Raw genomic sequence first — 72,089 nt, 5'->3', positions numbered from 1 at the left:
AAAACTCAGCAAGTAATTATAAAGCAGTTCTACGATACAAAATCCACAATATACCATTACCGATCTCAAGGCATTCTACTTTATCATTTCTAGGTGGCAGATTTCCATCTTTTGGGTTAAGGAAGGGTTAAGAAGGAAAAATGTGGGGCTTTCAAGGAACAAGGCTCAAAGCAGGGTGAAAGCCGACCATCACAAATCATTAAAGGATCAGAACAGATCTTTCAGAAAGGAAAGCGACAATATTTTCATTACATGGAATAAATTATATGATCAACAGATTAAAATCAGGGTGCACAAGCTTTAAGCTTCACAATATCACAATCAACTCTTTTCACAACAATATAAACTATTTTTCATTTTCAAAGAATCTATTACTAAATAGGAAGTTTCAATTCCCCCTTCTTTTTTAAATAATCAATATAGAACCCTTGATTCGATCACTTTATCTTTCATTTCATTATAATACGGGTGATCAGCCCATACCGACCTCCATCTGGTCTTTAAGGTACCAATCGGCATAATTTCAGCCTTACACTGGACTAGCCCCGCTAGCCTCTTACCATGACTGAACTAATCCCACTAGCCTCTTACGTCCCAATCCAATCCATCAGGAATTCGTTTGGAAAACCTTGAGTTGGAGAAAGTAGGTTTTTCTAAATTCATTTTATCATTACCAAGAATATGAAATCATTTAGACTCTTTCGAGTCGAAACTCATTCTTAACTCAAATTTCAAGAAATCAAAGTTAAGGAAGTGATTCAAAGACAAGCAAGGAGCAATTCTAAGGATTCCGAATCAGGGATAACAAGGTACTTAAATTAGAAGGATCAATATATGTTTCAAGGATCAATAGGAAATATGGTGATCAAGAAATAAGGTATCATTACAAGGGGTTCGTAAAGGTAATTATAGGGTTTATAACCGTTCATGGCTTAAAAAAATAACTTGAACAGAAAAGACAGGTTACCAAAGGGTTGAATCAATAAGCTTATCAATAACAGTTTAACAAGATCAAAGACAGGGTATCTCAAATCATTAACAAGGGTTCATTATTTAAACAGTTCCATACTCTACATGGTATGAACAATAACCTCTCTATAACCATTTTCACAAGTAATAAAAGTTACTTGCCTGAATTCGCTTTCCTGAAGGTTGAACTACTGCCACCTAGTATACCCTTTCCTTTTCTAGCCTAAATGCCCTCACGCTCCGAATCTACAATAAAAACCAAAACCTTAATCAGTTTCTCAACTCTCGTTCCCGGAACGATTACTCAATACGATGGCTCGATTATACTCTTGACTCAAATATACGAGTATAGCTTATACACATAAGCACATAGCACATCATATACTTTATTCTTAACCTTTACACCTTTATATACTCGACAATCGTCTTATAAACATCCTTATCTCGACTCAAAATCAAATCACACTTTATATTAGTACACATAGTTCTTTATACTTGAAATTCTTATACGAATAAACAAACGACAAAACTTATAATAACGACCCTAAAGTTATCTTTAAACCAACACGACAACCATAGTTAACACAAATCAATCATTCCCTTTCTTTTATACTTTAATTCAAACCAAACATAGCAAATTAGGCAAAAATCTCACATACAATCCCTAACTAATCTCCATGATCAATTCAAGCACTTAAATTATAATTTGACCTTTTAAATGCTATGAACCATTCGGCTTTTCTGTAAACATCTCCCAAATTCAAGCAAATTTTCATACCAAATCCATATAACATGTAATCAATCAAATATTCACTTAATCCAAATTAATATTCTCATAAAAACAACTATATCATTCGAATTTTCAAGAACAATGACATGCATTTCAATGTTTCATCTCATACATAGCATGCAAGCATCTTTCCATGGTTTAATCCTAAATTCTATTGAATTCAACCAAGAACAACATACCAATTTACTTCATCTTTCTTTATCAATAAAATTCGAACCAAGGCAACTTATAATCTAATATTTATATTCGAATTTCTTATTCCTAATTCCCTTAACACTCCATTCAACTTATCACTTTCAAGCAACCATTAAACACTCATTTGTATCAACTATAATCAATTCATTCTTGATAAACCAAAGCCCTATGCGGCTTTTACATCAAATAAACACATGCATGGTCTAATTTAGCTTTAAATACATCTAGTCATTCAAATCAAATCATAATTTATAGACTTAAACTTCAACAACTCATTCCTATCAAGTAATTATCAACTTAACTCTTAAAAATTAAACCCTTTTCGAATTTCAAACAAACCAAGCATGCAAACACCAAAAATCAAGTTTTGTGAAATTGGAGTTTAGTTTTAGCATCACAACTCACCACCGGTTCACCGGAGTTCATCACCGGTGGCGGTGATTTCTCGGTGGTGCCTCATTTTGAGGTTTCCAACCTTGAAACCTCCGATTATGCACACACAAGGCACATGCAAGACCCATTTAGCTTTAAAAATCATTTTTCAATCATAAAATCACCTCCTTAAGCACATATTGGAACATATATACATACATATACACGTATTAAAGCATGAACACATACATGCACATACTCAATCACATATGTATATGTAGAGGATGAAATTCTAGGAAGATTTCTTAAAAGATCAAGTGAATTAGGAGAGTATACCGAGAGAAAAGAAAGAGAGAGAGTAGAGTGCGAAACGGAGAGAGATGAGAGTGGACGAGAGAGAAAAGAGAGAGATGAGAGGGAGTGGCCGGGTGGAAAAGAAGATGAGGAGGAGGAACTGAGTTTATATATATGTTTAGAGGGCAGGGGTATTTTAGTAATTAACTAATCCCCTTTTCATGTTTGATTAATCCTTTCTTTTTACTTAAATAAGATAGAAATCGAATATGGAATATATCCCTCTCGGAAAGTCAAAAATTATTGCGAATGACAATTTTAAGACGTAGATCTCGAAATTAGCTTTCCAACCATTACTCATAATAAACTTTTGAGCGAACGGTTGATTATATATGATTTTCGCAAGTTCGTTCTAATAAAAGCATTTTATCATATGAAAATCAATTTAAAATGCAACGACCAGCAAATAAATCCGTCTATCATTTTTAAAAAGTCTCTAGGACTATTATGAAGATAACAGAATAAATCCCATGCCTTTATCTTACTCAGAAATGTTATAAAAATATGCGAAGGTTAAATAAACCTTATTTAAATCAATTAATTCCCTTAAATCCATAAAAATGTCAACAGATCACGTAATCATGCATACAGACAATTAAGCATACATACGAACACATCTCAACTCATGTCTGATCATAAAATTTGTCCTTCTTTAATCTTTATTCTTTTCTACGCGTACCGGGTCACGTTCAGCCTGACGGCCCGACGCTCAGCATTTCAATTACGCATCTCATTATCGACCGACACGTCACTAGGACACAATACTTTACTTAAACATTTCATTTCACATAATAACACGCAGTTCACATTTTAAATATCTTAACCCCTTTTTAGGACGGGTTCCGTTCTACCTGACAGCCAGACAACACAGCTTAACTCCTAAGCTGACTCTTTAAATTGGAACGCTTCTATTTACGCTCCTAGATTCTAATATACAGTAAAGACAATTAATCAACACTTAATCACATAATTATAATCACTTCACATAAATCTCACTTTATTCACTTAATTACGTCGCAAAATTCTCAGTCGTCACAGTAACTAAATTAACATTTGTGTGTGGTTCAATAGTACTGTTCTCAGGAATCTTAAAACATGGTTGAATCATATCACTATTAATGCAGAATTGCTTACCTTTAAGATTAAAAGTTATGGTTTTGTCAGTAGACTAGTACACAACAGTTGTCCATATCTCCTCCATAACTTCACAGTAGATTGTGGGTGATTCCAGCATGGCATAACTGAGTTTGCATCCTTTCACAAAGTCCATCATTTTGTGAAAATCTTCGGATGCTGGAATTTCTTTGTCCATAAGTGCAGCGAAGTTGTTCTTCTCATAGATGAACCCTGACTGAGACATGATTTTGACTACTGGTGCTGTAATAACCCCAAAAATTTTGGACTTTTTGTAACCCTTATGAATAGTGATTTTTCTGATTAAGAAAACTTTTCATGCCACACTATATAGGAGTTCTTTTATTAATATTCTGAGATCTTATTAGTACTCTATATGGTATATAAGTGTATGTAAAGATCGCCAGAATCCAAATTCAAACACTTTGATTTTTCCCGAAAATCCACCAGATACCGAAAGAATTGAGTATAAGGTAACATGATTAAAAGGATTTAAATTCAAGGATTATAAGAGAGGATCATAAAAGGAATATAATATATTAAGAAAGGTTAAGGGAACCCAAGTAATAAGATCCCGGATATGATCCCTCAAACGATTAGTAAGAACGAACGATAACGACATTTCGCGAACGAACCATTTCCCCTCGCCTTACTTTGAAACCTTGGTTAAGGTCCTTAAATGACCATTTGGAGTATGAAACAATTATGTATGGTGGGTTAGGCAGTTGGTAGAGTATTCACAAAAGAGTCGCCTTAAAATTTGTAACGGTTAATTTATTAAAATTGGTGGAGCCGAGGGTACGTGAGCGATTAACGTAAATCGTTAAATGTCTAAGCGACCGTAAGCGACCGTTAGGGTATGAGTGAGTTTTGACTAGTTTCTTAAGCGACCGTGGTCTAATTCCGGATTATGTTGTTGTTCATAGGTTACCGGACCCACTCTAAGCTTAAGTCTATCCCGGAACACTCAGGCAAGTTTTCTACCCGTTATACTGTTGTTGTGATATATATATGTATATGCATTATCTTGTGATAAGTGCATAATTTTTATTAGCAAATCTTGCAATATATTGGAGCATGCTGATATGGTATATATGCATGCCTGTTTCGTAATCTTGATATCTAATTGTTGATTCAAATGTTTATAAGTTGCATAATACCTATCCTAGAGATAAGCAGTAGTTGCGTATACCCTTAGTATAGGGGACCCAAAGGTGAACATTTTTCTAAACCGGGAGTCGATGTTCCCGAGTATAATATATATATATTTATTTATATATATAGATATAGTTTTCAAAACTATTAATCGAATAAGGTTTATTCGATAACTTTATTTTATTTAATAAATATTATTTTGAATATTCATTCGAGGACTTATGACTCCGCCTATTTTATTAAATAATATTCTTTATTTTATTAAAGAATAATGTATCGATATTTCAAACTTATTTTCGACTATTCAAATTAAGATCGTACTTTCGTATAAGTATATCTTTGGTTATTTATTATTCATTTCAAGTATGAGTTTTTAAAACTTCTACTTCAATTATTTTTATAAAGATTATCCTTAGGGGAATATTATTTAAATAATAATATTCAGATATTTTCTAATATATCGAGATTGATTTATTTTATTAAATCATCATTACTCTAAACATTCTTTAAAATGTTTTCGAGTCTTCAAAATGATTTCAAAAGTTAGAGCGGATCCCAAAACTCGTTTTCAAAGTTTAAGCTCTTCCTTTTGAAGGGGACTTGAATACTCACTCAAAAAATCTAAAGGATCCGGCTCTGTGGTGTATTTTATATTCGCAACGAGGTTGTTGTTTTGAGAAAACAATTTGATTACTTGCCCAACGTTCGGGAAGTAAGTCCATCTAATTGAGTCGGCATAAGCGACATGCCGGGGTACGGTCTATGAAGGTGTAAGAGGCTGGGTGACAGTCCATCCACGCGTGAGTGGCCGGGTAACGGTCTAGCGCGAGGTCCTAATATGGCCAGGGTGATGACCGGAGAGGAATTCATCCATCTACAGTAGAAAAGGTTACTTATTGGTATCTTTGCCTGATCAGCAAGATATCAGGTTTATGCTAAAATTCTCTTCTTTCCAAATTCATTGGATATGACAACTCTGTTTATACTTGTCATGAAAGAGATTTTCAGGGAATGTATGAGATATATATATAGGTGTATATATATCGAGACTTAATAAAGTATCTCATAACTTCATTTCTTTTGAATGATATTTCAAAGATTGAATCTATTCAAGTCTTATTTGTAGTCTCATCTATGTGATGAGCTTTTGAAACTAATTATAACTTGAACGGTGGTAGTTCAAGTAGTATTCGGAAAAGATATAAGTATATTGGAGTATCTTGTAACTTCATCTTTTCAACTTATATCTAGTAAATGATTATCTTATGCATGACAAAGATTTTCAGAAAAACGTTGAGACAAGGTTAGATATATGAGATCACCTTGCAATGATATTTTATACAGTTATAAACTGGAACTCTGTGTATATTATACATGTCAGAGGATTTCAAAGATTTGAGAAGTATATATGTATATATATACTAAATATTTTGCGACTTCGTCATATTAAGATATCAAACTTGGTTCATTTCTTTTTAACCAAGACTTTCATGAGTACTATGAGAATGCTCATATATTGTTAATTATTATACATATTATTTCGGTGGGCTTGTTGCTCACTCTTGCTTTCTTCTTTCATCACACAACAACAGATAGACAAGATGAACATGATCAAGCTCCCAATTCGTGAGCGGTTAGGAAACGTTCCGCAGTTTCCTGTAGGCGTTGATGCCGTTGTAGCTGAGGTAGGAACTACCAATAGGCTAGGCTTTCAACTTTTGTTGTGCCAGACTTATGTATATTTATGAATTGTAATAATGGCAAGGAATATGTAAATTTATTCAGAAACCCTTTTGAGGTGTAATGGCTTATAATTGTGGAATAAAATGACTTGTGTTATTTTTGGATATTCATCTCTAAGACTATAACTTGTGGTGTGTGTGTATGTTATGGGGTCACAGTACGCAGTAGTTGGTTGATTATTAAGATTAAGTATGATTAAGTGAAATGGAACTCGTGACAACCCTGATCCCCGACCCCGGGTTTGCGGGTGTTACAGAAATGGTATCAGAGCCAAGCGTTATAAACCTCAGAGATGATGCGACGTTAAGATAAGAAGTTCACTAAGATAATAAGAACTCTTGCCAAGTTCATAGTCAAACTACCTAACATAGTACTGACGTTAAAACCCTTATGGGAACCCTTATAAATATCGTGATAGAAGCGTAGTTCGTTATCGTATATGGTAGTGGGACTCCAAACCCTGAAGTTCAAGAGCAATAATATGATGATGTTTTACTACATATTGGGGATCAGATTTGTGATCCAATGGAGCACCCTAATGAGGGACCAAATGATGTTCATATTAAGGATGTAGCGGTTGAGGATGTTATCCCAGAAGGGATTGTTGCTGAAGAGGATTCTGTGGAGGATCCTGACAAGAACGAAGAAAGGACCGATGAGGAATGGATGACCTTGGTCAGGACGACTACCAGAGGTAGGATTGGCCGATAACTATCGTAGGTTCATTCAAGTTTGTAAAGATAGTAGCCCCTTTAACGCGGCTTACTCGTAAGACTGAGAAGTTCGAATGGACAGAGAAATGCGAGAACAACTTTTAAGAACTGAAGCAAAGGTTGGTGACGGCCCCTATGTTGGCGTTGCCAGATGGAAAAGGAGATTTTTTGATTTATAGTGACGCTTCGCATGGGGAATTAGGGTGCTTCTTATACAACACAACTAGGTAATCGCGTACGCATAATGACAATTAAGGGAATATAAAATTCGATATCCCCACCCATGAGCTTGGGCTCGTGGCAATAGTTTTGCCATAAAGATTGGAGGCACTACTTGTATGGAGAGAAGTGCGAGATTTACACAAGCCATAAGTGCTCTAGTGCATTTTCACGCAGAAAGAGCTCAACATGCGCCAGAGGAGGTGGTTAGAGCTAATCAAGGATTACGATTATGAGATTCTTTATCATCCAAGGAAAGCCAATATGGTGGCTGACGCCCTTAGTAGAAAGGAGAGACTCAAGATGATAATGTCTTCGGAAGAATTGGTAAGAGATTATGAGAAAATGGAAATAGAAGTGAAGGTAATCGGAGCCGGTACTGAAAAGTTGTTTGAGATTGTAATGCAGCCCGCATTATTGGAAAAGATCATATTGTGCCAAGAAAAAGTGATAAATGAAGGCAGAGAGCCAATGAATAGAGAAGATATTAATACTGAGAAAGATGATAAGGGGATAATGAGGGATTCCTACAGAATTTGGGTTCCAAATGTTCAAGAGCTTAAAAATGAGATCTTAGATGAAAGCCCTAGTTTGAGGAATAAGATTTAGAGCAAACTCTGAACGTGATAGTCAGGGAGGTCGCCATCAAGGTAGAAGGAACCCATAATATAATGAAGTGGAAAACAAGGATTTTAACGTATAAGATAACCCCGATTATGGGAGAAGGATGAAACATTTCATACTGAGAAATCAGAAGTCGAGCAAGGAAGGGAGCACCAAGACAGTACTCCTATGGGGCAACTCATGGACTTTCCTAAACAAATCTTATACTTTTACCCCCAACCACCACCCTGAGGAATCAATGCGGTGGGAAATTCTTTCATGACCTTTAAGTCGCTAAGCTCTCAGAGTTCCAAGGAACAGGGTGACCCAGTTGAGGCAAGAGCCTGGCTAAAGGAAATATAGGAATTATTTGAGATTCTAAATGATTGACGAAGCGCAAAAGACTGTTTTTGTCATTTACCTTCCTAAGAGAGAGGCCACCCGCTGGTGAAAGGCCAAGGAAGGCACGGAGCCAGAGGTTATAATTAACTAATTAAAGTTCAGTCAATTGTTATCGGGAAAGTACTTCCCAAGGATAAAGAGATAGTGTAAAAACTTTAGAGCCAGAACAAAGGCGGACGAGTATGATGAATTATGAATCTAAGTTGTAAAAGTTGTCAAGATTCGTTCTGAGGACACGAATCCCAGAACAACGTGATATTTGAAGTCAATGATTAGTAGGTTCATGAAATGATGGTAAGAGAAAGGAAAATAAAAAGAAACTGAAGTGGAAAGAAATATAAAGGCAATAGAGTCTGAGGAATGATAAGGGAGTTGGGTATGAGGAAATCCTAAAGACTCGTAGCAATAGAAATAGAAAAGTATGTAATTGTCAGGATGAGGGTGATTCACCATGAGTTAAAATTGATGGTTGAAGGCATAAGAGATACATATATTTTATCCCCTTCAAGTTGGGAGGATTCGAGGAAACTTTGAGATAGTTCGAAGGATAAATAACGAGACGCGGATAGAATGCGGAGACAAGAAAGTAAGAAATTAGGAAATTAGATGAAAGAAGTGACCTTCAAGAATGTGAAGTGTAAGTAACGCATGTGAATTGATACCTAAAAAGGGGGACGACAGTTATAAAAGATATCCCAACATTAAGATGACTGTTGAGATAAATAAAGAGGTAAATGAGTAGTTAGAACTAAAAAGTTCACGTTGAACACGACCAATATCTTCTAGAACATCCTTGTTATCATTACTAAATCAGGCAAGAAAAGTGGATAACCGTTGTTATCTTTTAGAGGCCATATTGATTGACCTCATTTTGAATGAGGATGCTATTATGAAATTTGGTATAGACTATCGAGATGGGAATGATTAAATAAGATAATCTATCAAGGATATATGACTTGATTTATCAATGGAAGAATTCATGTACCTTTTTAAAGGTGGAATTAAGGATAGAACCTCAGTAACTTAAGATGAATCCTAGGGGAATGTATAAAGGTTGGCATTTCACCCTTAATAGGGACAGTATGAGTTTTGACAGTATGAATTGGAAAGGATTAAGTTAATAACAACCTTTAAGGATCAGTGGAGAAATTTTTTCAGAAGTATATAGACAACGATTCTGGTATTAGTAAATGGTATCTTGATATTCTCTGTGCCTAGGATGTACCTGATGAAGGATTTAAGGATAACCTTAGAGGTTTTACAAGGAGAAAGGTAGTATTCAAAGTTCTCAAGAATAGAAATTTTGATAAAGGAAATATGACGTAATTATAATAATGCCAGGTGGGGCACGTGTTGAACCATAAGAAAGTATAGATCGACCCAATGAGGGTTGAGATTGGTGAAAACAAGAAGGACCCAAGATAAGAGACGTCCTAAGTATGATCGAGAGTCAGTCGTGGTAATGTTCACATCTAAAGACTAAGGCAATGACTTATGGAAAAATGGTGATTTTTTTTCACCAGGACTTAAGAAAAGTATTTTCACATAAGCAGTGATTGAAATGAGGTAGAACATTTAGTTGGAGGTGGTTAAAATGACATTGATTGTAAGGAAATTTTACTATCAGGAAAGGCCAAAGAGGTGGCCGACACTCTAAGTGTAAGAGAGTAATTATAGGTGCTCGTTTCAGAGGAATATAGTGATGATGGTTAAAGCCGTGAAGGTTGTATTATAGTGTGAAAGATTGACATTCCTTCTGATGATTGTGCGATACTCAACCGTAATAGTAGTTTGGTAAAGATTTAATTCCTATAATTATCGTGAGCGGGCTATCTATCTTAGAAGGTCCTATCTAGAGAATAAGCCAGGACCATGTTACGAAAGGACTAAATGAACCTTTGAGCTTCATGTCTCCTAATAAAGACATATGGTTAATAATGGTATTAACCTGCTATCGTTCTTTCACTGAAACTCTTCTGCAAATTTTATCTACTTCATGTCATATGTACGTCAAGTTCAGGAGTGTTCTTCATGAATCATGAACGGTGATCATGTTACCTCCTTAGAAGAATTCGATACGATAGGTATGGACTCCGTATGGTTAGCTATTAAGATTCCAAGGATAACGAATGATTACAGTAGGTCAACAGTGGACCATAGTAATGCAACAATGATTCTGCGAGTAATGAGCCGATTACAACCGTGAGAGTTGTATAGGAATGGATGTTGAGATTGAGTACCACTAATCGGGTCGTGGTGATATATAAGTCATCATTGATAGACTAATTAAGTCGATTATCTACCTATGATATATTTATTCCTTTTTATCGATAAAGAGTAGTTTTACTATACAAAGAAGGTTGCAGTATAGCAATGGATTCTAGTAACGATAATGTCTAGAATGAAATCCCAGATTTGATTTTCGCTGTCGAGGGAGTTTCAAAGGTGATTGTTTATAAGCTCGAGCAAGGGCATGGGTCCATAGAATGATGGACGAAATAGTAGATATTCAGGCGCGTGAATTGCGATGCTATAATACTTGATATTGATATATATATATATATGTTTTGTTCTCCTATGACAAACCTCTATAGGTCAGAGGTAGATTCCAAGCCAGATTTTTTGTAGCAGTATTTTTTTTCATATACAATTCTCTTCAATTCGTTCTTTTCTCTCCTTTTCATTTTGTACAAGCTGAGAGGAACAACCCTTCCAGAAGGGGAGGTATTGCCGAATGACTATCTATCTGTATGATAGAAGCCTAGTAGGATACCATATGTTGTTTAATTGATTGTCAGATACTAAAGGCTGACCACCTTCTGTACTAACTATGCAATAGAACAAGTGTTCATGATCATAGTGATCTCTCAATAAATTCTTTTACTTCTATATGATTGATGAAACTTTGGAAGATGGAGGCAGCTAGAGATGAAATGGTATTAGTACGGTGGTATTCCAAATCTAACGCGTTCGTGATACTAAGGTTGACGCGGTTATTAAAAGGTTATAGAACGCTAATGAGCAAAAGTGTAACTAGTATAATATTAGGTACGGAAGATAGTAACGGTTACGAACTGGAACAGAATGGGTATTGATAAGTAAAAGCTATAATGCTTGAAGTTATGATGAGAGCCTGTGCAATAGACTTGAAAGAATTTGGAATGATCACTTAATACAGATTGAGTTTTCTTACGACAATAGATCATATGTCAATATCGGGATGTCGCCTTATGAGATCCTTGAGGGAACACAATGTCGATCTCCCTTATGCTAGGATGAAGTTGCAGAGCGCAAGATACTCGGACCAGCAGTGGTCCAAAGGACCAAGGATATAATAGATCTAATCAGAGGACGGCTGGTAGTAGCCCAAGATGGACATAAGAAGTATGTTGATTTGACACGAAAGGATAAAGAGTAGGAAGTAGGGGACCTAGTACTGTTATAGGTATTCCATTGGAAAGGATGGATGAGGTTCGCAAAGAAAGGAAATTTAAGCCCACGAATTGTTGGACCCTTTGAGGTATTAAGACGTATTGGGAAGTTAACATATGAGCTAGCCCTACCCCCTAACCTGTAGCAAGTTCATAACGTGTTCCACGTATCAATGTTAAAGAAGTGTAATCCGGATGCCAGATATATAGGGGCATATGAGCGCATTGACATGCAACCAGACGTAACCTATAGGGAGCAATCAGGAAGGGTTATAGATCGAAAAGGAAAAAGTGCTTAGGAGAAGGGTTATCAAACTAGTTAGAGTTTAGTGGTAGAACCACAATATGGAGAATTGACTTGGGAACTAGAAAGTGCAATGCTAGAAAAGTACCCCCATTTGTTTTCTATCTGATTCCGGGACAGAATCCTTTTAAGGAGGGGAGATTGTAATAACCCCAAAAATTTTGGACTTTTTATAACCCTTATAAATAGTGCTTTTTCTGATTAAGAAAACTTTTCATGCCACACTATGTAGGAGTTCTTTTATTGATATTCTGAGATCTTATTAGTACTCTATATAGTATATAAGTGTATGTAAAGATCGCCAGAATCCAAATTCGAACACTTTGATTTTTCCCGAAAATCCACCAGATACCGAAAGAATTGAGTATAAGGTAACATGATTAAAAGGATTTAAATTCAAGGATTATAAGAGAGGATCATAAAAGGAATATAATATATTGAGAAAGGTTAAGGGAACCTAAGTAATAAGATCCCGGATATGATCCCTCAAACGATTAGCAAGAACGAACGATAAATGAGTCGTAAAATAATTAAACGACAAGTAATGCAAGAGAGATTAGTTCAAGGATTAAGGATGATAATCAAGCAACTAAGCAAGGATTAGCATGAAAGATGCTTCCACCACCAAGTGATGACAAGTGGAAAATGATGAAGTCACCAAGGTGATGTCATGCTTAGTCACACTCCACTCACTTTATTCAACCAATTAATCATCCAAATATCCCATTCACTTCCATTTTCCACCACAAACTCATTTAGCAAAGTAAAAAACCCTCCCAAGAACATGTGCTCTCGGCTTCTTCATCCCAAAGAAGAGAAAAATTCCAAAAATCAAGATTCAAGCTTTGTTAAATTACAAGGTAATTATCCAAGGTTCCTTATGATTAGTTATGGCTATCCTAGAAGTTTAAGCCTCCAATTCTTCATGAATCTCTTCCAATAAATCAATGAAGAAGATGATGCATAGTGTTTTCAAGATTACTAACTTTGTTTTCTTTGTTTTTCATTTACGATCCAAGCATTCCTAAGCTATCTCAAGGCTTCTTAAGGCTTCCTAGCTACTCTAATCACTCCAAGGAAGGTATAACACCTCCAAACCCTAACTTTACATTAAGTATTAGGATGGTTTTGATTGTTATAGTAGATGATAAGCATGATGCTTGTGTGTTTAGAGTTTGGATTGGATTTGTAGTTATTTGGATGTTGAAATCTTGTTTATAGTTAATAAAACTTAAGTATAGTTAGTAGTTCATGTTTGTGGCTAAATAAATCGGAAAATCATGAGGTTTGGGACTGATGTAGTAAGTTTTGGACTGTTGAATATGTGACTTTGCCATTTTTAGCTAGATTATGTCGTAAGCTTCGTTTTGATATGTGGTTCGCTTAAATCCGATGTACGGTTTAGGAGAAACGACCGTTTTAAGTAACGACGTTTCGCGAACGAACCATTTCCCCTCGCCTTACTTTGAAACCTTGGTTAAGGTCCTTAAATGACCATTTGGAGTATGAAAGAATTATGTAAGGTGGGTTAGGCAGTTGGTAGAGTATTCGTGAAAGAGTCGCCTTAAAATTCGTAGCGGTTAATTTATTAAAATTGGTGGAGCTGAGGGTACGCCAGTGATTAACGCAAATCGTTAAGTGTCTAAGCGACCGTAAACGACCGTTAGGGTATGAGTGAGTTTTGACTAGTTTCTTAAGCGACCGTGATCTAATTCCGGATTATGTTGTTGTTCATAGGTTACCGGACCCACTCTAAGCTTAAGTCTATCCCGGAACACTCAGGCAAGTTTTTTACCCGTTATACTGTTGTTGTGATGTATATATGTATATGCATTATCTTGTGATAAGTGCATGATTGTTATTAGCAAATTTTGCAATATATTGGAGCATGCTGATATGGTATATATGCATGCCTGTTTCGTAATCTTGATATCTAATTGTTGATTCAAATGTTTATAAGTTGCATAATACCTATGCTAGAGATAAGCAGTAGTTGCGTATACCATTAGTATAGGGGACCCGAAGGTGAACATTTTTCTAAACCGGGAGTCGATGTTCCCGAGTATAATATATATATATATATTTATATATATATATATAGATATAGTTTTCAAAACTATTAATCGAATAAGGTTTATTCGATAACTTTATTTTATTTAATGAATATTATTTTGAATATTCATTCGAGGACTTATCACTCCGCCTATTTTATTAAATAATATTTTTTATTTTATTAAAGAATAATATATCGATATTTCAAACTTATTTTCGATTATTCAAATAAAGATCGTACTTTGGTATAAGTATATCTTTGGTTATTTATTTTTCATTTCAAGTATGAGTTTTAAAAACTTATACTTCAATTATTTTTATAAAGATTATCCTTAGGGGAATATTATTTAATTAATAATATTCAGATATTTTCTAATATATCGGGATTGATTTATTTTATTAAATCATCATTACTCTAAACATTCTTTAAAATATTTTCGAGTCTTCAAAATGATTTCAAAAGTTAGAGCGGATCCCAAAACTCGTTTTCAAAGTTTAAGCTCTTCCTTTTGAAGGGGACTTGAATACTCGCTCAAAAAATCTAAGGGATCCGACCCTGTGGTGTATTTTATATTCCCAACGAGGTTGCTGTTTTAAGAAAACAATTTGATTACTTGCCCAACATTCGGGAAGTAAGTCCATCTATTTGTGTCAGCATAAGCGACAGGCCGGGGTACGGTCTATGAAGGTGTAAGAAGATGGGTGACAGTCCATCCACGCGTGAGTGGCCGGGTAACGGTCTAGCGCGAGGTCCTAATGCGGCCAGGGTGATGATCGGTGATGAATTCATCCATCTACAGTAGAAAAGGTTACTTATTGGTATCTTTGCCTGATCAGCAAGATATCAGGTTTATGCCAAAATTCTCTTCTTTCCAAATTCATTGGATATGACAACTCTGTTTATACTTGTCATGACAGAGGTTTTCAGGGAATGTATGAGATATATATATATATAGGTGTATATATATATCGGGACTTAATGAAGTATCTCATAACTTCATTTCTTTTGAATGATATTTCAAAGATTGAATCTATTCAAGTCTTATTTATAGTCTCATCTATGTGACGAACTTTTAAAACTAATTATAACTTAAACGGTGGTAGTTCAAGTAGTATTCGGAAAAGATATAAGTATATTGGAGTATCTTGTAACTTCATCTTTTCAACTTATATCTAGTAAATGATTATCTTATGCATGACAAAGATTTTCAGAAAAACGTTGAGACAAGGTTAGATATATGAGATCACCTTACAATGATATTTTATACAGATATAAACTGGAACTCTGTGTATATTATACATGTCAGAGGATTTCAAAGATTTGAGAAGTATATATGTATATATATACTGAATATTTTGCGACTTCGTCGCATTAAGATATCAAACTTGGTTTATTTCTTCTTGACCAAGACTTTCATGAGTACTATGAGAATGCTCATATATTGTTAATTATTATACATATTATTTTGGTGAGCTTGTTGCTCACCCTTGCTTTCTTCTTTCATCACACAACAACAGATATACAGGATGAACAGGATCAAGCTCCCAATTCGTGAGCGGTTAGGAAACGTTCCGCAGTTTCCTGTAGGCGTTGATGCCGTTGTAGCTGAGGTAGGAACTACCAATAGGCTAGGCTTTCAACTTTTGTTGTGCCAGACTTATGTATATTTATGAATTGTAATAATGGCAAGGAATATGTAAATTTATTCAGAAACCCTTTTGAGGTGTAATGGCTTATAATTGTGGAATTAAATAACTTGTATTATTTTTGGATATTCATCTCTGAGACTATAACTTGTGGTGTGTGTGTATATTGTGGGGTCACAGTATGCAGTAGTTGGTTGATTATTAAGATTAAGTATTATTAAGGGAAATGGAACTCGTGACAACCCGGATCCCCGAACCCGGATTTGGGGTGTTACAGGTGCCATTGTTAAAGTGAAGAAATTTGCAATGAGTGAGAGGATTTTGCTTTGAGGAAGAAGATAGCAGTTAGTTGTAATTGAGAATGATAAAAATTAAAATAAACTAGAAGTAAGGCTTTTATGTATTCTCATATTTAAAGGGAATAAAAATTAAAGTTAAAAAATTAAAGACCCTATCAAAATTGCCCAAAATAGACGTTTAAAAATAAAATAAATTGTCAAAATTCTGTCAATTATCCGTCGTGACATACTTACAGACTGTAATTATATCCAATGGATAATGTTCAATACTTTTAACGGCTAAGATGTAGACAATTCGACGGATGAGAATAAAGCAATTATCCGTCGGGTATAAAATAATCCAGAAAGGTAATTGATTTTTACCAAGATTTTCTATTTCGACGGATGATCAATATCGATGGATAATGAACATCCGTCGAGTTGTAAATTTTGACTTAGCCAAAATTTCATCTAAAACAGAAAAATCAATTAAGTTTCTGGCTGCATTACAACTTGCATAATTATCTGAAATTATTTAAGAATAATTAAACATACCTAACTCACTTACCAACCTAGAAAAGGTGGATTCATCAAGTAGCTTGGTAAAGATATCTGCAAGCTGCTTCTCACTTGGAACAAAATGAAGTTCCATAGTACCGTTCATCACATGTTCCCTAATAAAGTGGTACTTGATGTCTATGTGCTTTGTTCTTAAGTGCTGTACTGGATTTTCAGTGATGGAAATTGCACTTGTGTTATCACAGAAAATAGGAATTCTGTCCACTTGCAGACCATAGTCCAACATTTGGTTTTTCATCCATAAAATATGTGCACAATAACTACCAGCAGCAATATATTCAGCTTCAGCTGTAGAAGTAGAAACTGAATTTTTCTTTTACTGAACCAGGATACTAGCTTGTTTCCTAGAAATTGACAGGTTCCTGTTGCACTTTTTCTATCAATTTTACAACCTGCATAATCTGCATCAGAATAACCAGTTATATCAAAACCAGAATCTCTAGGGTACCAAATGCCAAGTTTTGGTGTTCCCTTGAGATATCTGAAAATTCTCTTAATAGCTACTAAGTGAGATTCTCTAAGATCGGCCTGAAATCTAGCACAAAGATAAGTAACAAACATTATATCTGGCCTACTAGCTGTTAAGTACAAAAGTGAGCCAACCATGCCTCTATAGCTTGAAATATCCACAGACTTTGCAGTAATGTTTAATTTAAGTTTAGTTGCAGTGGTCATGGGAGTTTTTGCAGATGTGCAATCCACTAGATCAAACTTCTTTAAAAAGATCATAAATATATATGGTTTGACTAATGAATATTCCATCATTAACTTGCTTAACTTGTAAACCAAGAAAGTAAGTTAGTTCTCCAATCATGCTCATTTCATACTTATTTTGCATCAATTTGGCAAACTTTTTACAAAGTTTTTCATCTGTAAAGCCAAATATAATATCATCTACATAGATTTGAACAAGTATACTAGAGCCATTAACATTTCTAAAGATTAAAGTTTTGTCAACAATACCTCTTGTGAAGTGATTTTCTAAGAGAAACTTTGACAAAGTATCATAACAGGCTCTAGGTGCTTGCTTCAATCCATAAAGTACTTTCAAAAAATTGTAGACATATTCTGGAAAATTTAGATCTTCAAAACAAGGAGGCTGACTAACATAGACTTCCTCCTCCAAATCTCCATTCAGAAAGGCACTTTTGACATTCAATGTGATAGACTTTAAAATTGGCATGGGCTGCATAGGCTAAGAAAATTCTGATGGCTTCAAGTCTTGCAACAGGAGCAAAAGTTTCATCAAAATCTATTCCTTCTTGTTGACAGTAGCCCTTAGCAACCAATCTAGCTTTGTTCCTGAAAACTATGCCATTTTCATCCATCTTGTTTCTGAATACCCACTTGGTGTCAATTGGATTCTTTCTTTTTGGCTTGGGTACCAGCTTCCATACATTATTCCTTTCAAATTAGTTTAGCTCTTCCTGCATAGCTAAAACCCAATCAGGATCCAATAGAGCTTCTTCTACCTTTTTTGGTTCTTCCTTAGAATGAAAGCTGCTATACAGACATTCTTCTTGAGTTGCTTTCCTTGTTTGAAATCTAGATGATGCATCACCAAGAATGAGCTCAAAAGGGTGATCTCTAGTCCATTTTCTCTGTTGTGGTAGATTAGCTCTAGATGAAGAGGCCTCATTGTTGTCTTGATGTATGACTGAGTTTTGATTATAAGAAACTCCCCCTGAGTTTGTGGATCTTTGACTTAAAGATGGGGTTCTTTCTGTAAGTGATCAGTTTTGACTCTCAGCTCCTCTTATTGTTCCGATGAATGATACACTTTGTATCTCGACAGATGAATTTGATTTTCTACCGACGGATGAAGCATTATGTAACTCGATGGATGTTGAATTATGTGCTTAATTAGTTGTAGATTTTTCTGCATTATCCTTAGCCACTATTTCTTGATCACTTTCATCATCACTGTCATCACTAACCATCTCAACATTATCAAATTTGAGGCTTTCATAGAAATCTCCAGCTTGTAGTCCTTCAATCTTTTTATCATCAAACACAACATGTTCAGATTCCATAACAATGTTGGTTCTTAGATTGTAGACTCTATATACTTTCCCCACAGCATATCCAACAAAGATTCCTTCATCTACTTTGGCATCAAACTTTCCATGTTGATCAGTTTGATTCCTTAAGATATAGCATTTGCAGCCAAAGACATGTATAAAGTTCAATGTTGGCTTCCTATTCTTGAACAATTGGTAGGGTGTCATGAATTTTTCTTGATTAACCAAAGAAATATTCTGAGTGTAGCATGCATTATTCACAGCTTCAGCCCAAAAATATGTTGGTAACTTTGATTCTTCTAGAATTGTTCTTGCAGCTTCAATAAGAGATATATTTTTCCTTTCCACCACTCCATTTTGTTATGGAGTTCTAGCTACAGAAAACTCATGCATAATCCCATTCTCTTCACAAAATGATTTCATCACAAAATTCTTGAACTCAATTCCATTGTCACTCCTGATTCTTCTTACTTTGAAGTTAGGATGATTGTTGACGTGCCTTATGTGATTGATGATGATTTCACTAGCTTCATCTTTGGATTTTAGAAAATATGTCCAAGAGAACTTTGAGAAATCATCTACAATTACTAGGAAATATCTTTTCCTTGAGATGGACAATACATTGACTGGTCCAAACAGATCCATGTGCAACAGTTGCAAAGGTTCTTCAATTGTTGAATCAAGCTTCTTTCTGAATGATGCTTTAATCTGCTTTCCTTTCTGGCAGGCATCACACAATCCATCCTTAGTAAACTCCACTGTAGGAATACCTCTAACTAATTCTTTCTTGACTAACTCATTCATGGTCTTGAAGTTTAGATGGGACAACTTCTTGTGCCATAACCAACTTTCATCTGGACTTGCTTTACTGAGAAGACAAGTTACTGATTCTGTATTTGATGATTTGAAATCAGCTAGGTACACATTTCCTTTTCTTACTCCAGTGAGAACACTTTGTTGCTCTTCTTGTTGGTCACAACACAGGCTTCAGAATTGAAAGTGACTGAGTTGCCCTTATCACAAAGATGGATGATACTCAACAAATTAGGCTTGAGTCCATCCACTAGGGCAACCTCTTCAATGATGACATTATCCTTTGAAATCAAGCCATATCCCACATTATTACCCTTGCTGTCATCTCCAAAAGTGATACTTGGGCCAACTCTTTCCTTGAACTCAGTGAGCAGGGTAGAATCTCCAGTCATGTGCCTTGAGCAACCACTGTCTAGATACCAAAGATTCTTTCTGTTTCCCTGCACACATCAAAACCAAATCAAGTTGATTTTGGTACCCAAGTTTCCTTGGGTCCTACTTTGTTAGCCTTTTTTTTGGTTTCTTAGGTTTGACCTCATTTGATTTAGGGATCTCAGATTCATCCTTAGTTATTTGCGTTGGACCTTTGAAACCAGTCATTGAAACAAAATTATCATGCATATTTTGGTTTACATGTAAAGGCATGCTATTTGCAAACATGTTATTCCAGTAAGATATGATAAATGGCATTTGAGGCATACTAAATGCAGCATAATAAGGAATAGATGCAAATGGCATATTAGCAAATTGTGCATTCATATTCTGAGTAGGCATAACATTCATAGGCATTACAGACATGGCAGTCATGTTGGAAAAAGAAGAAGGTGTAGACATGGAAGTAGGCATAACAAGCTTGCAATTAACAGACAAATGATTAACACTACCACACTTAACACAGATTTTTTTTGGAGCAAATTTATCAGGTGTGTAGTTGTTGTGTTTGTTAATCCATACTTTCCCACTTATATTGTTTTTCCTTTTTGATTCTGTCTTAACCTCAATCTTTTCCAGTCTGTCATTCAATTGCTTGATAGACATATGACCAACATTAGCTTTCTTTTCTTTTCTAACTTGACTTGATTCTCCTGGAACAAAGTTTTTAGAAACTGATCCATATTTCTCATTCAATTTAACTAACTTAGCTTTGCTAACTGGTTTACTCACAGTCGAAAGATGTGGCTCCTTGTCTCTCGACATATAATCCTTTTGATTATCCAACGGATGATTTTCATCATCTGTCGAGTCCACATCTGTAAAGAGTCCTTCAACCAGATTTGAATCAAGCTTCTCTTTGCTCTTTTTCCAGGCTGCATCACAAAAGGATTCTATACCTTGAACTTTAGTAATTTGAGCATGAACATCTCTAGATGATTTCCATGCTTTAATTACTTCCTGTTCTCGCTCAAGCTGCTTCCTTAAAATCTCTTCTTTCTTTAAGGATTCTGTTAGTTCATCCTTAGCAACCTTGCATTCTAATTTCAATTTTTCAAACTCAATAAATTAAGTCTCTAGCACATTGTTTCTTTCACTTAAAAACACATTATTCTCTTTGATTTTATTGTTTATTTTAGTGAGAGACTTGAGTGTAACACGCATGTGATATAATTCAGTAGACATGTCATTTATTGCATCATTACACTCAGTTTTAGACAAATGAGCTAGGTTAGTTGTGATTACCTGATTGCTTGATGAACTTGTTTATGCTTCATCTGACTTGGCCATTAGGGCTAGATTGACATAGTTGATTTCTTCATCCAATCCATCTGCAGCCCAGTCATTCTCCTGAGTTATGAAAGCCCTTTCCTTCTGCTTGAGCAACTCAAAGTATTTCTGTTTATAATCAACAGGCTCAAACTTCTTTTTACTGGAATCAAACTTTCTACACTCATTAGCAAAATGACCTGCCAAGCCACATTTGAAATACTTGAATTTTGACTTATCAACCATGTTTCTGTTTGGCTTGGCTGCTCCAAAATTCTTCTTGAATTTAAGATGGGAAAATCTCCTGGATAAGAATGCTAGATGCTCATCAATATCATCCATGTCATCTTGGCTCAATTGTTCTTCATTTTCAGCTACCGGCCCTTTACCCTTGCTTTCACAGACCTTTGATGTAGACTCAACAACTTCCACCTTCATCTCTTTCTCCTTTTCTAACTCAGCAACAAGTACAATGGATCCTCCCTTCTTCCTTCCTTTCTCCATCCTTCCATCTTGCTCTATTTCAAGCTCATAGGTTTTCAGGATACCATACAGTCTCTCCAAGGTGAACTCCTTGTAATCTTGTGAATTTCTCAATGAGACTATCATTGGCTTCCACTCCTTTGGGAGAGATCTAAGAAACTTGAGGTTAAAGTCTTTTGTCTGATAGACTCTTCCATGCAGTTTTAGAGCATTCAGTAGCTTTTGAAACCTACTGAAAATATCAGTTAGTGACTCACTTTCTTCACAGTGAAAATGCTCATATTGCTGAATCAGGAGCTGCATCTTATTTTCTCTTACTTGCTCAGTTCCATCACAAATGATTTGAATTGTGTCCCAAACCTCTTTTGTTGTTTTACAGTCGATTATGTTGTCAAAGATATCACCATCAACACCATTAAACAATATGTTCATGGCCTTTCTATCTTTCTTGACTTGCTCAATGTAAGGATCAGACCATTCATGTCTGGGTTTTGGAACTGATGGTTCATTGCCAGTTGTAGCTCTCATTGGTACATGAGGACCTCTCTCTATTCAATCCACATAGGCCTGATCTTGGGAAAGAAGATGTAGGTGCATCTTCACCTTTCAGTGGTGATAATTATCTTTGTCCAGAAATGGAATCTTTACTCCAACATCCTTCTTGTTCATCCTGTTGATTTATTGTGATCTTTACACTCTTTGTGCTTCAAAAGCTTGCTCTGATACCAATTATTATTCCCTAACAATACAACAAGAATTACAGAAGGGGGGGGGGTTAAATGTAAATCTGGCTTCTTTTGAGATTTTAAAAAAATGTTCTAACTCAATATATAACAGTGTTTGATTTACAGTAATGCGGAATGAAAGAATAATAGAAATCAAAACACTAAGTTTTAAAATACAAGCTTTAAGACTTTCTGGTGGATTTGAAAGTATCCACCATATATATATATTAGATTAAGAACTCTGTGATGCTTTGAATAACATACAGCTGCTTTACAAGTGACAAACAAACTATAGAGAAATTATTAACAAGTACAGCTTTATCTACTCTCTGAAAAATATGCTTGCTTAGTTATTTGTTCTACTTGCTACTCTTGGTTATAATAACACCAAGTTGCACGATAATAAGACAAGACAATAAAACAAAATGAATCTAGTCTAATATCATGCTGCAACATTACTCTATCCAGCATCTTTGAATATTTTCACATTTGCATGGAAATGGTAATATTTCTTTGTTCTCAAAATCCTGCTTAACAGGATGCCACATTCCTTTTGCAAACACCCAACGCATGTGACTGTGTTGTCACTATCAACAACTATTTTGAATATGATCATCCGTCAGGATTATGTTGAACATCTGTCAGGATTATGTTGATCATCCGCCGGGAGCCTTATAGATCATCCGTTGGGAGTCTATCTGTCACTTGACTCCATTTCACTTATACAGAATTACAAGACATCTCATATTTACATTAGCCAACCTGTTCTGTATATCAATCTAGTAGTCAACATGACTTAAAGAATCCTATAGAATCTACTAGACTAAAACATTTTTGTTTGCAGAAATGAGCTACAATACTTATTTGTTACATAAGCTACACTCTCGATGGATGTTCAGTTATAATCCATCGATAAAATGTTCCATACTAATGGATTCGGGTCCATAACCATGGGTTCCTAACTAATTGAATACTTTTGTCATAAATTTCCCGAATTGGTTTGCCATATACTATTTATTTATTTATTTCATAAAAGATTTATCATTTATATTATTTCCTAAGATAGAATTCCTTTACCCCCATATCATCTTACAAAAGTAATTCCTAATTTTTATATTAAAAGATATTTTTGGGACTATAAAAGATCATCCGTCAGGACTATAATAAAACATCCGTCGAGAGCTACAAATTCACTAAGTTAAATCTACTAAGGTGTTTTGTTTAACTTATCATCAAGTTCTCAACATATTGCTAACATTTGGTATATACATACATATATGTACGTGTGTGTTGTGTCTAGCTTCTAATTTCTCTATTTCTTTCCCTCCATCGGCGCCCCTCTCTGTTTCCGGCGAGGGTGGAGGCGCGTGGGGCGTACCTCTGGTTGTGGCTGTTTGTGTTGGTTCGATTCTGTATTTTTGATCCTGATACGAAATTAATTATTTTCTGCAGGGAACTAATTGGTTAATATTCGAATAAATTATTTGAGAAAATTTCATGAAATAGATTTTACTCGTGCGGGAAATTATTAAAATTAATTGGTGGAATTTGTATGGAAACCCGAATTTATCGGGTACCGACGAATTTTACCGCCGTCGACGATGAGCTTTGGCAAGTCGACGGTGGACGATGATGATTTTTATCTGAGTCCCACGTTTATAAATTAAATAAACTAGTAATATAGCCCGTGCTTCGCACACGGGAATTTTTAGTAAAAATTCTGCATTCAAATTAATTAAGTATTTTCATTTTGAAAATTTTGTGTATAAAAAAGATATAAAAATTAATATAGAAACAATAATAACGTTGTAATAACTACATGTGCAACTGTATATTCTATAATTCTGAAAAGTATTATGTAAAATCCAAAATACAACAAAAAATGAATCTTAAATATAAAAGATTATATTATTTTATTACCTATTTAAATAATTAGATATGATATAATGGTATAACAGTAGATAAAACAGGATTAGATATTCTACCATATATATAGCTGTAATTCAATTTCATATCAGTATATTTTTCAATATTTATATATTTGTTGCAACCATATTACATCGAACTATCAATCATAAAAAACAATATTGCAACAATCTCGTAAGTAACAATATAAATGTACATTGAAAAATTATAAAAAATAATTTATAATTTTAAAAAATAAAAAAAAGAAAATTTTAAAAAATCGTGCATGACTATAAGTTAGTATGTAATAAATATTTGGAAAAAAATACCAATGTCATAATATAAAAGCTTTCGATTAGTGTACTTTAAATTCACAATTTATGAATATTAAATTAAAAATTCAACTGTCCAGTTATAAAAATAAATGAAGTATGTAAATTTTCGATTTATTTTGCTACTTAGATCAAACACTTTATACTAAAAATTTAATTGTTCCATTTCTACTGTTAACATTCAATAAAAAGATAAAATTAAACTATACCACATGAATTTTTTTTACAAATATATTTGACTTAATTTTCACATCCATAATTGAATTGTGGAGAAACAGTCGATAAATATAATTTCTGTCTCACAAATAATTTTTTTAAATTTTTTGAAACTTTAAGCCCAAATAAATTACAAAATATAATATAACTTAGATTTCACGTACAGTACAAAATAAATGTGTGAATCTAATTAGGTTCAACCAAACACTCCTTTATCAAACCATTACCACATTAGGTTTCTAATCAAATTGGGAAAAATTGCATACCTAACTAAATCCGGAGGCAGTGAGAAGGAAAACGTCATTCACGAATTAATGAATTCGTACCTATTAATGGAGGTTAGTTTTTGAACCACAAATTCTGTAAAAGATTATATCGACCGATTAATGATGTATATTTGTGTGTGTATATATATATATTGTGAGTTAACTAAAATGTGTCTCTTTTAAATTTTTATTGATGTGGCATACAAATATGGATGTATAGTTGATTTACTGTGGTTCTTTAACATATATTGGTACATTTAGTTTATGTATGTAAGAAACTAATTATGTTTACCGTACATAATGCACTTAGCAATACATGTATTGAGCTAACCTTTTTTATGTTAGGACTTGATGCAGTTTTTTTAAATTCTAAACCAACTATAAAATTATTTTAAGACTTAAAATATGCTTGAATTTGAAGGACTTGTCAAGGAAAATGTAGTAATTATTGTGCAAAATTCTATCACTGTGTCATCATATATACGATTCGTGTCTAAATAATATGAAGCACGGAGTTCAAAATACGTGACTTACAAAGATATTTCGTGTCTTCTTTCATTGTAGCAATGAGTGAAAGATGCAAGCTAGAGAACATAGGTTAAAGATGAATATGAATTTCCTGTTTTTTCTATAGTGAGTAAAGCTACTGGTCAAACATTCGGATGGAGCCCACAAAACCTGTATGTTTATTAATTCTTTGTGTTTCTTCATATCATTTGTTATAATGAGGTTAATATGATATAATATAGTCATGGCCTTATTTGTATTATAATTGATTTGCTTTTTTCATTTCTAAAGATACTTGTCCGCGAAAATGAATTCTTGAGTTTTGCTATAATATGAAAAGAAAGTTAAAATGCCACAGTGATCGTTTGTAGTTATAGATTGTGGCATGAAAAATCAGTAGTTTGATAAAATGAGAAGGAAACTCATTTTATATTTTTATAAAGTTATAAGTTTTTATTTGATTTTTAAATGTTATGGAGGATTACAGAATAAATGAAATCTTAAATAAACATTTGGTTTTTAAATTGGTTCGGTCACTTTCATGTGGTTTCATCAAGATATCTAGGTTACTCTTCCCGAGTTCTTAATCCATAAGGGAGACTACTGCTAACTCTATAAAGTAACTGATATATTAGGCATATACTGGGGACTTGTTAGGTCATTAAGTGCTCTTTTATTTTGAAGCTTCTTTCACCAATCTCAGTTCTGTAATCGTATTGGTAATTTTTATCTTTTCTTTTTTCTTTTTCGGGATACAGAAATGGGGGGTTTGGGTGTTGGGGGAGGTATAACAATAATGTGTTACCCGTTGACTGATTAAAAACTCTTATGATGATTAATAACTAATTTTAAACATAATCTTCAGTTTTGATATTCATTTATTTTTTATTATAAATTTCTCCATTGTTCCTCTTGTAATACATTGAGAATTGAAGTTTAAGATAGCTAATCTTGAAGTATAAGAGTCACTGTGAATGATATGTGATCGTAGTGCTAATGACTGGAAAATGTAATATCATTCGCTTATTCTTAATAAATTATTAAAAAATAAATAGTTCTATGATAACTAACCAGAAACTATACTGCAGGCACGAAATATGTTCAACAGAAAATGGTAAGTTATCAAAAGAGGTCGTATGAGAAAAATGGGAAGCTTTCTGCTATGCAATGTATCTCATATGTTTGGACATTTGTAAGATTATTTATCTTTTACCTGCAATAAAAAAAATTGGTAGTTTGTGCACATCAATGTTTTAATTGACAACATTTTGTATACACGTTACAGATAGTTCCTCCCTCGTTCACTTGGGATTTTGAAAGCCAAATTTCATCAGAAATATATATAATGTGTGACCGTGCGATCTTGAAGGCTAATATAATCCTGAAATGAGCCTAATTGATGCATTGGGTTTGTTCATGAAGTACTACTGCGTTAAAATGTACACATTTCAAAATTTCTACTATGGGGATGACTGCTTTGAAGTAAGAATCTTTATAATGAGTGTTTATTATGACTAAAGAAACTGAAGAATGGAAGTCATAAGAGTTTATAGTTGGATGGTCAACTATGTATTTTGAGAATTCTAGAATGCCAATCTAAAAATTTATGCGAAAATAAGACATTGTATTTCATATTAATTAAGAAGCAGGATGATGTAAACTCTTTTGTTTTGACTTATTACAGTTTGTACGCCTCTTGACTACAAAAATTATGAAGACTATTCGTATTAATGACTTTTGAATTGTGTTTACGTATTGATGAAATCAGTTTTGAATTATATTTATACTTCTCCTTCCATAGTGTGATATTTGGAATGTACTGCTTTATCATTCATTCGCTTTGGTTATCTTAGAAATACTGCACCGATTATAAAGTATAATGCAAAGGACATACTTAGAATCAGTACTACACCTGACTTAATGTTATGTATTCATCATCTATGTATTCATCATCAACAGTTGAAATTTTTAAAAAACAACGCTGACATATACGGTGCAGATTGATTTGAGATCATTGTAATATATGAATTGTTCACCAAAAAAACTTATCATCTAAGCAAATTATATGCCATTTTTTTAAAAGTCATCAAAGATACCCTTACTACATATGGTGATTGTATAGTAATTTTGTTTTTTACTTCACTATCCATAACTAACTATATTTTAATCTCTATCTATTTTGTACCATGGAATCTCATTTTTAAACCCCACTATATATATATATATATATCTTAACGGTTAAAAGTAAAATTAATTGGCTATTATATATATCATCACTTTACATATACAATTCAAGAAAAAAAGGATACAATTTAGCTTTTATTTTTGTACTTGTATTCTACATACTCCAAAATTGATGTAAACTTAATATTCAAATTACTTGTTTAAAAAAGTAAAAGAATAACATTAAGTATTTCTTCTAAAATCCATGAACGAACACACTTTAACAAAATTCTAAAGTATAGTATTACCAACAATCAGAAATTTAATAATGCAATGCCATTATACTTGATAGAATATAATTAAAGCATCTGAAAATCGAAAGTATCAATGCAACAACGTAAATTGGGAAATTATGAATCTAAAAAAGCTGGAAACATAATTTTTCAAATCATGTGATACGACTAAAAGAACAGAATAATGCAGATGCAGTTCTTGGTCTCTGCTTCCCCAGCTATGCAAAAACCAAAGGGGACAGATGCCATCTACTTTTCCTGCATGACAAAAACATATATGAAAAAAGTTACAACAACATCAAAAGAGAGATGTATAACAATAATCTGGAAATTTATTATACACTCATAAACGTTTATAAGAAGGCCAAAAACTTACCATTTTTATCTTCTTACTGGTTGACTTAGCAGAGCTTGGAGTAAATCCAGAGTCGGGTATTTCGACCAAATCAGTCTGAGAAAATAAGAATATAGAAATACAACCATAAATGTTGAATACTAAAAAAGACTTTACAAAGTATATGGTACACAATAGATCACTAATTGCGATAAGAAAGGTAAGTCATACATCTCCAAAATTAGAGATTTCATTATTCCCCGAGTTTGTAGATATAGAAGAAGTTGCAACATCAGAGTCATATGCATCAACAACATAAAAAAAGTACTGTTTAGTAGGATGTTATCATCATTTAACTCAATTCTTAGAATAACATCCTTGCCTGCAAATGCCTTTATTTGAGGAGGATATGTTCGTGGATCCTACAAATAATGTGATTCTTAAAATAAGAGAAACCGCAAATGTAAACCAAAAGATAAAGGACATCGGTTGACACGAATGTTATTAGTTGACCACATTAACACACCTCATTTCCCTCTGCAATAAGCTTAGTTGCTGTTTTACCCAACAAACGCTTTGCAGCACGGTCATAAAGAACAAAATTGAAAGCCTCGGTAGAGTCTTCTACAAGTAGAACAATCTTATACCTGCAATTAAAAAAGTATGAATATTATGCCTAAACTTATAAGGATTTGTGTATGATGCTAATAAAAAATTTATAACCTTTTCTGCGGAACATGATAGTTTTTGTTGCACTTGTAACATTTATATTTTCCCTCCAATTTTGTAACTTCACCGAAGCAGTCGTTTTTGCTGCAGCTAAGGTACCACCATCCGTCACTGTCTTCCACATTCTTAACTTTGACTTGGCAGAGGAAATTCATCTATAAAAATGAAGAAAGTTTTAGAAAAATATTTTATAAATAATAGTAAACAAATATTTTCAGAATTTTAAACTCAATTAATATGATGAAAAATTACAGAATTAACAATTGTTGAATGTTATAAAACATTTATGGTCGGTAAAGGAGAACACATGTACCTTGAGAAAATCAGTGGCAGTCTTTTCACTCAATTCTTTCAGTGTGACAGTCTCAATAACAGGTGCGACTGATCCTTCAGATAGAGTGGAAATTAAAATTGGATTTTCGGAAGGAACATAGCCTTCTTCGCGGAGCCTTTAATAGTTAAAAGTTTAGATCCTAATTTACTTGGTCATGAAATTGAAAATGTATTACATACTTTATTTACCATTAAACTTACCTCTGCCGCATCTCATGAACGGCATCAAAATCTAGATTAAGATATATTTTAGAAGCAGTAAGAGTGATAATCTGAACAGAGGCTGTAACAAAATAAAAGTTGCTTATGACATACATAATTAAAAATGGACAGACTTTATGAAAAAGAAAAACCTATTTGTTGTAATTGAAAATAACTAACTGTGAAAAATCTTTAGCTTGGTAGTTGTCAAGATAACAATAACTGGCTCCCCTTTCTGAATCTCTCTATATTGTGCTTCAATAGTAATAGCAAGATTACCCCATACAGTCACCTTAGATGAATGTCTGCATCAAATTAATAAAAATCGAAAAAAAATTAAATCAAACATTTGGGCCAGAGTAAGATAAATAAACTATATGCAAATTAAGAATTAAGGAAATACCTCCCATCGGTAAGCCTGAAATGGACAATGTCCCTCTGACCAAACCTTGTGCCAATTTTGGAAAGAGTCTCATAACCCTCAATAACTCCCATGACATCTTCAAATATGAAATATCTTAACAAATTAACATAGAAATAAAAAAAATTAACAAATAAGCATATAAATTAAAAAAATAAAAGCCAGACTATAACAGTGGATGATGTCTTAAGAACCTGTTGCATATTCCGGAAATTTTGCTTCACCATTTGCTTGTGCTATAGCAAACAACTCACTAAGATCCACAAATTCAAATTTGTGGTTAGATATCATGATATCATCAATAACTGGATCAACAGTTGTCGAAGGTGAGAAATTAATGATAAGTCTAGACGACACAGGTTTCAAAGTTCCTAATGCTTGTTTGGTGTAGAAATTAGAAATTACGTATACACCACCCTCCTTTATCTTGTCGCCATGGTCTTTCCAATGGTCAGGATATATGTAAGCATGGACATGACAATCCTATACAAAAATATGAAAAATTAAACATATATTATTACAACTGACATATAACATTACACGCAGTTGGTAAATACAAATTAAACAAACCGATAATCAAAGAAAAAATTATGTAAGATATATAAGTAATAATATTTATAGAATTTACATTATCATCCAGCAAAATGAGGTTATATCCCTTAATTGCATCACTTGCAGTGGCTGAGTGTGGGACTCCCTTAATTGCATCACTTGCAGTGGCTGAGTTTGGGACTGCAGGCCACATTCGCGTAACTCTAGCCTTAATTTTCCATGTTGTTCTAGACAAATCGAGAGAAGATAGCTGATCGAACATTGTTGTAACAAAACTTAAAAATAAAATAATAAACTGATTAGGTTGAATTGATACAACAATGTTCTGTAATATAGAAGTATGACAGTGATGGTTCAAATTTTATGAAAAGTTGTTATGTACAAAGATGTGGAGAAAAACGTGTGAGTAGTGGGTGCAAAGAGGTTACACGATGCACTTGGTCTCTAACTAGAAAAGTAAATGCTTGAGCTTGGGAAGCTTCTGGTCCAGTGGGTCCGTAAAACTCGCTAGAATAGGCGGTATTATTGAACCAGACAAAACAACAAGTAATGAAACCAAAAATGGATAAAGCCGCTAAACTATAAGATAAGTAAGCTTCTCCAGACCATACAAGTGCGTGGAGCCCATGCGAAAGATTTGGTTAAGATATGCCAGATTTCACCAAGTATACAAATGGAACTGTATGTCGTGGGAGGTAGAAGTTGGTGTATATTATGGTTACTGCTCCCCTATGTTCAAGTTTAATCAAATAATTATCCTATCAATCATTCAACTTTTTTTTTGAATTGACCAATTATATAACTTAACACTTTCATAAACTAACAAAAAAATCTGAAATTGTGAACTATAGATTAACATAAAAATAAAAAAAATTAAAAAATAATTGATGTCAATTACACAAAAATTGATTTATACATTTTGTCGAACATCTCGGCTAGCCATTGCAAAATTGAGCACAAATTTACATATGTTCTTTGATATCAGTTAAACAATGAAAATGATTAATAATTTTTAAGCTATTACAACAAAAATCAAGTTATTATTTTTTTAACTAATAATAAATAATTTTAAAAAATAATAATATTCGTTCATATGCTACAGATATTTTTAACTGTTTGTAAAGTAGAGAAAAATTATAAAATGGTTTAAAGTATACTCCATATAGCAGAAAAATTATAAAAACAAAAAAAGATATAATTATATTTTAAAAAATCAAATTCAAAAACTGTAATATTGATTCATTTAATACCGTCTGTAAAATAATAAAGATTGTTACTTGTAATATGACAAAGATTGTAATATTGATTCATTTAATACGTACATTTAGTGTTGTATATCTCATTACGCAAATGCAAATATTGATCATTAAATGAACAAACTATATATTTTAGTCTAGTTCGACTAAAATTTGTAGTGTCGTATATCTCGTTTTCTTAATTGTATATATTTACTTTAAAATATATGTCATACATAATTTAATTTTTTTATATGTTTATAAAAATTAAATGGGAACTAAAAATCTTGACAGAAAATAATATTGGAATATATTTATCCAAAAATAGTTTGAACCATACTCTAGAGAGCAGATTTTTTTTAAAAAAAAAGTTTTAATTATATTTTAAAACATCAAATCCAAAAACTGTAACATTTATTAATTTGTTACGTAGATTGCAATCTTTTGTAAAACAACAACCATTTTATTTGTCTTTTAAAATTATATTAATACTTAATCATAAAAAGTTTGAATTAAAATTAAATTGGTAAAATAACACTTAATATATTGTGAAAAACTCAGGTGGCGAATTCTGCGCTCATTACAACATGCAAATTTTTTAACCGCTATGATTCCTCCTTTTTAAGTTGTATAAATATATATGGGTCATAAATTATATTGGACATATAAAATTTATAAAAATAATAAAATCATAAACTGAACCGATGTTTTACCAAAGATTTAAATAAACAGAAGATTAGTGACATTAACATTATACTAAATTCATATCAATATATTAAATTTATGAATTGCTTGATTTCATTTACATGTATATTGATATAAATATATTTTAAAATATAAATTAAATTTGGTATGACTCTGTACACCAAGATTGTATATAGTGCAATTAACAATCTTTCCAATTTTTCATGGCTAGTTACAGAACAAAAAATAATACGGTTACAGTATACACCATATTTGCAATTTTTTTGCTGCATTTGAATATTTCATTAAATTGAAAGACTACAATTTAGAAATATTGTAAAGGTCTTACAGAACCAAAATATGTTTGAAAGCACACTGTAATTAACATTCTATGTGTTCCTATTTGCTGGAAAATTGTAGAAAACCTCTTCGAAAACAACATTTGCAGTCACATTTGTTGATCCTCCACTTTCACTGTATATCAAAATATGCAAACCAAATGGGGATGTGACTCTGGAAACAGCGACATAGAGCTGACCATGCGTAAATACAAACCGAGGCAAATATAATCCAACTTTGTTTAATGACTGACCTTGACTCTTGTTTATGGTCATGGCAAAACAAAGTTGAACTGGAAACTGAACCCTTTTGAATTCAAATGGCCAATTTGTGTCAGTTGGTACCATTTCTATTCTCGGTATTATGTGGATAGTACTAACCTGAGAACCAGTAAGAACTTCACATATGATACTATTGGGAAGACATTTCTTAATAATCATTCTTGTGCCATTGCAGAGGCCCATAATCTGATTTAGATTCCTCATTAGCATTATTACACAACCAACCTTAATTTTAAGATCATGTTTAGGCAAGCATGGCATGTTGATGGAATTCAGTTACTCCACTGGAAATGCAGAACCAAAGTCATTATCATGTCCATTATCGTCGCATAGTGAATCCTGACTAAAATAGGTTTGTGTTGTACCTGGAATGAGATCAAGGATATAAGAATTTATATCACCAACAATTGCATTTGTTGGTGTAAGAATAGATCTTTCCCTAAGATATTCAGGATTTCTAATTTTGTTTGCAACATCTGGATAAATAATGTCAATGATATCCTTGATTGGCTTGTTCTGCGATGTTGTGAGATATTTCTTCGAGATGGAAACATCTGGATCATGAACAACATCCCCTGGATGAATATTAGGCAGATTACCGTCTCCAACATCAAGTACCCATTTGCTAAAATCCGCGATCTCCTTGTTTTCAAGATCTGTTTTTCCAGATGTTAACCGCATGTTCTTCTCTAATAAAAAAACTTGACAATGCTCCCACAACTTGGAACTATTCAAGGATGCACAAACAACTTGTGCTCTGCTGGCCTTTGGAATGACGGGAAGAGTCTGGCGAAAATCTCCACCAAAAAGAATAGTAATGCCTCCAAAAGGTAAACCTGCTCTTAGAGGATCAACCGAGGACATTATATCTCTCAAACTCTGGTCCACACTTTCAAAGGAATGGAGATGTTGCATTGGCGCTTCATCCCATATGATGAGACCGGTATTCTTCATTAATTCTCCAAGTTCTGAACCATGCTTAATACCCACAACTGAGTGTTGGTCAAGTTTTAATGGAATGTGAAATCTGGAATGGGCAATTCTTCCACCAGGAAGAAGCGTTGCCGCAATGCCAGAAGAGGCCACATGAAGAACAATCCTGCCTACACTACATAATCTGCAATACAGCGTTTTCCAGAGAAACGTTTTTCCACAACCTCCAGAACCATATACAAAAAATACTCCACCTTGGTTACTCTCTACACTGCTAATAATAGAGTAATAGGCCTGAAGTTGGTCTTCGTTTAGACTCCCAAACAATTTGTCATGTTCCTCTCGCATATAAGCTCGATCATAACCAAGTTCTTCCGAAATGAGTCTATTCTCTAGTTCATATAAGAAACTTTTTTCAGGAAAGGGAAGTGTAGAGAAATCCTTAAGACTTTTCCCGACATCATTGAATAGTTTCTCTATTTCTGCAGTTTAATGTTAGATCAGAATCAAACAAATAGTCGAATGTTTACAATATTTAATGCAAAAAGTTGTGTTATTTTACAGGTACATGCAAATTGTTTTTGATAAATTATTATTTCTTAATCTAAAGGAAAAATGCGTGCAAGACAAATTGATATATTCTGTGAACTTTTGTTATAAACTGTAAAAGTGCAACCTCTATTCATGAAGTGTATTTATTATTTTTGGACAGTTTTGAGTGAGTCTTCTTGACTGTGGTGCTAAAGGCCACTGCTTGGCTATTGTTATGGAGGACAAGAGGGCAAGTGTTGGTGCTGCGTTCCTACTCATAATAATTTTTAGATTCTTCATTTGGAGGCCACATATGCACAATATACAGATTTTCTTTGATGTTAATAGTCAGCTCCTTATCAATCTCACATTTAAGAAACTAACCTTTTTATTAAAGTTTGATATATAGTAATGCACATTAGCTAATTAAAGGGGTAGCTTATTATATTAAGATACTCATTGCAAAAGAATACATGCATAATGCATACTATCATCAAATACTAATACACAATTACAAAATGGAAGGAAAAAGGAAATATTTATAAGAAATAGATGTCGTAATATAGATCTAATCTTAATTCATTGAGTTCATAGAAGTTCAAGATTTTAAGGTTTGGAAATAGATGTCATAATAAAGATATACTTAAATCATATTTCTAACAATATACTTCAATAAATCTATTCCAATTAAATTAAAACAACAAAATATGACCATAACTAACTACTTACTGATATATTCCGTGGCAATATAAAGGATTATTGGTTACAAACAGGACCTGTTCTTCGGGAGTACATCACGTCGTAAGTTTTTAAGGCACATAAGTAACTTAATATAATAATACACTAAATATACTGATTAGATGATTAGAACTTGTCAATAATCACAAATATATTGATTTATTAAGGTAGACAAAACGACTGGGATGGAATACAATGCAGAAATACCAGGATCTCAAATACAAACTACAAAAAATTGCATCAGAATACTAAAGAATTTGGTACAGATTAGTGCAGAAAAGTAGAAATTCTAGTGGAAAAAATTGATGCAGAAAAATGTATTATTTGGTGCAACAATCTGCAGATAAATTCTGTTGTAATACGCTGCAAAAAAAATAACCAAACTTGCTGCTTGTATATGCACGAAACTGTTACAGAAATCTGCTAAAAATCTGCAGAAAAATGCTACATGTTTGCTGCAAAAAAATGCAAAATTCTACTGAGAAAATCTGCTCGAAATGCAGCAGAATTCTGCAAAAAAAATGTAAAATCTACTGCTAAAATCTGCTCGAAAAATGCAACAGCATTCTGCAGGAAAATACAACAGAATTCTGCAGAAAAATGCAAAATCTATTGCTAAAATCTGCTCAAAAATGCAGCAGAATTCTGCAGAAAAATGCAGCAGAATTTTGCAGAAAAATGCAGCAGAAATCTGCAGAAAAAATGCAGCAGAAACTGCAAAAACTTGCGCAAAAAAAATGCAGAATATGATGCTGAAATATGGAGGAATATAGGCTGCAGAAATCTGTTCTTAAAAGTGCTTCAAAATTTTGTATTAAATTAGCAAATTACACATGCGTTTCCATGTAAAATATCATAGATCATGCATAAAGGCAATTATATGTGTAGATACTTTTAGTGACACGTAAAAACTCTAACGGAGAAGGCGATTTACTCCATGAATATCATGGAAATGTGTATTTGGCCCGTTATTAGACATAAAGGTGTATCTAATCCTAAGCCTAAATCAAAGAGGTGTAACAGCTTTGATGATATCATATTTTGATAGAATTGATGTTGTATAATATATATTAAAAATAGAGAAAAAAAAAAGATCTATCATGTATTAACAAATTAGAATTTATTAAGAGGGAATTAGTGAAACAACTATGCAAATAAAATGTTGAAGATGTGGACATGTGTGAATAAGAATATTAGTATAGTGTAAGTAGTTATTGAGTTTTTTAGCAGTTTAATAAATGAAATCAAGGACATCTCAGACTGAAAACGCAAACACATGTGTAAGTGTATAAAACTTGCCAACATATCACTATTAATAAGAACACTAACCTGCTAATATTATGTTCTGGATATCTGACTCACTGAGTTGCAGATTCATATTACCAGTTGATTTACGCCTAGAGTACAACACATCATCTCCAAATTGGAATCTTAAGATTGTATAATATACATACTTCAATGTAATATGTTTTGAGTGAGTCTTCTTGACTGTGGTGCTAAAGGCCACTGCTTGGCTATTGTTATGGAGGGCAAGAGGGCAAGTGTTGGTGTTGCGTTCCTACTCATAATAATTTTTAGATTCTTCATTTGGAGGCCACATATGCACATTATATAGATTTTCTTTGATGTTAATAGTCAGCTCCTTATCAATCTCCCATTTAAGAAACTAACTTTTTTATTAAAGTTTGATATATAGTAATGCACATTAGCTAATTAAAGGGGTAGCTTATTATATTAAGATACTCATTGCAAAAGAATACATGCATAATGCATACTATCGTCAAATACTAATACACAGTTACCAAATGGGAGGAAAAAAGAAATATTTATAAGAAATAGATGTCGTAATATAGATCTAATCTTAACTCATTGAGTTCATAGAAGTTCAAGATTTTAAGGTTTGAAAATAGATGTCATAATAAAGATATACTTAACTCATATTTCTAACAATATACTTCAATAAATCTATTCCAATTAAATTAAAACAACAAAATATGACCATAGCTAACTAGTTACTGATATGTTCCGTGGCAATATAAAGGATTATTGGTTACAAACAGGACCTGTTCTTCGGGAGTACATCACGTCGTAAGTTTTTAAGGCACATAAGTAACTTAATATAATAATACACTAAATATACTGATTAGATGATTAGAACTTGTCAATAATCACAAATATATTGATTTATTAAGGTAGACAAAATGACTGGGATGGAATACAATGCAGAAATACCAGGATGTCAAATACAAACTACAAAAAATTGCATTAGAATACTAAAGAATTTGGTACAGATTAGTGCAGAAAAGTAGAAATTCTGGTGGAAAAAATTGATGCAGAAAAATGTATTATTTGGTGCAACAATTTGCAGATAAATTCTGTTGTAATACGCTGCAAAAAAAATAACCAAACTTGCTGCTTGTATATGCACAAAACTGTTACAGAAATCTGCTAAAAATGCTACATGTTTGCTGCAAAAAAATGAGAAAATCTGCTCGAAATGCAGCAGAATTCTGCAAAAAAATGTAAAATCTACTGCTAAAATCTGCTCGAAAAATGCAACAGCATTCTGCAGGAAAATACAACAGAATTCTGCAGAAAAATGCAAAATCTATTGCTAAAATCTGCTCGAAAATGCAGCAGAATTCTGCAGAAAAATGCAGCATTATTTTGCAGAAAATGCAGCAGAAATCTGCAGAAAAAATGCAGTAGAAACTGCAAAAACTGGCGCAAAAAAATGCAGAATTTGATGCTGAAATATGGAGGAATAGGCTGCAGAAATCTGTTCTTAAAAGTGCTTCAAAATTTTGTATTAAATTAGCAAATTACACATGTATTTCCATGTAAAATATCATAGATCATGCATAAAGACAATTATATGTGTAGATACTTTTAGTGACACGTAAAAACTCTAACGGAGAAGGCGATTTACCCCATGAATATCATGGAAATGTGCATTTGGCCCGTTATTAGACATAAAGGTGTATCTAATCCTAAGCCTAAATCAAAGAGGTGTAACAGCTGTGATGATATCACATTTTGATAGAATTGATGTTGTATAATATATATTAAAAATAGAGAGAAAAAAAGATCTATCATGTATTAACAAATTAGAATTTATTAAGAGGGAATTAGTGAAACAACTATGCAAATAAAATATTGAAGATGTGAACATGTATGAATAAGAATATTAGTATAGTGTAAGTAGTTATTGAGTTTTTTTGGAGTTTAATAAATGAAATCAAGGACATCTCAGACTGAAAACGCAAACACATGTGTAAGTATATAAAACTTGCCAACATATCACTATTAATAAGAACACTAACCTGCTAATGTTATGTTCAAGATTGCAGATTCATATTACCAGTTGATTTACAACACATCATCTGCCATTGATTGCCAATGTTGCTGCCATAGCTTTAGAGGATCAGCAACTTGATTGTTGGACAGTATGAAAACAAACAATTGCCTCAGCTGAAGTGGCATAACATTGATGGCATTTTCAGACATGGCAATGTGCCATTGTCTATCATCCTTGAGAAGACCAAGAGCATCACATGCCTCCTTATATGTATTATACACAATACCATTTATAGTTTTTAGGTCTCTAAACGAAGTGGCTCCTTTTTTATGCATCAATATCATTCGCAAGAAAAAAAGTGTCACCGGAAGATGCATGAACATCAGATAAACGACCAAATACAGTGCCACGCTCGCGAATCTTCCACCTACACTCATCTGCCTTCCATGTGAAATTTTGCAGAAACTGATGGTATGTAAACTCCCTTGCATGTGGTGTATTTTTATTTGCTTCAAACCATCCTTCAAGTTTACTAAATCTCTTCATAGCTTTATCAGCTACTGCTTTTAAATTATCATGTTGTTTAAATGACACATTTTTCTCACCTTCTAAATGAACTAGCAGGCGCTCAACAGCCGGAAAACGATTATGGATGTCAAACCCAAGTAGACGCCAAGCAGCCTCAGAAGCACAAATGTAACGTCCATCCAAAAAAATTTTAATTTCATCAGTTTGCTTAGGTACGAAAGATGAAGAACTTGTTTCGCTGCCTTGCTGCTTTTTCCTCAAAATCATAGTAGCTGTGTCATGACCTTTTAAGCAATATTTGAAAAGGTACTTCAAAGATCTGGAGCTATTACAAACTTCTAAGTTTATATGACAGTGGAAACGGACTAATAAATCCCGGTTGTAAGGTACCACATATTGGTTATCCAGAAGCACACCTTTCTTCTTTACACACAATTCAGAACGTCGTCTCCGATATACAGGAAACCCACAGTCGTCAAAAAATGTGTGTGTGTTATACCTATAAAACAATTTAAAATATGTTATTTATAATCGAAATAAGATAAACACCATTAAATTACATTAAGTTACATTATAGAATACTGGAAAAGAATTAAATATATCAGTTACATTAAAAATAATAAGATTTGTAAAGGTTCTTACTTTTTAGGAAAATGGCGACCACATTTTTCTTTAACCATACATGGTGAGTATGAATAATCTTTGTCGCAAGGACCATGGATCATATGAGTATGAACCAGATTGTAAGTGTAATATCCGGGATATATCGTGTAATTATTTTTGATATTATTATGTGTGCCCGGTATCTATTCTGTGAGTTAATTGTTAAGTGTTATATGTACTTGAATATTCAAAAATAATATTAATTGAGTATTTTTATTTTTATGTCCAAAATAAAATATAGATAATTGTTATATCTTCCTAATTATTTTTATGTTGATTTATGGATTTATAAGAATCATATGAAATTTCTAAAATCTTTTTCCGGGTAATTAAAATCTATTTTATAAAAACGGGAACCAACCGACGTCAACCGTTGTTACATTTTTGGAACCCGAAACTCTTCCGAGAACTCCTTCCTAACCTAATTGTAATATTCCGAGCATTTTCCATGTTTCGACTTTTTCGATCCGGCTTACGGTTTGTCCTGCGCGGGTCCCGGCGCAACATTTTCGATACAATATTCGTTTCGGTAAATCAATAAAACCCGTATTTTCGATAAACGGGAGCTTTTTATTAAACTATCCCAATTATCACTTCGTAATACGTGTAACCAGGCGCTGAGACCAAGACCGCAGTATAAATTGTACTGATTTGGATAATTATCCCGAAAACCGATACCGTTTGGATCAGTTTTTACAAATAAACGTACCGTTTTATATCCGGAATGATCCAACGGGATACAAATTTTCCATAATTATAAATAGCCTTTTACCGTATTTTATTTCGTATCAAAATCATTTGCAGATACTTAATTATATAATTTTCAGAGAAAATCCCTAATTTCTTAAAACTGTTCTAAGAATCAAACAGCAAAACGAAGGCGTTACCGATCTCTGTTTTCAAAGCTTAAGTAACCAAAACGAAGGATTTGAAGTGTTCTATCAGATTCTGAGTTTTGTTTCAATGCAGAAATCAAGGTTATTTTTCTAAAAATTTATTTATTTTCGAATTTATTTTATTAAAAATATGAATTTTTGTTCGGATGATTGTTTGTATGATTTGATGATTGCATGTTGTAGAGCTTGTTTTCCTGATGATTTTCATATGTCATACGTCTGATTTGGAGTTCAATAACATGTTCAAATTTGAGTTTGATTTTCGAATTTCAAAATTAGGGTTTATAACCCGTATGAATGTTCTTAATTGAAATTTGGGGGTTTCTTATTCTGTGATAGATTGATGTTGTGTTATAGTGGGTTGTGTTCTCTGTGAAATTTGCAATCTAGTCGTATAAGTTTCATGAACCAACGAGGTCTGTAGAGAAGGGAGTTGTATTTTGAAGTTTTCCGATGTTCGCCGGAAACTGGAAAATTTCACGGCCAAATTCCGGTCAACTCAGGGATTGTTAGGTTGTTTTGATTGCATGGTTGTGTTCCTGGTAACCTGTAGATGTGATCTGGAGCTTGTGGCAAGGTGAGAAGGCCGGAATCGTGTTCTCCGGCCACCCCTGTGTTTTCCGGCGACGGGATGTGAAATTTACAGTTTGGTCCCTGGACTTTTGGGGACGATACAGTTAGGTCCCTGAAGTTTTCAGACTTTGCAAAAATTGGATTCCTGTTTTAAAAATGTTTAAAAATCATATTTCCTAATTATTTTTATTATAAAAATTTATTTTTAATTTCTGAAAATTCTAAAAATTATTATTTTAATTCCGAAAATTATTTTTAATTCACAAATAAATCTGAATTAATTAGTTAATTAATTTCAGTTAATTTTTAATTGATTAATTAGTCAATTAATTCGAAAATTAATTGATTAATTGATTTAATTAATTATTAATTGATTTTAATTAGTTATTTAATTAGATTTAATTATTTAAAAATGATTTAAAAATTCTGAAAAATAGGTTCGAGCTTTAAAATATTATTCTAAATTATTTCCAAGGCTCGATAATTATTATAAAATTATTTTGGAGCCAGAATTGGCCAACCGAACCCTGTTTATTATTCCGAAATTGATCCAACGACCCGTTTTAATTCCGAAAAATGTTTTAAAAATTATTTTAAATACCCGAAAGCACATTTATGACCCGAGACTTCTTTATAAATGATATGTCATTGATTACGTGATGTATTATGTGTTATACGTGACCTGTTGTTTGACTATCGGTCTATATATTCGGTGTTTACTTCGTTATTGCATAGATTTCAATCCGTTAATCGGATTTGGGTAAAACGAAGGGTAGATAGAAGTATGTGTTGAATAGAATCTTGTGAGTTGATGATTGATAGATGCTTATGATATGTGAGCAGAAGAGGCAAGACGTAGGAAAGGAACACAGATAGTTGAAGAGTAAGACGGTTGTGATTGGAAGCGAGTGCAGAGTAGTAAGCTAATACCAGGCAAGTGTTCTGAACTCTCTCGAGATATTGTTATTCTTGATAGTCTTGTTGACATTGCAAGTGCTTTGAAGCACGGAAACCTAAATCCTGATTTCAGTTATTGTTCTTAAGCTATGAACCATATTCTTTCTAATCCATTGATTATTGTATACCCAAACAAGAACCACAAATCTACGATACTACTCCACAAATACATACAAACTAAATACCAGACACTGAACTGAATTATTATATACTCAATCCATGATATCTTATGCTTTGAAAGACCAAATCCTTGAAACCCTGAAACGTTGTTTCCTTTGTTATCCAATTCTTTCATTACCCAGCATTCAAGCTTTAAAAGTACCTCGTTGATCCTTACAAGGATTTAAACCCTTTCATTGTTAAACATTTATTGTTGTTAATGATTTCGGTTATTGTTTATTATTGCATATTCTGTTATTATGTTAGAATTGGATTGTTTTTATAAAATTGTGGACCAGATTCGTGGTCAGACCATATAATGGTCAAGTTAGGCCAATGTGTGCCTTGGATCCAGTAGTTAGAGCAATGCTGTGTGCCTTGCTCGAGGTTAGTGCGTGACTGATCAGCAGCCTAACCTTGGTTTTTAAATTAAAAGTATAATATCCAATTCTAAATCATAATCCATTGTTCACTTGATATCATAAACATATTCACCTGATGATCATTATTCTCAGTTTTGTCATTGTGACTTGCTGAGCTAGTTAGCTCATTTGTGCGATGTTGTTTATATTCTTTCTAGTTAAAAAGGAACCAGTTGGTAAAGAGGATCCCCAGTCCAGCGCGAGAGCTAGGGGTTCAGGTTGAGAAAGCTGAGCTAGTAGGCTTCTTTTGGAATAATTTAAGTTTGTAAAAGTTTGTAATAATGTTTAATACTCAGTTTGAATTTGAAATAGTTGGGATTTGAACGGTTTGTAATATATAGTGTGTTTGGCTTGTGTGCATACTTTAACCTGTTGCGGTCCGTGGTGATTGGTAAGTAGGGTCATTGCATATATTATTATTATCTTTATTATTGTTATAAGCAGGTTATAATTAAGGTGTTTGTGTGGACCCCAAACTTCTGACCCGGGTTTGGAGGGCGCCACAGTTTTGGTATCAGAGCTACAGGTTATAAGTCACTAACACAAGCCTAGGTTAACGGGAATGGGTAGAGGGTTAGGATTAGAAGTAAGGTATAGGATGATAGAACGTCGAGAGGTTGAGTGTTATGGTATAACCGATATTAGTATAGTTTGCATCGTGGTACGAGATTCTTATATTGCGATATGATTTCAGATAGCAGTGATGGCCGACTCTTTTATTCCCGTATCAGCTGATCACTCAGAGCCTTCAGTTGGAGTGCCGTTTTCACATCCACGTCCTGTTGTTCCACCAGCATTGGCTATTCTACCTCCACCTGTGTTACAGCCCGTACCACTGCAGGCTATTCCACCTCCAGGCATGAGGCCACCTGTCAGAGGACCCCCACCAGCTGATTCAGATTCCACTGGGCATTCAGTAGCGAGTTCCCCATTCCAGTCTACATTGCCCCCAGTTCCTTATTACCGGTATGAGGCTCTTCTATTGGAGCGTGATTCCTTGTTGGCTCAGATTAGAGAGTTACAGCATATCATCAGGACTACAGATGTTGATCGTGGTGTGAGGGAGCTTCGAGAGGAGATTCATGTGACACGGAGGGTTCTTGAGGCTAGGTTACATGGAGCTACACTACCTGGCAGAGGCCCTGATGCACTGCTGGGCTGGGTTACTGAGGTGATGGAGGACTTTGAGAAGCTGGCAGGACCAGAGTTTCTTTGGAGCTGAGTTAGAGATTTTGAGATGAAGATGCTGAGTAGTGTTGTTATGATTATGTAGTATGGACAGTAGTGTGTAGTGTGTATCAGTAGACTCTTGAGTTGTATTTATAGACTAGCGATGCTGACTAGTGAGTAGGTTGTTGTACCCTTTTTGCTTTTACTTTCGAAGCGTCTTTACGCTTGTACTACCCTAAAACTTTTGATATATATATATATCAGTACCTTTTTCCTTTCCAACACTGTCATTTACTTTATCGCACCTGTTTTACTTTACCTTAATTATATCACCAGTTATACCTTGTGATACCATGTGCCCTGTTTGCCATAACTGTTTATATTCTGTAAAGAAGCATGCAATTTATTTAGTCACAACTGTTTTCAAAAAGAAATATTTCTGTTTTACAAAACTATTCTTTTATGTAAAAGATTGATTCAAAAGCTAAATAAGTTGATTGATTCTTTACAGAGAATGCCTCCCAAAAGAAATACCCGCACCAACACCCAGAATGAAGAAACCAACAACAATAATAACCAAGATGATATAAACCAGAATGTGAACCCAGGACCCATGGACCCAGCAATAGCCCAGATTCTTCAAATCTTGGCCCAACAAACAGTTCACCTGGCACAACAACAACAAAGACAGACCAATCCCCAGGTAACCTTCAAAACTTTTCAGGTAGTAAACCCACCAGAATTCAAGGGTTCCTTAGAGCCAATTGAAGCAAATATGTGGTTAAAGGAAATAGAGAAGGCTTTTGCCTTGGTAAAAGTGAAAGAGGAGCAGAAGGTTGAATTTGCAAGTTACTATCTGAAGAATGAGGCCACCTATTGGTGGGAAATGGTGAAAACATTGGAAAGTACAGATGTTATTACTTGGGAAAGGTTTAAGGAGTTGTTTTTAGAAAAGTATTTTCCTCAGTTTGTTCAGGATCAAATGGAGCTGAAGTTTTTAGAATTAAAGCAAGGAAACATGTCGGTAACAGATTATGAGGGGAAGTTTGAGGAATTGTCAAGGTATGTGCTGTCGTATATTGATACTGATAGAAAGAAAGCTAAGAGATTCCAGCAAGGCTTGAAGCCATGGATCAGAGGGAAGGTAGCTATTTTTGAATTGGATACTTATGCCGGGGTTGTACAGAAAGCTATGATTGCAGAGACAGAGAGTGAGATGTTCCAGAAAGAAAAGGAAAGCAAGAAAAGGAAAGTTGAGGGAAGTGAGGGTCAGTCACAAACAGGGAAGTTTCCAAATTTTAAGAAGGGCAAGTTTCAGCCAGGGAGAAATTTTAATTTCAGGAGACAAAATGCAGGAGACGGAGGCCAGGGCAATCGTTCAGTTAATGTGAATCAGCCGAATCAGTTGAGATTAACTTTTCCAGATTGTCAAGTATGTGGGAAGAAGCATGGAGGAGTTTGTAACAAGTTGAATGTGGTATGTTTTAAATGCAACCAGAAAGGGCACTACTCGAGGGAGTGCCGAAATCAGCCAGCAAGAGAGCCAGCAAATAAGGATCAGCCTATCCGGAATCCAGCAGTGAAGGTTCCAGTCATTGGATTTACATGCTTTAAATGTGGGAAGCCAGGACATATGGCCAGGGATTGCAAGACACCAGCCCCATTCAGTAATGCATTGAGAATTATGGGATCTACCCCAACAGTGAATGAGACTCCGAGGGCTAGAGTTTTTGACATGTCGGTGAAGGATGCGATCCAGGATACGGATGTCGTGGCAGGTACGCTTAATGTGAATTCTTTATGTGCCAAGGTGTTAATAGATTCGGGAGCAACTCGATCGTTTGTTTCGCAAGATTTTGTTAGTAAGTTAAATTGTCCAGTTGGGTATTCAAATGAAATAATGACTGTGGAATTAGCAAATCAAGAACGTGTAACTGTTAACCAAGTTTGTGGGAATTGTGAGATTGAGATTTCTGGTAGTAAGTTTTGTGTAGATTTGATACCGTTTAAGTTAGGAGAATTTGACGTTATATTAGGAATGGATTGGTTATCTAAGCATGATGCTCAGATAGATTGTCGAAATAAGAAAGTAATGGTGAAAACGCCAGACGAAAGAATAGTAACGTTCAAGGGACAGAAGCAGGTAAAGAAGTTCTTAACGATGATTCAAACCAAGAAGTTACTACGACAAGGATGTGAGCATTTCGTAGCATATGTGATCGACAAAAGTCAGGAGCCAGCAAAACTTGAAGATATCCCAGTAGTGAATGAATTTCCAGACGTATTTCCCGACGAATTGCCAGGACTTCCTCCAGATAGAGAAATTGAATTTGCGATCGACTTAGCACCTGGAACAGAACCAGTATCCAAGGCCCCGTACAGAATGGCGCCTGTTGAGATGAAAGAGCTAGCAAAGCAATTGCAGAATTGTTAGAGAAAGGAGTAATCAGACCCAACATATCCCCATGGGGAGCCCCGATATTATTTGTCAAGAAGAAAGATGGAAGCATGAGACTATGCATCGACTATAGGGAGCTCAACAAGCTGACAATCAAAAACAAGTATCCGTTACCCAGAATCGATGATCTGTTTGACCAATTGAAGGGAGCCAAGTACTTCTCCAAAATTGATTTAAGATCGGGATATCATCAACTAAAGATCAAGCCATAAGATATACCAAAGACAGCTTTCAGAACAAGGTATGGACATTACGAGTTCTTAGTGATGTCTTTTGGATTGACCAATGCCCCAGCAGCGTTTATGGACCTGATGAATAGAATTTTCAAAGAGTATTTGGATAAGTTTGTTATTGTGTTTATAGACGATATTTTAATCTATTCAAAGACAGAAGAGGATCATGCGGAACATGTGAGAACGGCTTTGGAGATTTTAAGGAAAAAGAAGTTATATGCTAAATTCTCGAAGTGTGAGTTTTGGCTACAAGAAGTTCAGTTCTTAGGACACATAGTCAGTAACGAAGGGATCAAAGTGGACCCGGCAAAGATCAAAGCAATTATGAATTGGGAGAGACCGAGAACACCCACTGAGGTAAGAAGTTTCTTGGGATTGGCAGGATATTATCGACGATTCGTTCAGAATTTCTCAAGGATTGCCACACCATTAACAAAGCTTACATGAAAGAATGAAAAGTTTATATGGAACGATAAGTGCGAAGAAAGTTTCTAGGAGTTGAAGCGGAGATTAATCACGACACCTGTTTTGTCACTTCCAGACGATCAAGGGAATTTCGTAATTTATAGCGATGCTTCTCATAAAGGATTAGGATGTGTTTTAATGCAGCACGAAAAGGTGATTGCGTATGCGTCAAGACAATTGAAACCACACGAACAAAAGTATCCTACTCATGACTTGGAGCTAGCAGCTATAGTTTTTGCTTTGAAGATTTGGAGACATTATTTGTATGGAGAAAAGTGTGAGATTTTCATGGATCACAAAAGTTTGAAATATATATTTACCCAGAAGGAACTTAATATGAGACAAAGGAGATGGTTAGAATTGATCAAGGATTATGATTGCTCGATTAATTATCATCCCGGTAAAGCGAACGTGGTGGTAGACGCGTTAAGTCAGAAGGAAAAGTAAATGAGTTATCAGTACCTGAGGATATATATAAGGAATTTCAGAAATTGGAATTGGAAATTAGAGTTTGCGAACCTGAGGAAGCGAAAGTGTACAGTATGACTTTCCAGCCGGAGTTGTTGGAGAAAATAAAGAAATGTCAGAAAGATGTAATGGATCAAGATATAAATCATTTGGTAGGTGAAGAATTATACACGCAGAAGGATGATCAAGGCATTTTGAGATTTTCATCTAGAATCTAGATTCCACCAGTGACGGAGTTAAAGAATAAAATTTTACAAGAAGCGCATAGTTCAAGATATTCCATCCATCCAGGGAGTACCAAAATGTACAGAGATTTAAAGAAGAATTATTGGTGGCCAGATATGAAGAGGGAAATTGCGGAATGGGTTAGCAAATGTTATACCTGTCAGAGAATTAAAGCAGAGCATCAAAGACCAAGCGGATTGCTACAGCCATTGGAGATTCCAGAGTGGAAGTGGGAACATATTGTTAGATATATTTGATAATGTCATGGCTAATATGTTTTATGTTTAGATTTCAGATCTTATTTGAACAGGACAAATCAGTACTTAACTGATCAGTACTTATACTGGACGTCAGGACTTAAGGGATATCAGTACTTATGTTATCAGGAGATAAACATCAGGAGATAGATATCAGAACTTAAGTGCTGAAGGACGATCAGATAAGGACAGCAGCTGATTAGAGTTAAGAAGATCAAGATAAACATAAGAAGAGATATGCATGAAGAAGGAATTCCATATAGAATGGAATACTTGGAAGAAAAGATATCTGATTGATATATATTAGGAAGCAGAATTATATTCCATATCAATTAGCGATTATCTTGTAACTGTGTAATATATAAACACAGACATAGGGTTTACACTATAAGTGTTATCATAATCGAGAATATTATTTACTTAACCCTAGCAGCTCTCGTGATATTTTGTTCATCACTGAGAGATAACAGTTCCAGATTGTAACAGAGTTTTTTGTTTCAATAAAGTTTGTTTTCTGTTACTTAAGTTCTTGAAGTTCGATTTGATTGTAATAAACACTGTATTCACCCCCTCTACAGTGATAGTGTGACCTAACAAGTGGTATCAGAGCTTTCTGTAAACACACATACAGTTAAAGATCCAAACACAATCATGTCTGACACAGAAACTCCAACTAAGCCTACCAAAACTGAGGAATCATCAAAGACATCAATTCAGAGTCGATATGAGACTATTAGAGTTCCCATATTGAGACCATCTGAATATCCCATATGGAAGGTAAAGATGACCATGTTTCTGGAAGCCACAGATCCAGAATATCTTGATAGAATCAAGGAAGGGCCTCACAAACCTACCAAGCTCGCTGTTGTAGTTGCAGGTGAAGCAGCAATGACTGTACCAAAGGAAAAGAGTGATTACACTGCTGAAGATATAGCATCTATTGCTAAGGATGCCAAGGTACGACACTTACTGCATAGTGCCATTGATAATGTAATGTCAAACAGGGTAATCAACTGCAAGACTGCCAAGGAGATATGGGATGCACTGGAGACAAGGTGTCAAGGAACTGAAACAGTTAAGAAGAACAGGAAGACAATACTCACTCAAGAGTATGAACATTTTGACTCAAAATCTAATGAGTCATTGAATGATTTATATGATAGATTTGTCAAACTTTTGAATGATTTGTCATTGGTTGATAAAGAGTATGATCTTGAAGATACCAACCTAAAATTCCTGTTAGCTCTTCCTGAATGCTGGGATTTGAAGGCAACAACAATAAGAGACAACTACAATCTTGATGAAACAACTCTTGATGAAATCTATGGAATGCTCAAGACTCATGAACTTGAGATGGAACAAAGAAGCAAGAGGAAAGGAGGAAAGTCAAGGACAGTTGCTCTCAAGGCTGAAGAGGAATCCCCCAAAGCACCTTCCTCAAAGAAAGACAAGGGTAAAGCTCTTTTCATAAAGTCTGATACTGAGTCATCAAGTTCTGAGAGTGATGATGACTCAGATTCTGAAAGCTTGCCTGAGACTGATGCTGATGAGGAGATGATGAAGCTGTGTGCTCTTATGGTGAAAGGAATCACAAAGATTGCATACAGGAAGTTCAGGAAGGGAAAGAAGTTTTCCAGGAAAGGCATAAGTTCTGATAAGAAGAATTTCAGAAGATCTGAAGGAAGAGGAGGAAAGTCTGACAGAGGAGATTACACCAATGTTAAATGTTATAATTGTGGTGAGAAAGGCCACATATCTCCTGATTGCAAGAAGACCAAGAGTGACAAAGGCAAAGCTCTTGTCACAAAGCAGAAAAGCTGGACAGACACCTCAGACTCTGAAAGTGAGGAGAACTATGCATTGATGGCAAATGCTGATAAATCAAGTTCTGAGAGCAGTTCTGAAGCTGCTGAAACAAAGGTACCTCAGACTACTTATGCTTTTCATACTGATGATATTAATGAGTTGAGAAGATATCTTAAAACCATGTTTGTTAGTTATAGAGATCAAACTTTAACATGTGAAAGATTAACTTCTGAAAATCTTGCTTTTAGGAAAAGAAATGATTTCTTAGAAAAAGAGTTAGTCATGTTCCATCAAACTCAGAAGGATAGAGATGATGCTTTTTATGTTAGGGATGAAGTGCTAAAAATGAATGAATCTCTAAAAACTGAGTTAGAAAAGGAGAGAGAGATTATTAGGACTTGGACTAACTCTGGCAAAACAACTCAAAATTTGCTGAGCAGTGGAAACTGGAAAGAGGGCTTAGGTTATGGAGAAAATAAAAATGAAAAAGGAACTGTAGAAATTAAGCCTGTTGATAAGCAAAAGCCGAAGATAAAACCTGTTAAGTTTGTAACTGAAAAATCTGAAAATGAGAAATCAGAAGTTAAAAAGGAATTAGCTTCTGACAAACTAAAACAGGAAAAGACAGCTGAAGTTAACATAGGCTTAATGACAAAGAAGCAGCTTAAGCATAAGTTGAAAGATGTTAAGAATGCAAACAAGGTAAAATCACCTAGGAAAAACAGGAATGGAAAGGAAGGTGTGAATAAAAGCAATAACTATAAATCTGTTCCTGATGCTCCTAGGAAAGCATGTCATAACTGTGGAAGTTCTAACCATCTGGCTTCTTTTTGCAGGAAGAATAAGAATATTCACTCCTTATCTTCAAAATCAGGAGTTAAGAGTCAGTCTGTTAGATACAAACCACAAAATCCTTGTTTTCATTGTGGTAGTTTATGGCATTCCATTTATACTTGTAAGGAATATCATAGTTTGTACTATGATTATTATCAAATAAAACCTTCTTTAAAGAAAGTTTCTGTTGTTCCTTCTAGTGTAAGTTCTGATTCAAAGTCTGGTAGTATAAGTTCTGATAAGAAAACTGTTAACATAAAATCTGATGCTAAATCCGCTGCAAATGTTAACAAACCTAAAAAGGCCAAAGGATCCAAGCAAGTCTGGGTCCTTAAAACTAATAATTAGTGGTCTTTTTGATTGCAGGGCAACAGGAAAAATATTTTAGTTCTGGACAGTGGATGTTCAGGACATATGACTGGAAATAAAGCCCTGCTATCAGACTTTGTGGAGAAAGCTGGCCCAAGTGTTTCTTATGGAGATGGCAACATTGGAAAAACCTTGGGATATGGCAATATCAATCTTGGGAATGTCATCATTAAAGATGTAGCTCTGGTCTCAGGACTTAAACACAACTTACTGAGTATAAGTCAAATCTGTGACAGAGGTTATCATGTTGATTTCTTTGCAGAACATTGTGAAATAGTTAGTAAATCTAAAGGAAAAGTTGTTCTGAAGGGATTCAGGCATGGTAACATTTATGAAGCTAAGCTTTCAACAAGTTCTGATGGTTCTGCAATCTGTTTGATGAGTAGAGCCTCAATTGAAGAAAGCTGGAATTGGCACAAAAAACTCTCTCATTTAAACTTCAACAAGATAAATGAACTGATCAAGAAAGATCTTGTGAGAGGACTGCCAAAATCAGTGTTTGCTCCTGATGGTCTTTGTGACTCATGTCAGAAGGCCAAACAAAGAAAATCTTCTTTCAAGAGCAAGACTGAATCATCAATTCTTGAGCCTTATTATCTACTTCATGTTGATCTATTTGGTCCAGTGAATGTCATGTCTATTGCAAAGAAGAAATATGCGTTGGTCATAGTAGATGAGTTCACCAGATACACATGGGTGTATTTCTTGCACACAAAAAGTGAAACTGCATCTATCCTGATTGATCATGTCAAACATCTGGATAAATTGATCAAAGATTCTGTGAAAATTTTGAGGAGTGATAATGGCACTGAATTCATGAATCTGATAATGGAAGAGTTCTGCAAAAATCATGGAATAAAGCAGGAATTTTCTGCTCCTGGAACTCCACAGCAAAATGGAGTTGTTGAAAGGAAGAATAGAACTCTCATTGAAGCTGCACGAATAATGCTTGAAGAAGCAAAGCTTCCAACCTATTTCTGGGCTGAAGCTGTGCAGACTGCTTGTTTTACTCAAAATGCAACACTCATTAACAAGCAGGGAAAAACACCATATGAGATGGTAAAGAACAAGAAGCCAAATCTGAAATACTTTCATGTATTTGGATGTAAGTGTTTTGTTCTCAAGACTCATCCTGAACAGCTATCCAAGTTTGATCTAAAAGCTGATGAGGGAATCTTTGTTGGATATCCACTTTCCACAAAAGCCTTCAGAGTCTATAATTTGAGAACAAAAGTGGTCATGGAATCTATCAATGTCTCTTTTGATGACAAGAAGATCACTGGACTTGAAGATTGCATTGATCATGATCAGCTGAGATTTGAAAATGAAGATTCATATTCTGATACCTTAAGTCCTGACAGTCTAAGTCCTGATACTGTAAACTCTGATGGATTAAACTCTGATGTTATTGAAACTGTGGTGACTACGTCAAAGGAAGATGCACCAATGCAGGGGGAGCATACTCAAGATATTATCACATCTCAAGAAGCATCAGAACACACAACTGGCTCTTCAAGTTCTGATTCGTCAAGTTCTGATAAGCCAAGTACTGACAGTGCTGAAAATCTAAATGCTGAAGGATCCAACTCAGAGAGCATAGTTTCAGGGGGAGCATCAGAAAATGAAAACGAAGACAGCATGAATCATGGGGGAGCATCCAGTTCTAGAGAAAACCTTCCATCTGCAAGGAAGTGGACAAAATCACATACACCTGATTTGATAATTGGAAATCCTGATGCAGGTGTCAGAACTAGAACAGGAAGAGTTGAATGAATTTGAAAGAAACAAAGTCTGGACCTTAGTGCCAAGACCTAAGAATAGATCTGTTGTTGGTACAAAATGGGTATTCAGAAATAAAACTGATAGTGATGGCATAATTACAAGGAACAAGGCAAGGCTGGTTGCAAAAGGATATTCTCAACAGGAAGGAATTGACTATGATGAAACATTTGCACCAGTTGCTAGGTTAGAAGCCATAAGGATATTCATGGCTTATGCTGCTCACAAAAAGTTTACTGTCTTTCAAATGGATGTGAAAAGTGCTTTTCTCAATGGAGAATTGGAGGAGGAAGTATATGTTGAACAACCTCCAGGCTTTGTAGATTTCAAACATTCAGATTATGTCTACAGGCTTGATAAAGCACTTTATGGACTTAAGCAAGCTCCTAGAGCATGGTATGAGACTTTAGCTCAGTTTCTTCTGGAAAGTGGATTCAATAGAGGAACTATTGACAAAACACTGTTCTATCTCAACCATGGCAAGGACTTACTTTTGGTCCAGATTTATGTTGATGATATCATTTTTGGGTCTCCAAATGACAAACTTTGCAACAAGTTTGCCAAACTAATGCAGTTAAGATATCAGATGAGTATGATGGGAGAACTTAGTTATTTTCTGGGCCTTCAAGTCAAGCAGAGTGAAGAAGGCACTTTTATTTGTCAATCTAAGTACACCAGAAACTTGCTGAAGAAATTTGGAATGCAAGACTGTTCAAGTGCATCCACTCCCATGGCCACTACAACAAAACTGGATAAGGATACTGGTAATTCAGTAGATATTACTGATTACAGAGGTATGATTGGCTCACTTCTCTATCTAACTGCTAGTAGACCAGATATCATGTTTGCTACCTGTCTTTGTGCAAGATTTCAAGCAGATCCAAGAGAACCTCACTTAATAGCTGTAAAAAGAATCTTTAAGTATCTTAAAGGAACAGCTGATCTAGGATTATGGTATCCTAGAGAATCAGATTTTAAATTAATAGGTTACTCAGATGCAGATTTTGCAGGTTGCAAAATTGACAGGAAAAGCACAAGTGGAAGCTGCCAATTTCTTGGAGGCAGATTGGTTTCTTGGTATAGCAAGAAACAAAAGTCAATTTCCACATCAACTGCAGAAGCAGAGTATATTGCTGCAGGAAGCTGCTGTGCACAGATTCTTTGGATGAAGAATCAGTTACTGGATTATGGGTTAACATATTTCAAAATCCCTATTTACTGTGATAATCAAAGTGCTATTGCTATGACAGGTAATCCAGTTCAACACTCTATGACAAAGCACATCAGCATCAGGTACCATTTCATCAGGGAACATGTGGATGAAGGTACAGTGGAATTGCATTTTGTTCCCACAGATCAACAAGTAGCAGATATCTTCACAAAACCACTGTGTGAAGCTACCTTTACAAGATTGGTAAATGAACTTGGAATGATTTCAGGTTCTTTCTCTAAATCTGCTTAAACTTGTTCTATGTTATCAGACTTTATGATCAGTATTTACAGATTTCATCTCTTTGTGTATTCTGTGCTTAATTGATAAATGTTTTTAAGTACTGACTGTTGTCTGATATATATCTCTTAACTCTAATAAGTGATATATCTGTTTAAGTAATCATTCAATCCTATGAGGATAATTGTGCTAGATACTGACCTACTAGTCTTCAATAAACAAATGATCCCATGAAAGAAGTAATTATTTCTGTGGAAATCTAATGACACAAGCAAATTCTGATACTTGAGCTTAGTTTAGTTTACTTTATTCATCTTATTACTAAGTCCCAAATTAGAATAATGCTACTCATCTGTTTAAATTCTGATTCTAGTAAAACTGCTGAATGTACTAAGTGCTGATAAACCTCACTTATCAAAAGAAGAAGAAAAAGGATCAAAGAATAATATCAGGTACTCCTTTGAGATCTAGAGTAAAAATGTGAATGGGACGACCCAAATGCATAGCTGGTATTAAGTAAATATGCATTAGAAAAGCAAAATATTTTCTTGGTGACTTTTCACACTCTATGATTACTGGAGAAATACTCTGAAAATAGCATAAATTCTGATAAGCAGTCGTAACTCACTTACACTGAGAAGCCACTGTAAAATAGAATTTAAAAAGATGCATAAAATTAGCACAAAAACAGTTGAGGTGGACTCATGCATGAACTCATTTATCAGTAGGTTTCAGGATAATGACAGCTCTTTAGCAAAATTTTAATTATGACTTATTTCTAAGATGTACTGAAGTAAATCAGACTTTACTCTTTATTAGTTATTTAGCTTAATGCACACACAAATCACTCCATATGAATGATGAAATTTTTGTGGTGGTCTATGTTCTTTTAGACAAACAGTCACTGTATCACCTTGCACAAACTCTGAGGACACGTTCTAGTTATATGTTATGATGATTAAGTTCTGAAGACTATAACTCAGAACTTGTATGAAAACTTACTAAGATAGATATTCCTTGTTCGAGTTAAGACATTATGTTCTGATGACTGTTAAGTTCTGGTATAGGTCTAAGTTCTGATTTTTCAGTCTAACCCTTTACTTGACTTATCTGTGAGTAAAATTTGGTACCAGTCTCAGATTACTTTAGAATATGTTGAAGTGGAAGATTAATAGTCTATGGTTAGGACTAATGGCACTCGTCCTTGAACAGTTCACTCTTGTTACATGTGCACATTCCTTTTCCAATGACTGTTATTCTTTTTCAAGTCTAGGGAGACGAGGTAGACTTAACTCTATCTGTCAGCATTAAATATCTTCGCGTCTCCTGGCATTCTCTTGCCTATATAAACAGCCACTTCACATTACCCTTTCCATCCATTTTTCTCACAATCTTAACTTCATATTCTTTTTCAAAAACATCATGGTCCGTTTCAACATGTTTTTGAATTACCAAAATTTTCATATGGAGCTAAGCTGCGCCGACTGGCAGCAGGAGTGGCATGTAACTGCCATTCCTGAAGAGATATGGGGCTCTGTCCCACAGGCGGTGCTGAACCGACTTCTGTTCTTCGAGATGGACTACCAGCTTCATCTTGATCGATTGGAGGAGGAAAGGCGGGAAGCTATCCGTCAGCAAGAGCGAATCATTCGACTCGCTATCTTGTTTGTCGAAGATAGGAAGAGGAAGATGACTTAATCTCGTCTTCTTCCTGTTCTTCTTCATCCTCAGCTTTGTCAGGCTTCTTAGCTAGGACTAAGGCTGTTGATGTTAGATTTAGAAGCTTAGGACAAGATTGTAAACGTTCTGATGTAATTTCAATTTCATCAATGTATTATTTTGATATATTAATGGAATTTGTTTTTGTCTTATGATCTTGTCTCTGAGAAATTTTGATACGCATTGATAAATCCTGATAAATATTCTGATGATCGTCTAAATTGTGTCTGACTTTAAGTTCTGATAATGTTTTATCAGTACTTACTTAACTGATTGATATTACTCATTCTCACACACAGTTTTTTTTTCTCAGAATATTGATATTGCAGAGTAAAATATTTGAATTAGTGGGAACGGTTTCAATTTTAAATTAAACTGATTCACCTTGATTAATGGAATCTAGGTAAGTGGAACGGTTTTTCCTTGAAAAACTGCAAGTGGGTGGTAATTATTCCTTATTTACCGTGCCCATTACTTTTTGCCTTCTCTATGTATAACAGGTGTCAAGGTATTTACCACTACTTTTAAATGCATGTCTGCCATGTGTCATCAACGGTTACTTTTTGTGTATAAGTAAAAGAGAGCAAAGATTGTCAAATCTTTTATTTAACTTTATATTTTATCTCTCTCTTTACTTTTCAACTCTCTCATCTACTGACGATTTTCTTTTAAGAGGCATTTTCTCAAACACATTACAGGTTACCGATTTCTTTCCAAACATAATGGCACCCAAGGACATTCTCTTTAATGGAGCAAAGTTTGTTCCTAATAACTTCTCTGCGATACTAAACACTACAGAGGCACCCTCTGAACTTCATTTCATTCAGGACTTTCTCACTAGTTCTGATATTGGGTTTGCTCTAACTGAGCCTACATCCATTTCTGGAGTTCAAGTACTGGAGTTTTGGAGGAGTGGAGTATATGACAATGGTGGTGCTCAAGGGTCCCCAAGTATAATATTTTCATCAGGGGAAAATGAGTATGTTGTGACTTTGTCTACAGTTAGACAGGCATTACAGCTACCTGAGGACTGTGTTTATTCTACTGTTGATGACTCAGTTCTTCAACACATGATGGTTAGTCTGGGATATGAAGGAACATTGACCAAGCTTGGACAGTTGAAGAGATCTTTCATAAGGAGGGAATGGAGTTTCTTCTTTGATTGCATTACCAAAGCTTTCGCCAACAAATGTTCAAATTTTGATGCAATTCCCATATTCAGCCAACAAATCGGGTATGTACTTCTAAATCACACTGATTTTGATTATGCACGAGCAGTCTTAGGTTTTATTGGGGATAGGATGACAGAAGATCGCAATACTGTATATTTTGCAAGATTTTGTCAGCTTATTTATAGTTTTTGTTGTAATCAGCCCCAAAATTTTGGTGATCTAATTCCATCTTTCAGAATAGCTAAGAGAGCTTTTACTGATTTATTATCTTCTGATAATAAAAAGGCTGTGTTAAGACCCCTCTTAATACCTTTATCTGTCAAACAAGCCTTAATCACCTATGATCCTGTGAAGTACACTGCATTTTATCCTGATGTTCAAACATCAGAACCTGGTTCATCAGCACCTACCACCTCTACTCAGCCACCTCAAACCTCTCAACCATCTCTCAGAACATATCTCAAGTCCTATGTGAAGCCTACATCTTCTAAGTCAAAGAAAACAAAGACTGTTTCTCAAACACCTCAGAAGAAGAGGAGGATTACTTTGAGCGATGAATCAGATTCTGAGGAACAGATTCTTTCTTCAGAACCTGTGGTAAATGAAGCTGAGAAAGCAACTTCTCAGAAGGATTCTGATATTAGGGGTTCTAAGCTTCTCAAAAGGCTTAGACGAATGACTGTTCCTGAAACTCCAAAAGAATCCAAATCAAACAAGAAATACAAGAAACAGAGGGCACAAAGGCCAGTTTCAGATGATGAGGAGGAAGCAGCTAAGGAAGGGGATCAGGAATCTCTGATCTCACAAGAAAAAGAATGTGCTCCAGTTACTTCTTCTCCATCCACTCCATCTCAGGAAACAGTATCTGACAAGGCTAATTCCCCTTCTGTGTCTCTTGGTAATCAAGGCACAAGTGCTGATAATGCTGATCAACACTTAGTTGTGCCTGGAGTAATTTTCTTAGAAGCTCCAACAACAACAAATCTTTTGCCAACACCTGTTACTGATGCTATTCAAACTCCGGAATTATCTAAGTCACCTTCTCTGCATCTAGACACTGATGATCAGACTTTAGGTGAGCATCAGGATATGGCTGTTGATCAGAACTTAGCATCAGATCAGCCATTAGAGGATGTTGAAGTCTCCATTGCTACTCACACTGCTATTATATCAGATGATACTGATTCTATAAGTTCTGATGCTGCACATGCTGGAGATACTGGTGATGCTGCTCCAACTGCAGATACTGATGCAGCAGGTCCTTCAGGACATATTCCTCTTTCTAAGTCTGAACAAGTAAAGAAGTTTGTTACAGAGGAACCACCAGTGCCTTGGAGTGAAACTCCTGCAGGTCAGGAGTGGACTAAGGAATGGAACTCAGTTTCATGTATTCCATCTGCGTTACATCTTACTGAGCACTTGACTAAAGCTGATGAAAAGTTAAATTTTGATAATTTCAAAACCCAGCTTCGTGTCACTGCATTGAGTACTAAACATCTACAAGGTCTTCATTCAACCACTCATGCAGAAATACACCAGATTCAGGAGAACTTAATCAAGCAGGAACAAGTTTGGAAACTTGATAAGAAAAAGTTCTTTCAACCTTCTATTGACATGATTGCTTATATTGAGAAGACTCAAGATCGTCAACAAGCACAGATTGATCAAATTCTACAAAATCAAGCTTCTCAGCAATCACAATTGACTGAAATCCAATCTTCAGTGGAATTGCTTATCTCTCTTCTACTTCCTGCTGATGCCAAAAAGGGGGAGAAAATAATTAAGTCCAAATGCAAGGATGACAAGACACTGCAAGGAAAGGATGATGAAAAAGATGACCAAGGAAACTCTGGAATGGGTGGAGGTCATAGTCAAGGTAAAAGATTCTCATCAAGAAATGCTGAAATTGCAAGTCACAGGATAAGTTCTGATACTGGGAAGAAATTAAGTTCTGATACTGGTAAAAGAATAAATTCTGATGAACTTCTAGATCTTGATGAAGAAATGTCAAGACAGTTATTTCTTCAAGAAAATCCAGGAATGGACTTGGAAAGTTTAAAGGAAGAAGAAGCTAGACTTAAATCAAAGAAAGCCACATCTAAATCTAAAGCTTCTAGTAAAAAGTCACTTCCAAAACTGAAAGGTATTGTGATTAAAGAAAAGGCACAAACTAAAGCAACATTTGCTAAATCACAACCAAAGATAGATCCAAGATCCAAGGGTAAAGAAAAGGTTGGTGAACCTGTTAAAGTTTATGTACCTCCTGAAGATGAAGAAATTACTGATGACAAAGATAATCTTGCTCTGACTTCAAGAAAAGTTCTTAAAACAACCTCTGACATGGCTCAAGTTGTTCAGAGTCAAGAAATTAAAAGTTCTGATATTCAAAAGAAGCAAGTAACCTCTGACACAGCTCAAGTTAACTTGATATCAGAAGGAAGATCAAAAACACTCCTACCAGGATTCACTAAAGCAAAACAAACTCAACCTTTGAAGACAACTGCAAGTCATTTTGAAGCTAGAGTAGTTACTGGAAAGGAAGCAAGAGATAAAACTGGATTGGGAAGTGCTGATGAAAGAAGAGTACACAACACTACCAATGATCCAACTTCCTTGAGTGAACCAGGTATTGGAGCAACTCCTGAAAGATTGAATCAACTGGAATCTGTACAAATGGTTTACCATACCTACTTGAAGGAACACATCTTGTTGTATTTCATGACAGATGGTAGGGTATATCATATAAGACAAAATGCCATTCCATTGAAGTATTTTGAAGAATTGGAGCATGTATTATTCTTACTTCAAGTGGATGACAGATTGACAGGGACTGCTGCAAACTATTTGAAAGAACAGATTCAGAGACAGAAAAGACTTTATTCTGTTAAGTCTGACAGCATATATGTTCCAAAGTACAGAAATCACAATGGTAATATTGTTGATATGAAGCCTAATACTGCACAGATCAGAACATATCTTGGTATTAAGGGGCTTGAGTTTAATCTAGAGTCTGACAAAGCCTATGTCATAAGACTAGATCAGGAGTTGAGAAAAGCAAAGATTAATGATCTCAGAGCTGCAATAATTCAAACTGGTGAAGATACTGCAGAGCTTAAAGATGTCAAACGGAGAATGATTGATGAACTCAGATATGCTGAGAAATGTTTGTTGAAGAATTATCTCAGAACAACTCCTGACATCAGAGAGATCAGAAAATGATGAAGCTAAGTCGAAGATCTACAACTGCTTAAATTCTGATGTGTATATAGACTAAAGTTGTTATCAGAAGTTGAATTGGTAAAAGCTTTAAGGACTGTAAGTTGTAGTTATCTTGTCTAATTCTCATGCATTTGTACTTAATGTTTTTGACATCATCAAATATCTGTTAAACTTGTATATTTTGCTAATTTACAAGTTGGGGGAGATTGTTAGATATATTTGATAATGTCATGGCTAATATGTTTTATGTTTAGATTTCAGATCTTATTTGAACAGGACAAATCAGTACTTAACTGATCAGTACTTATACTGGACGTCAGGACTTAAGGGATATCAGTACTTATGTTATCAGGAGATAAACATCAGGAGATAGATATCAGAACTTAAGTGCTGAAGGACGATCAGATAAGGACAGTAGCTGATTAGAGTTAAGAAGATCAAGATAAACATAAGAAGAGATATGCATGAAGAAGGAATTCCATATAGAATGGAATACTTGGAAGAAAAGATATCTGATTGATATATATTAGGAAGCAGAATTATATTCCATATCAATTAGCGATTATCTTGTAACTGTGTAATATATAAACACAGACATAGGGTTTACACTATAAGTTTTATCATAATCGAGAATATTATTTACTTAACCCTAGCAGCTCTCGTGATATTTTGTTCATCACTGAGAGATAACAGTTCCAGATTGTAACAGAGTTTATTGTTTCAATAAAGTTTGTTTTCTGTTACTTAAGTTCTTGAAGTTCGATTTGATTGTAATAAACACTGTATTCACCCCCTCTACAGTGATAGTGTGACCTAACACATATTACCATGGATTTCATAGTTGGATTACCAAGGACAAGGGCTAATCATGATGCCATTTGGGTTATAGTGGATAGACTTTCCAAGTCAGCTCATTTTCTGCCTATAAATGAAAGATTTTCGCTCGACAAGTTGGTCCATATGTACCTAAAAGAAATTGTAGTTCGTCATGGAGTTCCAGTGTCTATCGTATCTGATCGAGATCCAAGGTTTAATTCAAGATTCTGGAAGAGTTTTCAAGAATGTTTGGGAACAAGACTGAATATGAGTACAGCTTATCACCCCCAAACGGATGGCCAAAGTGAAAGAACGATCCAGACAATCGAGGATATGTTACGTGTTTGTGCGATTGATTTCAAAGGAAGTTGGGACGAACATTTTCCTCTGGTAGAGTTTGCTTACAACAACAGTTATCATGCCAGCATTGGAATGCCACCCTATGAAGCCCTTTATGGACGCAAATGTAGATCTCTAATATATTGGGACGAAGTTGGAGAACGCAAGATACTTGGACCTGAACTGGTACAGCAGACACATGAAGTTGTTGAACTTATCCAGAAAAGATTAATAGCCGCTCAAAATCGTCAGAGGAAATATGCAGACTAGTCAAGGAAAGACATGGAATTTGACGAAGGAAGCTTGGTATTACTGAAATTATCACCATGGAAAGGACTAACGAGGTTTGGAAAGAAAGGGAAGCTAAGCCCAAGATATGTCGGACCTTTTGAGATCCTAAAGCGCGTTGGCAAAGTAGCTTACGAATTGGCGTTACCTCCGCACATGGAGCACATTCACAATGTTTTTCATGTATCGATGCTCAAGAAATATAATCCAGACTCCAGGCATGTAATAGAATATGAGCCAATAGAGCTTTAGGCAGATTTATCATATGTAGAGAGTCCGATAGAGATTCTAGAGGCAAGAGAGAAAGTATTGAGAAATAAAGTGGTAAAGTTAGTAAGAGTATTGTGGAGAAACCCAAAGGTTGAGAGTCAACCTGGGAATTAGAAAGTGATATGAGAGAAAAGTACCCTCATTTATTTTCTTAGGAGATTCTGAGGACAGAATCCTTTTAAGGGGGGAAGGATGTAATATCCGGGATATATCGTGTAATTATTTTTGATATTATTATGTGTGCCCAGTATCTATTCTGTGAGTTAATTGTTAAGTGTTATCTGTACTTGAATATTCAAAAATAATATTAATTGAGTATTTTAATTTTTATATGTCCAAAATAAAATAAAGATAATTGTTATATCTTCCTAATTATTTTTATGTTGATTTATGGATTTATAAGAATCATATGAAATTTCTAAAATCTTTTTCCGTGTAATTAAAATCTATTTTATAAAAACGGGAACCAACCGACGTCAACCGTTGTTACGTTTTTGGAACCCGAAACTCTTCCGAGAACTCCTTCCTAACCTAATTGTAATATTCCGAGCATTTTCCATGTTTCAACTTTTTCGATCCGGCTTACGGTTTGTCCTGCGCGGGTCCCGGCGCAACATTTTCGATACAATATTCATTTCGGTAAATCAATAAAACCCGTATTTTCGATAAACGGGAGCTTTTTATTAAACTATCCCAATTATCACTTCGTAATACGTGTAACCAGGCGCTGAGACCAAGACCGCAGTACAAATTGTACTGATTTGGATAATTATCCCGAATACCGATACTGTTTGGATCAGTTTTTACAAATAAACGTACCGTTTTATATCCGGAATGATCCAACGGGATACAAATTTTCCATAATTATGAATAGTCTTTTACCGTATTTTATTTCGTATCAAAATCATTTGCAGATAGTTAATTATATAATTTTCAGAGAAAAGCCCTAATTTCTTAAAACTGTTCTAAGAATCAAACAGCAAAACGAAGGCGTTACTGATCTCTATTTTCAAAGCTTAAGTAACCAAAACGAAGGATTTGAAGTGTTCTATCAGATTCTGAGCTTTGTTTCACTGCAGAAATCAAGGTTATTTTTCTAAAAATTTATTTATTTTCGAATTTATTTTATTAAAAATATGAATTTTTGTTCGGATGATTGTTTGTATGATTTGATGATTGCATGTTGTAGAGCTTGTTTTCCTGATGATTTTCATATGTCATACGTCTGATTTGGAGTTCAATAACATGTTCTAATTTGAGTTTGATTTTCGAATTTCAAAATTAGGGTTTATAACCTGTATGAATGTTCTTAATTGAAATTTGGGGGTTTCTTATTCTGTGATAGATTGATGTTGTGTTATAGTGAGTTGTGTTCTCTGTGAAATTTGCAATCTAGTCGTATAAGTTTCATGAACCAACGAGGTCTGTAGAGGAGGGAGTTGTGTTTTGAAGTTTTCCGATGTTCGCCGGAAACTGGAAAATTTCACGGCCAAATTCCGGCCAACTCAGGGATTGTTAGGTTGTTTTGATTGCATGGTTGTGTTCCTGGTAACCTGTAGATGTGATCTGGAGTTTGTGGCAAGGTGAGAAGGCCGGAATCGTGTTCTCCGGCCACCCCTGTGTTTTCCGGCGACGGGATGTGAAATTTACAGTTTGGTCCCTGGACTTTTGGGGACGATACAGTTAGGTCCCTGAAGTTTCCAGACTTTGCAAAAATTGGATTCCTGTTTTAAAAATGTTTAAAAATCATATTTCCTAATTATTTTTATTATAAAAATTCGTTTTTAATTTCTGAAAATTCTAAAAATTATTATTTTAATTCCAAAAATTATTTTTAATTCACAAATAAATCCGAATTAATTAGTTAATTAATTTCAGTTAATTTTTAATTGATTAATTAGTCAATTAATTCGAAAATTAATTAATTAATTAATTGATTTAATTAATTATTAATTGATTTTAATTAGTTATTTAATTAGATTTAATTATTTAAAAATGATTTAAAAATTCTGAAAAATAGGTTCGAGCTTTAAAATATTATTCTAAATTATTTCCAAGGCTCGATAATTATTCTAAAATTATTTCGGAGCCAGAATTGGCCAACCGAACCCTGTTTATTATTCCAAAATTGATCCAACGACCCGTTTTAATTCCGAAAAATGTTTTAAAAATTATTTTAAATACCCGAAAGCACATTTATGACCCGAGACTTCTTTATAAATGATATGTCATTGATTACGTGATGTATTATGTGTTATACGTGACCTGTTGTTTGACTATCGGTCTATATATTCGGTGTTTACTTCGTTATTGCATAGATTTCAATCCGTTAATCGGATTTGGGTAAAACGAAGGGTAGATAGAAGTATGTGTTGAATAGAATCTTGTGAGTTGATGATTGATAGATGCTTATGATATGTGAGCAGAAGAGGCAAGACGTAGGAAAGGAAAACAGATAGTTGAAGAGTAAGACGGTTGTGATTGGAAGCGAGTGCAGAGTAGTAAGCTAATATCAGGCAAGTGTTCTGAACTCTCTCGAGATATTGTAATTCTTGATAGTCTTGTTGACATTGCAAGTGGTTTGAAGCACGGAAACCTAAATCCTGTTTTCAGTTATTGTTCTTGAGCTATGAACCATATTCTTTCTAATCCATTGATTATTGTATACCCAAACAAGAACCACAAATCTACGATACTACTCCACAAATACATACAAACTAAATACCAGACACTGAACTGAATTATTATATAATCAATCCATGATATCTTATGCTTTGAAAGACCAAATCCTTGAAACCCTGAAACGTTGTTTCCTTTGTTATCCAATTCTTTCATTACCCAGCATTCAAGCTTTAAAAGTACCTTGTTGATCCTTACAAGGATTTAAACCCCTTCATTGTTAAACATTTATTGTTGTTAATGATTTCGGTTATTGTTTATTATTGCATATTCTGTTATTATGTTAGAATTGGATTGTTTTTATAAAATTGTGGACCAGATTTATGGTCAGACCATATAATGGTCAAGTTAGGCCAATGTGTGCCTTGGATCCAGTAGTTAGAGCAATGCTGTGTGCCTTGCTCGAGGTTAGTGCGTGACTGATCAGCAGCCTAACCTTGGTTTTTAAATTAAAAGTATAATATCCAATTCTAAATCATAATCCATTGTTCACTTGATATCATAAACATATTCACCTGATGATCATTATTCTCAGTTTTGTCATTGTGACTTGCTGAGCTAGTTAGCTTATTTGTGCGATGTTGTTTATATTCTTTCCAGTTAAAAAGGAACCAGTTGGTAAAGAGGATCCCCAGTCCAGCGCGAGAGCTAGGGGTTCAGGTTGAGAAAGCTGAGCTAGTAGGCTTCTTTTGGAATAATTTAAGTTTGTAAAAGTTTGTAATAATGTTTAATACTCAGTTTAAATTTGAAATAGTTGGGATTTGAACGGTTTGTAATATATAATGTGTTTGGCTTGTGTGCATACTTTAACCTGTTGCGGTCCGTGGTGATTGGTAAGTAGGGTCATTGCATATATTATTATTATCTTTATTATTGTTATAAGCAGGTTATAATTAAGGTGTTTGTGTGGACCCCAAACTTCTGACCCGGGTTTGGAGGGCGCCACAGTAAGCAACAGGATCAAATTTAAAATCAGGAATTTCTGCGGAAATTAACTTATCAATGTGTTCTACATTTTGTGGACGCTCTCTCGGGTGCAACCATATGAGCATGTGACAATGGGGAAGACCGCGCTTCTGAAATTCAATCACATGCATAACTGCATAAAAATAAAGTAAAATGGTTTAAACTTGCATTTAAATATCCATCAAGATATTTAAAGTAAATAAACACTACAATTAAAAATTCATAGGATACCTCCAATGCATTTGCCAAAGTAATTCTTTTTCTTTATTAGCTCCAATAGTTGGTCAAGTTTTAACTTGAACACTCTTGCGATAATATCGGGTTTATCTGACACATCCACACCAGGAAAGTACTCCATCATACGCTTTATCTCAGGCCATTGAGTATTGCATGTCATTGTTAAAAAAAGAGATGGATGCCCAATGGTGTGACAAATAGCTAGTGAATATTTAAAATATTGATTCATGTATCTTTGCGAACCAGTGTGAGTTGCTGGAAGAATTACATTCTTGCCTTTTGTGGCAGGATTTGTATCACCTTTTGTAATGGAGTCACGGATAGATCTATACAAATCGGATCGTATAATATTCTGATGGCCTCGAATCCAGTCCAACCTATATTGTTCAACTGCAGCAAAAGCATCCACTACAAACTGCTACCATAGTCGTCCGCCAAGATGAAGATTCATTCCTGTGATAATCAATACTTGTTAGTTAATAAAATGCAGCAACAAATACAATTTTTTGTTAAATATGAAATATATTTGATATATGTGATTATCATATGAATTAATAAAAGTACGTTATAATTGTTGGTAAATATGGTAAATATTGAAATAGGTTGGTAATAGCTGACTAAAATATTTAGTTTTATTTAGGCAGTGGTTCCCATAATAATGTAGATTAAACATTAAAACAATAAGGAGTTTTTACGATATTCTTGGAAGAAATACAGGAATTAATATGATTACCTTCCCCCGGACGTATCATTAACTTATATGCGTAGAAATCGCGCATCGTCACAGTAGTTCTACGATGAGTCTCGTCTGGATGTTGATCATTAGTTGGCTCTTCATGCACTTTGTGCTTCTGATTTTGCAAAGGTATATTTAGATAGAAACCATCATCTCCATATGGAAAAAGCAAAGGATACTGAAGTTGCATAAAATGTTTACATGTTTCAAAAACTCTTTTCAGAAATCTTTGTTTGGTCTCTACTACGATGTCTCGAAAAGGACATGTATCATCACTATCTCCAATAATCAATGAAGCTACCTCATTTGAAGGTCCAACCTGGTTTTTTCTACCCAATGCTGATTTAGATGATACCAACAATAAACTGAATTCATCTGTTTCAGGAAGATTCAAGCGATCACGTGCATACCGAAAACCTTCAGCCAGCTTATTATTTTCATCCAACATTGTCAAAAGTCCCTCCACTATTTCCTGGTCAAGAACATCAGAACCTGGAACTGCATTCATTCGATTCTGAATCTCGTTTTCTGTGTCATACACATAAAGTTGACAGACTTTGGCAGGCTGATCATCCTTAGTCCTTAGACTGCCTGATAAGTGGCATTTTATATCACTTAGAACATCTTAAAATGGCTTAAATTGGTGCCTTGAAATCAAGTATTTTGTGTATTTGATGCGTTTTTCTAGTGTTTATGCATTTCAGGGTATTAGTTGCATTTCGGAGGAGTAATCATCAAGAATAAGCCTTGGCATATGTTCACCATTGCAAGAGGAAAGAAAGGGGCAGATTACGGCGAAGAAATGGAGCAAACTCAGGAATTTTCCAGTAGGGTCCTGAGCGCCCGCTCAGCAATGCTGAGCGGCCACGCAGAAAGCTGAGCGCCCGCTCAGCTATGCTGAGCGGCCGCGCAGGGTCGGGAAAAATAATAAATTGTTTTAGACTTCTACTTCTGTTTGGCTTCCAACTTCTATGTAATCTGAGTTTTATGGGACTAGTATATAAGTAGATTTGGAGACGTTTTCAGGAAGGAGGATCGTGGTATTAAGCAAGGAGAAAAGGAGAGAAGGGAGAAGACCGTTTTAGCACACAGCAACAAAGAGGAAACATATTTTCTTGTGATTCTTGTTTCATTTTAACGTTAGATGCTAGTTTTCTTACTTTGAACCTATTTACTCTTATGACGTACTCTGATTTAATATAATTAGTTTAGTTATTATTTTCTTATGTTTGTTTATCATGATTTCATATGAACCCATGATGACGATAAGTGCTATTATGGGCTAATCGTGATCATGGGGTTGCAACGGATTTACTATGGAATTTTTTAGTTAATTGTTTAATATTTTAGTGTGTGATGATTGTATGATATCTAGTATTGGTTGTGCGTATTCGTCTTATATGCATCGCGAACATATAAGATAGGGTGTTAATCTCTTGTGAAGCGACGGTGGATCTTGAGATTTAGAACTTGCCATGCTAGCATAGGTTCATGTACAGTGTGCATGATTAGTGGGTAACTCTAACAGTTTTATTCTCCCTGTATAATCAAAAGGGAATAACTTGTGCTTAAATCATTGTGTTGTCAATTTCTGTAGACATATAGGAACTCAACATAATTGATGACTATTCAACTTCCATCTTAATTGTGGATACTTGGTAGAATGGTATTAGTACAATGAAAGTTGGCTTTTATCAGTTTCATGTTATTCGATTAATATCATCACTGTCATATGCTAAAGGTAATAACAATAACTATTGAAGGAAGTAGTAATGAAGTTGTGATCTCATGAGTGTTTTAATATTGTAAATTTGAAGTGATTAATTAAGTAGTTAATTGTAGTTAATATTTAGTCAACAATTCTAAGTGTTAGTGTCTTAACATTGAGAAGTAATCATACATTGGTGCGTGTGTTTAATTAAACAATAATTAGTCTGAGTCTCTGTGGGAATGAACTAGAAAGTATTCTATATTACTTGCGAACGCGTATACTTGCGTGAATATTAGCGCGTGTTTTCGCCCTAACAAGTTTTTGGCGCCGCTGCCGGGGACTCGGTGTATTTGTTTAGTTTATGTACTTACCATCATTGGTCATTAGGACTCAGTAATTAGGACCTAGTTGTTACTTATTGTTTTCGGTTGTGTTTCAAGTACTTTAGCAAGCGTTTATGCAAACTCGTTCTCGTACTCGCAAGAGGACTTTAGATACAGCTGAAGAGACAGACGAAGTTCTTGATATTTCGGAGAAGATAGATTTTGAAGATTCAGATTCAGGAACTGAGCAGAAAGAACCAGTAATCATGGGTGATCGTATTGTTCAGGCTGATCCAGCTCTTATGGACTTTTCTCGGCCAAAAATTGATGACATTCAGTCAAGCATTCTTCATCCGGCTATTCAAGCTAATACCTTTAAAATCAAGCCGGGCACTATTTAGATGGTGCAGAATTCTGTTTCTTTTGGAGGAGCTGCGACTGAAGACCCTAACATGCACATAAGGAATTTTGTCGAGATCTGCAGCACTTTCAAGTATAATGGCGTGACTGATGAGGCTATCAAGCTGAGGCTTTTCCCATTCTCACTGTGGGACAAAGCTAAGGACTGGTTACATTCTGAACCAGCTGGGTCCATCACTACTTGGCAAGATCTTGCGTAAAAGTTTCTGGTGAAGTTTTATCCGATGGCAAAGACTGCTGCTATGAGGAGTGCTCTTACTCAGTTTGCGCAGCAACCTTCAGAATCTATGTGCGAAGCTTGGGAACGCTACAAGGAAATGTTGAGGAAGTGTCCACATCATGGAATGCCCGATTGGATGGTGATCACTAGTTTCTATAATGGTTTGGGGGCCCAATCTCGGCCTATGCTTGATGCAGCAGCTGGAGGTGCCTTATGGGCTAAAAGCTATACTGAGGCTTATAATCTTATCGAGACTATGGCTGCAAATGAGCATCAAAACCCAACTCAGAGGATGATGCCTGGGAAGGTAGCAGGTACTTTGGAAGTCGATGCAGCCACCGCTATTACAGCGCAGCTTCAAGCGCTGTCAATGAAGGTTGATTCTCTGGCTACATATGAAGTTAATCAAATAGCTATGGTTTGTGAGCTTTGTGCAGGTTCTCATGCTACGGATCAGTGTTCTCTTGTCAACGAATCTGTTCAGTATATGAATAATTATCAGCGACAACAGCAGCCTGTGCCATCTACTTATCATCCTAATAACAGAAATCATCCAAATTTCAGCTGGGGTAATAATCAGAATGCTATTCAGCCACCATATCAGCAAGGTGTGAGTAAACAGTTTAATCCACCTGGATTCCAGCAACCACAGCAGTATGCTCAAAGGCAATCATATCCTCAACAGGGAAGTGCAGCTACACCTACTAGTGCTAATTTTGTAGAACTTAAGCTGTTATGCAAGAGTCAGGCGGTTTCGATCAAGACCTTGGAAAATCAAATCGGTCAAATAGCCAATACAGTGCTCAATCGTCAACCTGGCACACTTCCTAGTGACACGGAAGTACCAGGAAGGAAGGAAGCTAAAGAGCAAGTCAAGGCTATTACCTTAAGGTCTGGGAAAGTTGCTGATTCTGAAAAGGCAAAAGAAGGAGAAGCTGAAGTTAGAGATGAAGATGCTAAGCAAAAGGAGAAAGCGGCGGAACCAAGGAAGACTACTGTTGAACACACTCTTCCTGAGGGTAATACAAGGGAGAAACAGCTCTATCCTCCACCACCTTTTCCTAAAAGATTGCAGTAACAAAAGCTGGATAAACAGTTCGGTAAGTTTCTGGAGGTGTTCAAGAAACTTCACATCAATATACCTTTCGCTGAAGCTCGGGAGCAAATGCCTAGTTATGCGAAGTTTATGAAGAGTATTCTTTCAAGGAAGGTGAAACTGGATGACCTTGAGACCGTTGCTCTCACGGAAGAATGCAGCACTGTTCTGCAGCAAAAGTTACCTCCAAAGCTGAAAGATCCAGGTAGCTTCACCATTCCTTGCACCATTGGCAAGTTGACTTTTGATAAGTGCCTTTGTGATTTGGGAGCAAGCATCAATCTGATGCCGTTGTCAATCTTTAAAAAGTTGGATTTGCCTGATCCAAAACCCACATACATGTCTCTACAATTGGCTGATCATTCTATTACTTATCCAAGGGGCATAGTGGAGGATGTGCTAGTCAAGGTGGATAAGCTTTTCTTTCCTGCAGATTTTGTTATTCTGGATTTTGAGGAAGATAAGAAGATTCCCATAATCTTGGGAAGACCTTTCTTGGCTACTGGCCGTACCTTGATAGATGTGCAGAAAGGTGAACTTACTATACGGGTATAAGATCAGGATGTGACCTTCAACGTATTCAAGGCAATGAAATTCCCTACAGAAGATGAGGAGTGCTTAAAAGTGGATGTGATTGATTCTGCGGTTACTTCGGAACTCGATCGCATGCTAATGTCTGATGCATTGGAAAAGGCCTTAGTGGGGGATTTTGACAGTGATGATGAAGATGGCAATGAGCAATTACAATATCTGAATGCTTCTCCCTGGAAGCGGAAGCTGGACATGCCGTTTGAATCTCTTGGTACTTCTGACCTCAAGAATGCTGAAGGAAAGCTCAAACCATCAATAGAGGAAGCACCTACTTTGGAGCTCAAGCCATTACCTGAACACTTGAGGTATGCTTTTTTAGGTGATGCATCTACTTTACCTGTTATTATTGCATCTGACCTTTCAGGTAGCGAGGAAGACAAGCTCTTAAGGATTTTGAGAGAATTCAAATCGGCTATTGGATGGACCATAACAGACATCAAGGGGATCAACCCTTCATATTGTATGCATAAACTTCTGCTAGAGGAAGGTAGTAAGCCGACCGTTGAACAACAGCGCAGACTTAATCCAATCATGAAAGAGGTGGTGAAGAAAGAAATTCTGAAATGGCTAGATGCAGGCATCATTTATCCTATTTCTGACA

The 72,089-nt window shown here is 34.9% G+C and overlaps 3 protein-coding genes, 1 long non-coding RNA gene and 1 other non-coding gene across 6 annotated transcripts; 1 reads left to right on the top strand and 4 right to left on the bottom strand.

The window, feature by feature from the left end:
• Nucleotides 1–25,353: 25,353 nt before the first annotated feature.
• LOC141725091 (uncharacterized) lies at nt 25,354–27,514 on the top strand. The gene is made up of 3 exons (XR_012577011.1): nt 25,354–25,474; nt 26,998–27,101; nt 27,195–27,514. It is a non-coding gene; the product is annotated as an uncharacterized LOC141725091 (long non-coding RNA).
• Nucleotides 27,515–28,497: 983 nt separating this feature from the next.
• On the bottom strand, nt 28,498–31,205 carry LOC141723538 (uncharacterized). 2 transcript variants are annotated; one of them, XM_074525366.1, is made up of 8 exons: nt 31,012–31,205; nt 30,578–30,866; nt 30,366–30,462; nt 29,742–30,267; nt 29,423–29,583; nt 29,226–29,346; nt 28,742–28,816; nt 28,498–28,623 (listed from the first exon to the last, which is right to left on the bottom strand). In XM_074525366.1, exons 1-4 carry the CDS (start codon nt 31,195–31,197, stop codon nt 30,138–30,140), a joined length of 702 nt encoding a protein of 233 aa, XP_074381467.1. In that variant the 5' UTR covers nt 31,198–31,205; the 3' UTR covers nt 28,498–28,623; nt 28,742–28,816; nt 29,226–29,346; nt 29,423–29,583; nt 29,742–30,137. The 2 variants fall into 2 exon arrangements, with proteins under 2 accessions (XP_074381467.1, XP_074381468.1); XM_074525367.1 differs by lacking the exons at nt 28,498–28,623; nt 28,742–28,816; nt 29,226–29,346; nt 29,423–29,583 and having other exon boundaries at nt 30,235–30,267; nt 30,366–30,479.
• A 2,038-nt stretch (nt 31,206–33,243) lies between these two features.
• LOC141659990 (uncharacterized) lies at nt 33,244–33,735 on the bottom strand. The gene has a single exon (XM_074466943.1). It carries the CDS (start codon nt 33,733–33,735, stop codon nt 33,244–33,246), a length of 492 nt encoding a protein of 163 aa, XP_074323044.1.
• Nucleotides 33,736–39,301: 5,566 nt separating this feature from the next.
• On the bottom strand, nt 39,302–67,635 carry LOC141659989 (uncharacterized). The gene is made up of 4 exons (XM_074466942.1): nt 67,125–67,635; nt 66,386–66,781; nt 66,230–66,287; nt 39,302–40,001 (listed from the first exon to the last, which is right to left on the bottom strand). Exons 1-4 carry the CDS (start codon nt 67,633–67,635, stop codon nt 39,302–39,304), a joined length of 1,665 nt encoding a protein of 554 aa, XP_074323043.1.
• A 2,185-nt stretch (nt 67,636–69,820) lies between these two features.
• On the bottom strand, nt 69,821–69,927 carry LOC141662738 (small nucleolar RNA R71). Its single transcript, XR_012550836.1, has one exon. It is a non-coding gene; the product is annotated as a small nucleolar RNA R71 (small nucleolar RNA).
• Nucleotides 69,928–72,089: the final 2,162 nt, after the last annotated feature.

This window comes from Apium graveolens, chromosome 5, assembly GCF_009905375.1.
Source record: "Apium graveolens cultivar Ventura chromosome 5, ASM990537v1, whole genome shotgun sequence".
Taxonomy (NCBI): Eukaryota; Viridiplantae; Streptophyta; class Magnoliopsida; order Apiales; family Apiaceae; genus Apium; species Apium graveolens.
Note: the sequence above shows the minus strand (reverse complement) of the source record. Positions and strands in the feature narration are given on the sequence as shown.

Excerpts from the sequence above, each read along its gene's own strand:
- LOC141723538 (XM_074525366.1), bottom strand. The coding sequence starts at position 31,197 with ATGTTCGATCAGCTATCTTCTCTCGATTTGTCTAGAACAACATGGAAA. Across the intron at positions 30,867-31,011 it reads TCATTTTGCTGGATGATAAT|GATTGTCATGTCCATGCTTA; the intron begins GTAAATTCTATA and ends ATTTTTGTATAG. Across the intron at positions 30,268-30,365 it reads TTCAGGCTTACCGATGGGAG|ACATTCATCTAAGGTGACTG; the intron begins GTATTTCCTTAA and ends AATTTGATGCAG.
- LOC141659990 (XM_074466943.1), bottom strand. The coding sequence starts at position 33,735 with ATGCCATGCTTGCCTAAACATGATCTTAAAATTAAGGTTGGTTGTGTA.
- LOC141659989 (XM_074466942.1), bottom strand. The coding sequence starts at position 67,635 with ATGAATGCAGTTCCAGGTTCTGATGTTCTTGACCAGGAAATAGTGGAG. Across the intron at positions 66,782-67,124 it reads AATGATACGTCCGGGGGAAG|TTGAACAATATAGGTTGGAC; the intron begins GTAATCATATTA and ends CTTTTGCTGCAG. Across the intron at positions 40,002-66,229 it reads CATTGTCACATGCTCATATG|GTATAACACACACACATTTT; the intron begins GTTGCACCCGAG and ends ATTGTTTTATAG.